This window comes from Hevea brasiliensis, chromosome 8, assembly GCF_030052815.1.
Source record: "Hevea brasiliensis isolate MT/VB/25A 57/8 chromosome 8, ASM3005281v1, whole genome shotgun sequence".
NCBI lineage: Eukaryota > Viridiplantae > Streptophyta > Magnoliopsida > Malpighiales > Euphorbiaceae > Hevea > Hevea brasiliensis.
In genome coordinates, this window is record NC_079500.1 from 76,477,354 (window position 1) to 76,549,442 (window position 72,089).

Genomic DNA, 72,089 nt, shown 5'->3' on the forward strand with positions numbered 1-72,089 from the left:
AGATTCTCCTCTTATTAGAGGTTATATCTAAGTTTTTTATGTTATGGCCCTTCGGAAGATTCATTATTGTGATGTGTACTGTGTACGATAATTCGACCTCCCCGACCATATGGAGTTAGAATCTAATTCGACCTCCCCGACCATAGGGAGTTAAAATCTGATTCGACCTCCCCGACCATAAGGAGTTAGAATCACCCCGAAGATGGCCCTTTCGGATTAGTCTTGCATAGTAAGTGAGATAAAGAATGGTTTTCGAGATAAAGAATTTTTTTAATAGTAAAGAATTGTGATTTCAATTATGATTTATGTATAATTGATTTTGTTGGAATTACCTTAAATGGTTAGTTATGATTTGATAAATTGAATTTCGTGATCAAAGTCATTTTATACAAATGATTTATATTATTGGCAATGAATATTTTGATTTTTGGAATTTGATGAGTATCCTGATTTTCAAATTATTTGCTGTAATTTTTCTAAGGTATATTGAACTATGTTTTAAGTTATAGTTGTGCACCACTGAGTTCACCACTCAGCGATAGCTTTGTATGTTGTCGCAGGTGAAAAGAGCATAGAGCAATTGAGTAAGCTTCTTTGAAGAGACATTTATATAAGCTCCAGGTATATCATAGGTATGCCCATGTACATAGGTTTTGATGTATGCATGTAATAATATGTATATAAATTATTTGAGTAGTTGTATAAAAACTCTTATACAATATTTTGGTATGTAATTAAATGTAAATTATTGTAAATATAAATTTGAGATTTCATTTACTTGAATAGTTTTGTAATATAAATTTTGAGTTTTATAATCAATGAAATGTTTCTTTATGATGATATTGGTTTGAAAATGAATTGATTGTTTATTGAGATTTGAATTGTGAGTTGAAATGAAGTTATTGGAATTGTACTTGAGAAAACATATTGGGAGTATTTTCTTTTGCAAGATTGAAGAACTATTTTCTTAAAATACAGCCGGCACTTTGTCGAAATTTTGAAAAAAATTTATAATACCAGATTTTAATCGATGATTTAAATTTTACAAAAATTGTTTTAAAATCCCTTGTAGTATATCTAATGGGTTATCGGTAAGCGAAGTACGGTAATTCATTAGGTGTACTACGGGATCATGTTACATCTTACAGAGGAGTAGGGTGTGACATTTGAGAAAGTGCTTCAGTGAAAGGGATGTTAATGTAAAGTTTCTATAAAACTTCTAAAAACTTCCCAAACTGCTTGTCCAGTTTGGCTTTCTGAAATCTCTGAGGAAAAGGTAGGGGAGGCTGGTATGGTTCTGGTAATTTCTTTGTCTTCCTTGCTTCCTCTTCTTGATCTTTCTTAGCTTCTTCCTCCTTTTTCTCTGCTTGGTCTTTAGATTTTTCTATGGTTTCCTCTGTCGATTCTACCTCTGGTTATACTAAAGTTCTCCCACTCCTCAATGCAACTGCCTTACAATGCTCCCTTGGGTTCATTTCTAGTTGACTGGGCAGTTTGCCAGTAGCCTTACTTGAAGAACTTGCTTGCTGAGCGATTTAATTCTCTAGCATTTTATTATAGGTAGCAAGTTCATCCATTCTAGAAGTCAGCTGTTTAATCAATTCAGTTTGTTGTTGTTGAGCTGCAAGGAATCCTTCCATCATGGTTTCTATGGTTATTTTCAGTTTAGGTTGTTGAGGTTGGAAAGGTAATGATGGCTGTGCAAAATTCTGACCTCTGTTCTGAAATTCAGGGGCTGCTAGAGGTTTGTACCCTTGTTGCTTGTTTATTGGCTGGTTTTGCTTATTGGACCATGAGAAATTTGGGTGGTTTTCTTCATCCAGGGTTATAAGTATTTGAATACGGATTTTTTGGCTGTCTCTGATTGAAGTTTCCTCCATTATTCACATTATAACACCCCTATGTTCGGTAGTGCGTTCTACTGTTCCGGTGACCAGTGTCTGTCCGGACAGCTAGGATGCCTAGAACTACATTTAAATATTGATGAGGAGACATAAAATAACAAAATACAAGAAAAATAAAGGAAAAACTAATAGCAATGAAATGTAACCAAGTTAAACGAGCCGAGAACCCTAGCGATGGGTAACTGCACCGGGAAGTTGCAGCGTGGACCGTTGACTAGCCCTGGACCGCGGGAAACCCTAGAAAATATTTTTAAAACATAATTAAAGACCTATTGAAGCATAAATATCATTAGAAATATTAAAGAAAAATTAAATAATTAGTACAAAGAAAAATGAGAAATCGAGAAAACGATAAAACTCGGTGTTACCGAAAAATCGAGAATGTAACCCGAATAGGGGCATTGTAGTCATTTGACACTCCAAGTCGTCTTTTGACCTAAATTTCTATTAAAAATAAATGATATTACACTTGAAAAATGTCATGAAAAATTAAATTGATGGTACATAATTTAAATAGCAAAAGATAGGAGTTAAATGTGGGAATTTGGAAACTTTAGAATAAATAAACATTAAAATGTGTAATGGTGCTCCACTAACTCCACTTAAGTGGACCACTAAACATATTGTGGTAGAAATAACTCATCTTCCTCACCTTGCCAAAACCAGCCAAAACTAAGAGGAAGAGAATCCTCCATGGCCGCATTTTACAAGCTCCATGCAAGCATGAAGTAAGCCCATTTTTCCACTTGATTCCTTCACTAAAGTTGTTCTACACAACTTGGGCAGTAGATAGATAGCAAAAAAATTAATTTTTGGTGAGGTTTTGAAGAATTTCAAAAGTGGTAAGTATGTATTTTTTATTCTTGTTTCATTAAACCTTGAATGGATGTTATGGGTAGTTGATTTGTGGAAGGATTTTTGAAGTTTGATGAGTTAATGGAGAGGTACATTTTGGTAGCCATGAAATTTCAATAAGAACAGTTTATACTTGCATGTAAATAGTGGTTTGAATGATGATTTATAGGTCTAATTGTATGGTACTTGAATTCCATGTGTAAGGTATGATTTTGGAAGCTTGGAAGTTAATTGAAAGATATGTACAAATCGACAACTTTGAAGTGTAGATCAAAATGTGTTGTTTCATAGTTTGGTTTATGGAATTATATTGTTGAATTATGGTGCTTGTTATGGCAGCATGTATATGTGTATAAAGGTTTGAATTTGGACATGTAAATGAGCTATGTCATGTGGTTAAATTATTTGTAATTAGACTTGGAAAATTCTGTACTATAATGTGCATATTGAGAATGGTTATAAGCTGCCAAAATGACAAAATATGAGTTGCTAAATGTGTTAATGTTATGGTACAAACCAGAATTGGCATGGAAGAGTGACTTGGTAAGCATAGGATGTGTAATTGGTAAAGGGTGAACAATGTACAATAGGGCAGTGTATGTTTTGGCTTAGAACCTTAAGTGTGTGACTCCAATTGGTATGAGACCAATTGAAGGTAAAACGAGGCACAAAATGTGCCAACTTTCATGAAGGAAGCTTACCAAAATTCTGCTTAGAAGGTGACTTGAAAAATGACCAAATCCGGATTAGTGCATTGAAAGCCTGAAAATTGACCATTTGGGCAGCAGTTAGTGTTTTGGCCATAACTCACTCAAAACAGGTCCAATTGACCTGAAATTTTTACTATGAATAGTTTAGACATATATCTACAACTCTTATGAAGACACTAAAGCCCAAAAATGGCCAGAACCAAGCCAAATAGCTTGTACAAATTCAGGTCCAAAAACTGGCTGAATCAAAAGTGATCTAAAAATGACCTAAAGCTACCATTTTGGTACATTTTATCCAGCATTGGTAAATTGACCATAACTTGGTCTACATAACTCAGAATGACCTGAAATTTTGCCCCGCGTGCAATAAGACATAGACCTACAAGTTTGTAGTTTTGACCGAAACCCGAAAACAGAGGGAACTAGGTCATCCGGCTAGGTCAAATTAGTATACCAGAATCCGACAAATTACAATAAAATGCAATATACATGAAAATGAATTGGGTAACATATACCAACACTAAAAGGCTATTAAATATGACACATTGGTAACATTAAAACCTAATTCACCTAGAGTGCATTGAGGGTCAACATCTTAGATTGACTAAGGAAATAATAGAATTCAATAAGTTAATTATTAAGCTTTATTCTTAGAGACAGTTTAAATGAGTACTGAAACACTTCAAATTGTGTGTTTCAGTTAGCAAAGACTCAGGGAAAGGGAAGGAAACACTGAGTCAGGGCCAAGAGACAGTTATCAGAGGTTTGTGCACAACAGTTATTTCTTTTGAATTTTTCAATTGAAATAAATTATGACTATTTGTATATTATTGTTTTAAATTGTGAGAAATTGTTTAAATGATATTTGATGGATACTTATTGATTGAAAAGCATTGTAAATGGTTTGAAACCACAGCTATCATGTATATTAATTGAATTCCTCGCTAGCTTGTCTAGTGGGATAAATTGAATTCCCTCTCTGGCTGAAGTGTTGAGGTGTGTGTCTATTGAGAACGAATAGAATGAGTACTCATATTATTGCTAGCTAGCTATGTTATTCCTCACTAGCCATCGGCTTTTGGGATGAATTGAATTCCTCACTAGCCATCGGCTTTTGGGATGAATTGGACTTTGGAATATGATTAAGCTGTGTGTGTGATTTATTGATATTTATTATGATATTGTGAAATTGAGTTTAAATTCTTTATGATATTCACTGTCTTTGAATTTAATTATGGTTTTAATTATCCACTATTTACATGACTTATGATTTGTGATTTAAAGTTATATTTGGTTAATGTTGTGCACCACTGAGACAATGGCTCAGCGATAGTTTTTCATTGCTATCACAGGTAGACAGACGGACAGGGCAGCAGACTAGGCTGCTAGCACTACACTGAGAGATCATCGGGTATATTGAGTATACCATATTTTACATTTTGTATTGTAATGTATGTCCAATGTATGTATATAGTATTCTTGGTTTTGAGCAGTTGTAAATTAAAATTGTACATTGAAGTTGTAAAATAAATTATAAATTATTTTAGTTTGTAAATATTGTGATATATTTCTTTTATCTCAGCCTTTGAAAACACTGAAAAATTATTGTGGATTTGAGTTGACAAATGTTGAGAAACATATTGTGTTGATTAAATGTTGGAGTTTGAGATTGAGAAATATATTTGAAGTGCTTTTTATAGGTTTTTGAAGAACTGTTTTATTCAAAATACAAATGGCACTCTGCCAAAATTTTTACAGAAATTACTAATAATTCAAATGTGTTAGCTATTTCACTTCAGTTCAAAAAAATTTTTAACACCTGTAAATAGTGCTCACCACTGTAAAAAGAAGTAAGAGAAGTTTTAAAATCCCTTGTAGTGTATTTAATGGGTTATCAGTAGACGGAGTTGGTAATTCATTAGGTATACTACGGGATCATGTTATGCCTTACAGAGGGGTAGGGTGTGACACACATAGTTCATCTGTTCTATAGGTTCATTGAAATTGCTGTATTTTGAATTCATGTATCCTCCTTCATAGCTGTCCTTATGTTGACTATTTGTACCAACTGCGTTGGCTTGCATTCTTTCAAGTTTCTTTGTGAGCTGATCAAACTGGGCATTTATCATGCTTAGGGCATCTACTTCTAGGACCCCTGTAGTTCTTCTTGCATTTCCTCTTTCATTTGACCACTCATAATTATGGTATGCAACCCTTTCTAGAAGTTCAAGTGCTTGTGGCACTATTTTCTCCATTAGATCACCCTCTGCAACTGAATCAACTGTGCTCTTTGTAGAGGCTAGTAATCCATTATAGAAATTTTGCACCAATAGCCAATCTTCTATGCCATGGTGTGGACAATCCCTCTGCAGGTCTTTATATCTTTCCCATGCGTCATAGAGTGACTCTCCTTCCTTTTGTCTAAAGGTGTTGAGCTAAAGCCTCAGCTTTGCAGTCTTTGCAGGAGGAAAATACCTTGCTAGAAAAGCTTGAGAGTGGTTTTCCCAGGTAGTGAATGTTCCAGCCGGTTGAGAAAGTAACCACTTCCTTGCTCTGTCCCGAAGGGAGAATGGGAATGCTCTGAGTCTTATTGCTTGATTAGACACTCCATTCATCTTGAATGTATCACATAGGACAAGAAAGCACTGGAGGTGATAGTGTGGGTCCTCTGTTGGTGAACCTGCTAACTGGGTTTGTTGAATCATTTAGAGCCATGCTGGTTTTAATTCAAAGTTGTTGACTTCCACTGTGGGTCTAGTGACACTGGGCTGAAATCCTTGGATAGATGGAGCTCCGTAATCTCTTAAGAGTCTTGGTTTGTCATTATTATCGGCCATGGTTGGGATTTTAGGATCTCCTTGATCGTGCTTTTGATGTTTCCTTTTCCTCCTGATGGCTTTCAGAGTTCTGTCTATTTCTGGATCATAGTCCAAAATTTCTTCTAGCTTTGCTCTGGTCATATACCAGAACGGGCACCTGAGAGAAAAGAAAAGAAATACAACCAGTAAAATAAAATTAAATAATAAATATAATTGCCTAAATCAGCTAAATCGCCTATCGCTTGATATTACTAAAACAAAAAAATCCCTGGCAACAACGCTAAAAACTTGTTTCGCTATTTTGCAATCACTGTAAAGTGCACGTATCGCTAAAAAGTAATAAAGTGATAAGTAGAGTATCGTTCCCACGAGGAAATTTGTTTAGCCAGTACCAATCTACACAAAAATCTTGACTGTCTAGGCTATCGAATACTTATAGAATGAAGTTTGTTAACTTTAAACACTAAAATGGTAAACTTAAAATGAAATGATTTATTTGAAGCAATTCTGGAATTAAGATTTCACACTTGAATCTTACTAGGGATGTTATCTCATTTATTTACTGAATTAAGGATCGTTTTCCTTGATGGAAATCAGTCATAAGTTATCCTAAATCCTCTCTCAAGGCATCTAGGGTGTATTCTAATTAACTCGAACCCTACTTTCGTGGTGATCAAATTAATTAAAATCCTTTAAGACCTTTGACTAATTTTTAGGTTCTACAAAGGTATCAGCCTATGTCTAGGTTAGAATTTCTAGGTTTAAGATCTTGATTTTCTAATATTAATCTTTATCTTTCAGTCCTTTAATTAACATCTACAATCATAACTAAGTGGGTACCAACACATAGCATGCATTAAGATCACAAGAAATTAAATCAAGAAACGAATCTCAAATCCAATAAATAAAACTCAGTATTCATCCATAATAATAATTACAAGAGCTACTCTCCCAAATCCAGAATAAGAAAACTACTCACTCATGGTGAGTTCAGCAAATGTCATGATAAAAAGTAAAAACAATAAAAAGAGAGTTATGCAGAAGAAATAAAATAATAAAAATCTATCTAAGGAGATGAAACAAAGGAACCAAAGAGAGTTTGCAGCTTTGATCTTGTGGAGCTTCAGTTGGAAAACTTCTTTTGGTACTAATGTAGAGTCCGACAACAGCAACCTTCAGTAGCAGTCCCGATGACAGTGACCGACCTTGCTTCCTGATGTTTTCTTTTCTATTTATATTAGTTGCTCTAGGGTTAGGTCATTTTGAGTCCAAAAGGCTTTAGGAGTCTCGTTCAAATCAGAAAACAGGAGGGGAATTCGAGTCAGTAAACAGGCTGCAGCATAGTACATGGCCCGTGTGTCACTACACGAGTCCCGCAAAGTAGGGCTGTGTAACTTACTGGAGGAGAATCGCGTGGTCTTGTTTTGGCATAGAAAGTTACACGGGTTTGTGCCAACTACACGGGCCTGATTACACAAGCCGTGCACTGTTGTTCCCATAAGGTTCTTCAAGCTTGCGCCCGATAGAGACTTACATGAGTCCCTGCAGATTACACAGGTCTACTTATACGACCCGTGTGCTTGTGTTTCTCATCGATTCTCTTGGCTTTCTTCTGGAAGAGAGTTACACGGGTCTGAGGCTTGGTTTATGTGACACCCCTTACCCGTGTACAGTATACACGAGTAAGCAATGTCACACGGTGTACCGGCACACTCTAATATGCCTTATTTAATTTTTATCATGCTTTTAAATATAATTTGTGAAATATAATTTATTTAAGCCATTTACCGAAATTGTCATTTATTTGAGGTTCTAAAAATTTTAAAGAAAATCCGGCAGAGTACCGGCTAAAAATAGAGAAAACAGTTCTTCGGAACCTGTTAAAAACACTTCCAATATTTGTATTCAATCATCTCAAACTCCAATATCCAAAATCTCAACAATTTTCAATTTCGGTTCTCAACAACCTTTTCATTTCTCAAACATCCATTTCTCATAATGCTCATATACAACAATAAATAAATGCTCAAATTTTGCATTCATAACCATAACTTTCATTATTTACATGAACATCAAAATACATTACATAAGTTCAAATACATATGAGGAAGTAAAAATTAGCTACAAAATATCAAAATGACGCCTAGTGTTCTACCAATGTACTGCAGAAGTTGAGGTGACACGGACACTGTGTAGAACTGCAGGATGGACTCACCCAGTCTGCGGTCTACTGGGCTCACGATCTGTATCTCCAGTACCTACGCGTGGCAAAAGCAACGCGCTAAGCAATAATGCTTAGTGGTGCAATAATATAATAAAAGAAAATAGCAAAAAATAAATATGTATAGAATGTATATGATTTGTTTGTTTGGTATTTCTATATCCATCATTTCATTAACTTTGTTCACCCTCATTCATTGGGTTGCCCAAGTAACCTACACTAGATGACTGGACTGGATAAACGGGTAAACTGGCACTGGGTACCTAGTACCTCGGGCCGTCACACCATCGGTCACATATGCATCTCCGGCAGGCAACAAACTAACAAGCTGTGATAACATCAGGCACAAGGCCAAAGCTCAATACAAGGTCAGAATGGCTAAAAGCCATAAAATCACAGAATGGCATATTGCCATGTGCAGTACTGCTAACTGAACCCTATTGGCATGCCAAACTATCCAAACCAATCTTGTTAGGTATACTAGGGCATTTGAAACTTTTAAATTCTTCAATTTGTGAATTTCATGTTTTGGTGTTACTATTCACCTCATTGGTCAACAAAAATATTGACTTTTGGATAGAAAATATGTACATTGACTTTGGCACTCCCAACATACCACATTTTGTATTTAAAACTTGTTGGCATTAAGCGTTAATACCATTTCTAAGCATTAAACCAAAGGAGCAGATTTTTCAGATTTTGTACCATAACTTTACTGTTCCATTAGGAACTGTTACAGTGGAAATTTGAGGAATTGGTAAACATAAAAGTTGTTCCTTATTTTGTCTAGTTGAATTTCCTTTTTTGAATCACTCCATTTGGAGTTTTGTAGCTCCAGATATGGTCCAAAAACCACAGCTGGCCGGATTGCCAATCTGCAGAATTGACCATATCTACAGTAACATGAACAGTGACTGTGATTGCATTTTTGAATTGGTTCTGGCCATAATTTGGGGTAGGTTTCTTCATGAAAGTTGTTTGTCTATGTCTTAACTTGTTGCTGTAAAAATTTCAGGTCAATTGACCAAATCTACAGTGAGTTATGGCCAAATGAACAGTTACTGTTCATTTGGTTATTCTGCAGAATTAGTTGCACGGTGTCCGGATGGGGGCCAACTTTTGGTCCTCTTGCTTTGGTCTTTTGGGCATGGTTTCTTCAGCAAAAATGTGCCATTATGATCCTAGTTTCATGTCCAATTGGCCAAACACCAATTGAACCAACACAACCCAAGTTATGGCAGTCCAAGTGGACTGAAATTTGATCACCCCGTCTGGCCCTAGGGCAGCCTACACATTCACTTTGCCATACTATTTTTCAGTCCAAATTGTGGTCAACTTACCTAAAATGGTCACTAATTGACCATTAAAATGTTCTCTAACAATTTCCTAAGCCAAGTCAATTTTTCACTTCTCAAAACCCTAATTCCCATATGAGTTTTCACAAATTCCTTATTCAACTCTTTCATTCTTTGTATATGTATATGTATATACTTTAAACATAAGCTCTAGTTCACTCTAAGTCCATCAAAACAATCAAAATAATTCCTTCACAAGGGCTGCCGAAAATTCATAGTATGTATACACATAATTCTTGTTCATTTTAGTTACAATTCTTACTCAATTCAAGTTACAAATCAAAAAAAATAAAGAGTTTTAAGTATCTAATGCACTAACCTTGAATAGGGCAGAATTTTCCCAAGTTAATCTTCACTTTCTTTCCCTTTCTATGCTGCCAAACACTTCCCAAGAGGTAGAGACAAGTTTTTAGTGAAGGGACTTAGGGTTTTGGGGTGAGGAAAGCATGGAAATTAAAGCTTTAGAAAGTTTGTTAATGGAGGAGTGAGGGAGGAGGTGAAAAACGGTTTTGAAGGAGAAGAAGGGCTGCTGTTTGCTTTTTAATTCTTTGGTCTCTTTTGACTCTTTTTATTAGTTAATTTGATGGTTACTTAATTGTGATTGGTGGACAATTTTAAATGACATCATAATATGTCATAATTGGCATTTTATTGTATTTTCTTTTCTCTTCTTCTCTACTCACTTTCAATTAATTTTTTATCAATATTAATTCATATTTTATGTCATAATAATTATTTACTTAACTGGACAAGTCGGCCAAAAATCACCTCTAAAGGCGAAATGACCAAAATGCCCTCCGTTTGGCTTAACGGGTCAAAATTGTCTGTACCGATTGAAAAATTTTTCTAGGTATTTTCTTGGCATTCTAATGCCATGGGAACCTCAATAACCCTTCTCTGGAGTCCCAAAATTATTTTATAATTTTTCCCCCGGGTCTAGGGCTCCTCGTTGCGAGAACCGCAACTTCCCTCTGGTTACCCATCGCTTGGGCACCGGCTCATTTAACTCGGTTGTATTTTATTTCTAAAATTTTTATCAAATTTTTCTTATTAATATTTGAGTTAATTATGGTCCCTCACTTTAGTTTAAATATTTTTCCGGACGTTCTAGCTGTCCGGACCGACACCGGTCACCGGAACAGTAGAATGTACGGAGTTGCTACCGGGAGGGTGTTACAGTTTACATGACCCGTTTACTTTGTATCAGCAGCAATTCTTTGTCTTTTTACCTCTCCAAGCTTTCCTTTGCACTCCCATCCTTTGGAGCTTCACCCAAACACTTGAAATAATGCAGAAAACATGGAATTAAGGGCGTGGTAACATAATTTATGAAAACTAATGAAATCAATTACTATGCATGAAAATACTTGCCTAAATACTATGATTTAGAATATAAATGTGCTTAAAAACATCTATACATTTCAAGTGTATCATATATGCTCCTACGTATTTAGTTATTTCAATAAAAATTTTTTATTAAATTTAAGTTCATCTATACTATATAAAATGCATGAAGGTAGGAGGAGGGGAGACATTTGTTTTGCCAAAAATGCCTCTCCTTCTTGAATTATTTATAATTATATTTTTATTATTTAAATTAATTTTAAAATTTGTATAAATTTAACTTAATTTTAAAATTCATATAAATTTAAAATTCTTAATATTAATTATACTTAACTTTAATTAAAAAATAAAATTTTATAAAAAGTAATTAACTAAAAAATAAATGAATAAATTAAAAATAAAAAATATTGTTAATAGTCTAAAAAAACTTATTATCAATGTTTACATTGAGATTACAATTAATTCTATTTTAATTAAAAAAATTGTGCAAAAGAAAAAAAATATTATCTTTAAATTTTTATAATAGCATTATAATACTAACAGAAGTCTAAAACTATATTCGCATAAAATTATAGTAATATTGTCTGGAAAGATTCACTTCACCGATCACATTTTAACTATGAAGAAGCAAAGATAATCAATGAGGAAAATTATAATATTATTTACAAAATTAAAAATTTTAATTTCACTCAAATAATATAATAATAATTTAACAATAATAAAAAAAATATTATTCTATAATATCTAAAATCTAAATATATAATATAATAATTCTTCCTAATTAACTTTATTAGAATTTTACATAAATATAATTGCAAATTTCATAGTACATTCTTCGTAGTGTTGTTAAAATAGGAATATATTTGATACGGCTCCTTCTTATATAAAAATAAATCCGATTGCTCATTATAATTAAGCAAAACTGCAAAGGCATAATAAAGTTCTCAAAACTTGTGATTATATCAAAGTTTTCAAAGCTTGTACTTTTATTTTTCATTTTTTGCTATTTATTTCCAACGCATGCATTTACTATCAAGACGGTAATTATTTCTTTGTAGTATTTCTTAGTCAGTTTGCTAAGTTTGCGTTTTGAGTGTTTATTTTTTATTTTTTCATTTTTTTAAGTCTTATATAATATATTTGTAATTCGCTTCACAACTTTCTCAAGTCAAGTATCTAAGACTGATTTTCATTCGGTAATTTAGTTTCATCATGAGTTTTCTGCTCTTTTATTGAAAGGTATGTGTTAAAATTATTTCTCTATATCATCAAATATAAATTTATACATACAATACACGCAGGCTAAAAAAAAAACTAGACTTATGAATTATCTCGCAGAGTCATTCAAGTTGAAGAATTTTAAAAATATTTACAGCCTATGATCTGCTATTCATTGATCCAAGTTATTTTCGTTGAGAGACGCATATTTATTACTTAACATTATCTTTTTATTACTTTATTCGTATGTAAAATTATAAAATAAATATATTAATGCTTAATTTAATTAAATTTTTATCTTAAAATTTTAGGATGGATCATATGAAATTGCTTATATTATAATAATTATTTTAATAATATTTATTATATTTTGTTATGATTTTTTATACTGATTATTAAGAAAATAAACAAAAGTTTTCATAATATTTTAAAATTTATTAATTAATTAGTAATTTTTTTTAAATTTATATATAAAAAATTAAATTATGAATATAAATAATGAACATAACCCATGTTATAAAATATGAGTAATTATAAATATTAAGAGTAATATAAATAATAAAAATATGTTAAATATTATATTGTAATAATATAATATATAATTTTAAAATAATTTTGCGCATTTAAGAATAAAATGAAGGAATAACAAATTATTGAATAATTACAATATTTCAAAACAATAAATATTAGTGAAGTGAGAAAAATATCGAGTCGAACCAAACATTGGCTTTGCAGAAAACAAAGGTCGATCATGCTGCTCCTCTTCAGTTTCTCTTTGCAATTTTCAACGGATAATAATGGATATTTTTTCGCTCTCCGCCACCCCACGCATCTTTGCCTACCCCGCTCTCTCCTCCACTAATAGAAAACGCCACTCCATCGCCACCACGTCCATCTCTTTTTCTCTCAACCCACCACCACCACCACCACCACCACCATCGGAGTGCGACAACTCATCCTCCCTCCGCCGTCCCAAGTCCCTCAATTCTACCAACACTCCTTCCACTATTACTCCTAACCCTACTCATAAAAACCCCAACAACCCACTCAAATCCTTTCTCAATCCTTCTCATGTCCCTTCCCCACCTCCACCAGGTACCAGCAGGAGCAGCAGCACCTGCTCCACCACCAATCCTGACATTCTCTCCACCAAACTCCGTCTATCTAGCAAGCTCTCCCCTCCTCCTCCTCCATCTGCTGTTGCTTCTGTTCCTCCTTCTCCCCTGCCGAAAACCAAAGGCCGAGAAAACGAATCCGGCAAAACTGAATTCCGCCAAGAGGGAAAGATTTTTGTTGGGAACTTACCCAACTGGATAAAGAAGCGTGAAATATGCGAGTTCTTTCGCCAGTTTGGTCCCATAAAAAACGTAATCTTGATCAGAGGACACAATGAAACCGAAAGGAATGCTGGGTTTGGGTTTATTATCTATGATGGTCCAACAGCAGCAAAGTCTGCCATGAAAGCTGAGGAGTTTGATGGAATGGAGTTCCATGGAAGGGTTCTTACTGTGAAATTGGACGATGGGAGAAGATTGAAGGCTAAAGCGGAGGAAAGAAGGCGGTGGGTGCAAGGGGAGGATGGGGATGATTATAGGTCCAGGTGGCATGAAGAAAGAGAGGGGTACAGAAAGGCGTTTCGGAGGGTTCTGGAGACGCAGCCAGAGAATTGGCAGGCGGTTGTTAGTGCTTTCGAGAGAATTAAAAAGGTAGAATTAGATGTGATAGTTGGATTGGTTGTATATTGGCCATGATGCGAAAGAAAGAATGAAAATTTTGTTATTCGTTGTTTGAGTTTTTATTTGTTTTTTAGTTAAAAATATAGAACTGGGAGGTCCTAGAATGTATCTTATCTTTAATCCTCTAAGGGGGTACCAGTAATATCCCTGGTGAAGTAATGAGCCTCTTTGATGCCATTCTTTCAAGGAGAGAAAAGGAGAAATAAAATTGACTGTGAGGAAGCTTTAAGGATTCTTTTCACCCCAGCTTAGACGAAGGAGGGAATAGTTTGCTAGATTCTCCAGTTAAAATTATAATTAATATATAGTTATATTTAATATGCTAGAAAATTGTAGTTACAACAATGAGGAAAAGAAATGTGCGTGAGTTAAGAAAGAACTAACCGCTTGAGATCTGAAAGTTAGAGTTTTGAGAGGTCGTCGTGTGTTTTTGGCTTTAGAGAGATTAATTAATGCACAGATTATTTATTTATTTATTTATTTATTTTTTGTGGCAAACTGAAATTGGGTTCATACTTCATTTGATGAAACTTGAATTTGATGGCAAGTGTGATGATTGATTTAGAACTAAACTGCTGTAAAATGCATGCTTTAAGCTGAGATTGTGATTTTCTATGTCTAACAGTGTTGAATTTCATTGAAAAAACAGATAGGTCTTGCTGGGATTTTAGTGGAAGGGACTGGGCATCGCTGTACATCTATGACATATGTGCTGAGTCAATTTTGAAATGAAGTCTTCTGCTGGCATTAGATAAAATTTGTTGAGATTTTTATGTACATTGTTCTGCTTTTTTTTTTTTCTTTTTTTATTGTACCTTTTTTTTGATAAACATTGTTTTGCGGACTTGATGTCCAGAAGAGCTAAATGGCAAAAAAAATGCATGTAGTCAACCCCAACAAGTTTGGGGTCAAGACTTAGTTGTTGTTGTTTAGATATACATTGTTTGCTGATAATCTTCTAATTTGAATTGGAGTCTGTCCGCAATTAAAGGTGGGTGTTTGGATTATTTAGCGTGTGCTTAGGATGATGACTTTGGTTAGAGTTCTACCAGTTCTCATCACTTACTATTGATGATGATATGTGTTTCTATGCTCTAAATAGCAATAAATTTTTTAACCTATGCTTTAGTGAGTCACGTTGAATTATTTACCAATAAGTTTTTTTTACTTACGCTAGTAAGGTATGTGAAAAGTTGCTCAGTTGTTGCATTTTAGTTTTATAAAAGTTATAATATCTGTTTTTCTATCAATTTTTTGTGAGTTTTTTTTTTCTCTATTATTATTATTATTTTTAATTTTAATGATTAGCCTTCCAGAAGGGAGTATGGATTGATGGTGAGCTATTATGCAAGGCGAGGGGATATGCATCGTGCTCGGCAAACATTTGAGAGCATGAGAGCAAGGGGAATAGAGCCAACATCACATGTCTACACAAGGTGAATTTTTGATAAAACATTTTTTAGTCTACCTTGTCTGATTTAAGAGCTAACTAAACTACTGATTTTCTTCTGCTGTTGAGCTACCGACTACTTGTCCAAGTTGTGGTCAACACATTTAATTGGGTAATATGTCTGCTCAGATATTATGTTCTGGGCTGTGATCCTTAAAAAATTGTTTTACCCGAGTAACAATAAGCATTTTTTGTGCAATGAGATTGCATAATTTTTTGAATTACCAGGTTGTACATAATCAATGCTTTTGTCATTGTTATTTCTGATTTGGCAATGTATTTGAGTGACCTTTCTGAGTTATTTGTCAGATTTAATTAGTTCTACTGTGAAATTTTTCATCTTAATGTTAGGTTTTATGCACTTCTGAATTTCTTTCTCTCAGCATTAAAGTGATTCATTTCATGCAGCCTTATTCACGCTTATGCAGTTGGTAGAGACATGGAAGAAGCATTGTCTTGTGTTAGGAAAATGAAAGAAGAGGGAATTGAAATGAGTTTGGTGACTTATAGCATAATTGTGGGGGGATTTGCCAAAATCGGCGATGCTCAGTAAGAATAAAATTGCCTATTTTTTTAGAATGTACTTGTTTGATAATTTGCATTTAAAAGTGTTTTCTTAAGTAGCTCGAGGATGTTCTGGTAGTTTACTTGTTTCCTTTCAGCATGGTTTTGAGCTTTTGCTTTGATATGTTCCTATCCTTGACACGCGCAGTCAATTCTTATTTAAGCATTTTGAGATTCTGTATGCACAGTTCACCTTATCTAAATTCTTGGCTGGTATTTGCTTCTTTTGAAATCAAATTATCTTTTGGTATGATATGAAAATTACTGAAATGTGTGGACAATGAGAATGTATGTTAGCCCAAACTATGCTTACAGCAAAATTCAAATGCACTATAGACAAACTAAAGCCTTAGTATTCTTTATTTTTTTTTTTATTTAACTTTAAAATTCTCCTTGTAAAAGGAATTGAATATCTATCTTGAATGGGACTTCTTTCTTGTGTGATCTGAGAGTAGTGCTTGAATGAAATCACTTAACAATTTGAACCCAGGAGGGAAATCACTTTGCAGTAATAAAAAAAACTGAATGCTTCATCTTCGCTGAAGCATTGTGCCTCCTGTGTGCATTTCTTTACTGCATTTGTTTTGCTTTGATGTACAACTGGATAAATGCCTAGTACATCTTCAGATCAGATTTTGTTATTATTATTATTATTATTATTATTATTATTATTATTATTATTATTTCTTTTGGCAGTGATGAGAATTCCTAAGTGCATATGCTCTCTTCATTGTTTTTGTTAAGTTATGAGAATTCCTCTGTGAGCTAATACCATTTCATGTTGTTGAAGAGCTGCAGATCACTGGTTTAAGGAGGCCAAAGAGAGACTTTCAAATATGAATACAATCATTTATGGGAACATAATTTATTCTCAGTGGTTAGTATTTAGAACAAGTTCAAATCTACAAAAATATTTCTTGTCATTAGTGATGTGCTTTTTTATAATTCACTAACAATAGTGATAAGCAATTAAGTTTATTGAAGATAAATTCCTTATTTAAATAATTGTAAGATTTCCTTACTGTTCTATAATGCTTCCTGCCAATGTTTGGACAAGATTTTTTTTTTTTTAAATGACCAAAACAAGCCAAACCTTTTTGTGTTTTTTCAATCATATCCATTTTGCCAAATTTGGCCCAATTTTAGAACTTCTTTACAATTATATCCAGTTGACCAAAGTTAGTCAAAATTGAAATAAAATATTATATGTTTTACTGATTGAAATAACTTTTTTTTTAATAATTTAATTGAAAACCGATAAACCGAACTAAATTATCTAAATTTTGGTTTCATTTTCTCTCTTAACAAATCTCTTGCTGCCCCACCCTCTTTTCTTCTCCTTAAAATTTTTGACACATTCATGCATTTAGGAGCTCAAAGGTTGATCTCATCAAAAGTTAATTATAATGCAAAAGTGAAACTATAGCCTAAATAAATTAGAATGCCTGGCTATTGAACCCTGGGGATTGCAAAGACATGAGGCAAGAAGATAAACTCTATAATGATTCAAAAGACATAACATGGCTTGAGCAATTGCTTGGTAAGAAGTTACCTCCAAGTTGTTTTCTTCATGGAATTGATGCCAATTCCAAAGGTAGACCAGTCATTCAAAGCTACTTTTCCATTGTAAATTGAGCTGGAGAAATTAGATGCAAACCAAGCAATTGAGGTAGAGGGGGAGGGAGATATTAGGGATTGGTAGTGGTGGTTTCTGTTTTCTCTCACCTTGGACTAAAAATCACCCCTTGGTAGTGGTAGTGATAGTGACTGAATTTGGAAGCTTTATGGTTAGAGAGACACTAATGGTGGGGGGAGAGAGAGAGAGAGAGAGAGAGAGAGAGAGAGAGAGAGGTGACTTGAGTGGAGAGAGAAGGAAGGGGTCAAAGAAGAGGGAGAGAGGGTGAGGAAGGAAAATAATAAAAATTATCTTTATATTTCAATTACTAATAAAACATTAATTTTTATTTCAATTTTAACCAATTTTAACTGCTAGTAGTGTTTAGTTAGCAGCTGAGGTTTCTTGCAATGTCAATGCAAGTCTTGAGACACTGGTGCAATGTCAATTTGAAAGATTACTCAGCTTCAATGTGCACAATGAGCTTTCCATACTCCATTAGTGTCTGTTATTATGAGGTGCATTTCCTAATAACATCATTTCTTGTTTGGCAATTACAGTCAAACATGTAATATGGATAAAGCTGAAGCTTTGGTGAGGGAGATGGAAGAAGAAGGTATAGATGCTCCTATTGACATATATCACACCATGATGGATGGCTACACCATGATTGGCAATGCAGAGAAATGTCTGACTGTATTTCAAAGACTTAAGGTAAAGAATTGATGTAATAAAGTTTATCTTCTATTAACTGATTTATATGTGTGCTAATTTTGTGATGTGTTATAAGCAATGAATGTGTTTGATTCTTTTTTTTTGTCCTCAATTTTAGCCTTCCCTTCCATCCTCATAACTGTTTTGTATCAATGCAAAGAGTTACTTTAGATGAGAGAAAGGTAATAAACAATTTGAAATCTTGAATGGGAATTATTACCTTGCATCTTAATATCTTGACAAGGGGTAGATTTCAAATGAAAATTTGTATCATTGTTAAGACCATGAATATTGGTTAAAGTTGCCACTGTTTTAGCATTTTGTCCAATTCAAGTTTTTCCCCTTAGACCTTAATCTGCAGAAGTGCCATACCTTGTTTGCAGCACAGGACAATTAGGGGTTCAAATTGTTACATCCTCTAGCATTGTTTTGAAGCATATTGTGATCATCTGCACAATCTCTGTTTTTAAGTTGTTACTTCCTGGTTGCTTTTTGCCAATTGTTGACTTTTATTGTTTTATTTGTCTATTAATATTTCTTTCCTTATTTTGTTGTTGAATGAAGAATGCATGTGAATGATGAGTGGAAATTCAATGCAAAATGGTCCAGTTTTGCATCCAAATAACAAATTTCAATTTCCAGTTTTCTTGGAACATTTTCTAGGAAGTAATGCTTGTTTTTCACAATTAAACATAGCCTTAGAAATTAAGTGGAAATCTTGTAAAAACTAAGAAATACACTGCATTACGGGAGAACATTATTGACCTTTCTGTCCACAAAGAAAACAAAAGCAAGTGATTCATTTACTCAACCAATCTTTGTATCCAAGTGCTATCTTGCTTCATATGTATAACTCTGTATTTGCACATCTATGCGAATGAATTGTCCTAAGATGTTTAAAAAAATGTTCTAGAATAAGTCTCTAGTAAATTGCCGTGTGAAAGCCAGAATTGTGAACTTTATAGTATAAGAAACTTCATGAACTCACATTATAGCGAGTGAAAACATATAATTGTGGGGTAACTTTTCTCTACAACTTCACTGAAGGTGCCAACAAGATCCAGCTCATGATCTTGCAGAAGACTATATCTATGCTTGGTCATTGGTTATTGTTGTATCCAATTTTGCTGACACACATGTTAAAAAGCTGACAAGCAGACAAATTCTTGGAAATAGTTGAGTTGTGTTTCACTATAGCTATGTTGCATGAGCATAGATTTTATAGGTGAATTCATTATAATAGGCTATGTTGACATGATAAACCCACAAAATGTACTAGGAATTTATCACATCCAAAGAACATTAATCTTTCATCTTGTAATTTTTCCTGCATAAATCTGCCATACTTTGTTCAAATTTTCACTAAGCATGGATGGATATAATACGTACATTTGTCTCTATAACTTCCTGCAACAATCTAGCATTGCATATGTGCATGACTTACAGAGTGTCATAGTTACAAGTTTCTTTTGCTTTATGAACCTTTTGCCATTGATAAATCATCTAAACTAAATAAGTAGATGATAAATTAAGCTATAAATTGAAAAATTGGAAAGCTTTGTCCGATTCTCTAGTGAATCTTTATCAATACGTTAAAAGTCACTTGATTAGAGAATGAGGGAAGTCAAGCTTTTTAGTCTTTGGGATTGTGATGAACCGCTATGCTTTCAAATTTAGTGTCCTTTGCACCTACCTTCAAGTGGCCCTCTTTCCTTTTTCATATTTTGTATTGCTCCAAGTAGTATCTCTTGGAAAGTCCTTTTTGTGGTGATTCAACTTGACATGGCTCCTTTTGGTGGTCAATGGTCTATTTAACCTTATAACAACTGTTTTACTACAAGTAGTCCCATTTGTTTTGTTTTGATATACGCTTTGATCAATAATTATTGTTAAGGAAAGTCAACTATAGATTCCTAATTATTATGTATTTCCTATATAGATAAGTATAGGCATAATTTTAGGGATTTGGTTTCCTATTCCTAATTAGATTAGGAATCTTTAATCACTTGTATATATATTTGTACCAATTCGTTTTTGTGAAAAGCACATAAAATACATTCATAACATGGTATTTGAGCACTCCATTTATTAGGGCTTTTGGGTACTATTAATATTACCATTCATGCTACTGTTCACGGCATTGTTTAGAGGAATAGTTTTGAGGAGATTTTGGATTATTGTCTAGGTATTTCGGATCTACTATGGCCTGTTTAAAGTTGTTGAATTTACTACAACAACTGTTTTGAGGAGATTTTTGGTCTCTCTTTTGTGTTGTTCTCCTGTGTAGCCCAATGAATTATTGCCCCAAAGACAATGGCAGAAAGTAAGACTATCATAGTATTTGCAGATGAATATGCCCAATTTCATCGATATCAGGCATCTTAAGGTCCACTATCCTTCTATTAGTGTTATTGCCGGTTCAGGTAACTCCTCTATGTGTTCTGTTTCCTCATCATTCAAATTGGTCATTGATTCTAGTGCTACGAATCATATGGCAGGTAATCCAAGTTTCTTTTCTACTTTTCATTCTTCTACAATGCCCTTTAATGTCATTTTGGCATATCAATCTTTTTGTTGTCTGTGTTAAGTCTACCTGAGTTTGTTTTCAATTTAGTTTCGATTGGTAAACGCACTCAAGACTTGAATTGTTGTATGTCATTTTTTCTTGACCATTGTCTCTTAAAGGATCTTACGAAGAAATGCATTATTGGCAGAGGTCATGAGTCTGGAGGTCTCTATATTCTTGACAAATAGGTGCCAAGGTCTCTTGTCTTTTCTAATGTCTTAACTCCTTTTGAAATTTATTGTTAATTAGGACATCCTTAATTATCTACTTTTTAAAAAATTGTATCCTTGGTTTCACTCATTGTTAGTTTTGGAATGTGAGTCATGTTAATTTGCAAAACATCATTGTCTGCATTTAGTTCCTAGAGTCAATAAACGGGCTTCAGTCACCTTTGGAGTTAGTCCATTATGATATTTGGGGTCCACAGGTCACTAAATTGGATCCTAAATCTCTTAAATGTGTCTTCCTTGTATATTCCTGGCGTTAAAAAGTGTACTGATATTTTTCTCTAACTCTTAGTCGTTATCTTGTATATGCAAATGTTACTTTTTTTTTTTTAGTCTACTCTATTCTTTCCTCCATCATCTACTTATGAAAATTAGGGAGAATTAGATGATCTCTTGGTTTACATTGTCCAATAGTTGTCCAGTCTTTAGAATCCTCCAGCTCCACCAGCCATGTACCTGTTTGTCCTCCCATTGTTCATGTCTATTCTAGGAGATTAGAGACTCTTGACTCAGATCCTCTACCAGCTTCTTTGTTGGAAGATCTAGTCCTCTCATGATCCTCAGTCTAACCTAGATTTTTCCATTGCTCTTCGTATAGGTAAGCGTACATGTACTTATCTGTTGTGGATGGCAGCAGATAATGTTGCATATTTAGCTATTTGAAAATGCGAATAATCCATTTCAATTTGTTGGTTTCGAACATCAAAGGATCCAGCTGCAACATTATCATTTTGAAGCTTTTATTTCGGTTTTCAATTTTTTAAATTTTGAATTGTAGTAGTTATGATGTAATCCTCTTAATTGTAGGAAGACTTGTTCTTTTGAAATTTTGTAAGCTTGCTTTAAAAAGGTGGAGCTTATCATTAATAAAATAAGCAAAATTTCTATACAAAAGTGTTCTTATGAGATTGGAGGATTCTCTCTCAACGAGCACTCAATTAATTCTTCACAATAGGTTTCTTTAAGAAAGCAGGAACGTGAATCAGGGAAAGTCCAAGTACTTGAGGTAGATTTCTAGGTCATTGTCCTGTGATGAGATCCTATTCAAGTGCACATAACTTGGTATCAGAGTTGGTTGTCATGGGTGAACCTTAGTTACCTAATACGCTGTATTCCTAAGTCATGGTATGGGTATTGGGTACGCGGTATGCAGTACAAGAATTAATGAAATATAAGGTACTTTAGGGGTAGACTTAATTGGTGCATTAATTTGCTTCGCGGTTTGTCAAATTATATTTATTCAGTATATAAATTATATTTATATAGAATTATTTATTTTTTAATTTTATTTAATATAATGTTTATAAAAAAATTAAAAATTAATTAGTATGATAATTTTTTAACATAATATACACATTATTTAACTTTTAATAAAATATTTAAAATATAATTAAAATTAACAATATTTATATTTTCTAAAAGATATCATATTTTTATTAATAAATTAATAAAAATATTTATTTCATGTCTTCAAAAATCAAGATTTTTCTACCACATAATCTATTAAAACAGATAAAAAAAAAAAAAAATCTAAGGCCCATAAAGTTATAACCCATTCCATAAGTGTCCAAGCCAACATCTTTTCATTTGCCCCTTCTTCTTCTTTTGCATAGCTGCTGCATGCCCTTCTTTCTTTTCCATTTTGTATCGTTGTTGTCTATCACTACTACTTCTTTTTCATCTTGTTAGTGAACTAGGACATGTGCCCAAGCGTTTTGGAATGTCAGAGTATTGCGTTCTGGGATGTGAGTACTAGCTCAAGGTTGGGAGAGAGAGAGAGAGAGGGGCGCGGGGTGTGTGGGGCTTGCAGTGAATTAGGTAACTATGGGGTGAACCAGTGAATTTAGAAGAGAAGCTGAACTCTTTCATGCAAAAATCTGAGTCTCAATTCAACAACTTGGCTTAGCTACTATCATAGCTGGTTCTAACTTTCAAAAAGGGAGTGAACTAGAACCAAAATTTTGGCTAGTAAGCTAATGAGCAGACGGAAGGGCATGTGGTACCTAGGTATAACAGGCTCGACTTTCCTTAATTTGATGGTTCCCATGATTCGCTCGGGTGGCTTAACTGTTGTGAACAGTTCTTCCATAATCAACGTAGTAAAGAGGGCGAATAAAATCAATCTAGCTACTTTGCACATGATGGGTGAGGCTCAACTATGGTATTACAGACCTGAACAAAAAGAGATAGGGTTGCAATGGCAAGCGTTTAAAGATTATTGCAACCTGCGATTTGGGCCCCATGTGAGCAACAATCCTTTGAGAGAATCGGTGAACTTGAAGCAAACAGAGTCGGTGGAAGGATAACAGCAATTTCAGTCAACAAGGGTAACTTTTGTTCGCACTGATCAATAAATTGACCTTTTCACTGCTGGGCTATCTGATAATATTCGGTTGGAAGTAGAGTTGTAGAATCCTCCGAATTTAATTATTGCCTTGAATTTTGCCTGTGCTTTTGAGAAGCAATTGCTCTCAGTTCAATTAGATACTAAAAGAACTTTTATTGGATGATTTGAAATATTAAACCATATGTTGGGGGAGCTTAACGAGATTCGAAGGGAGTGGAAGCTAGTGTTGCAGTGACTTCGACTATGGGTAGTGGTTTAACTCCATTCGTTAAACAGCTTAGCAAGGTGGAGATGACTGAATGTCACGCTGAGGGATTGTTACAACTATGATGAGCGTATACACTCAACCACTGTTGCACGAAATTATTTTGGCTTGAGTTATTGAACCCTGGACCACTTGGAGTTGGCGGGAATCATTGATTGAATTTCGTTTGCTTATCCACATTTCAAGCTTGTGAACACAGTGGGAGGGGACACGAGATTTTCCGATCTCAATTGGATTACACCAAGGATCAGCCATAAGCCCTTACATTTTTACATTAGTTTTAGATGAACTGACGAAACATATACAAGAGAGTATTCCTTGGTGCATGATGTTTGCGGATGATATTGTTCTGATAGATGAGACACGAGAAGGAGTCAATAGAAAACTAGAATTTTGGAGAAGTACTCTAGAGTCAAAGGGTTTTAAGTTAAGTAGAACGAAGACAGAATACATGCATTGCAAGTTTAGTGAAGGCCAAACTGGTGATAGGGAAGGAGTTAGTTTGAATGGAGTGATACTGCCCCAAAGTGATCACTTTAAATATCTAGGCTCAGTCCTTCGAGTAGATGGGGGATGTGAGGAGGATGTTAGTCATAGAATTAAAGCCGGATGGTTGAAGTGGAGATGTGCCACGGGAGTTTTATGTGATCGTAAGATTCCCAATAAATTGAAAGGAAAATTTTACCGTACAGCCATACGACCAGCTATGTTATGTGGTAGTGAGTGTTGGGCACTGAAAGAGTCGTATGCATCTAAGATAAGAGTTGCAGATATGAGAATGTTAAGGTGGATGAGTGGCCATACTAGACTAGATAAAGTCCGTAATGAGAGTATTAGAGGAAAGGTAGGAGTGGTGCCAATTGAAGATAAGTTGAGAGAAGGGAGATTGAGGTGGTTTGGTCATGTGAAGCGTAGACATATGGAGGCTCCAGTTAGACAAGTAGAGCACATTAGTTTAGAGGATAGAAAGAAAAAAAGGGATAGACCTAAATTGACTTAGAGGAGAGTAATACAACATGATCTAGAAGCATTACACATTTCTGAGGATTTAACCCAAAATCGTTCAGAGTGGGGAAAGCAAATCCATATAGCAGACCCCAAATTTTTGGGATAAAGGCTTAGTTGAGTTGAGTATCCACATTTCAAGCTTGAGGACCAACTTGAACTTCAGAGGGGGAGTAATGTTGTGGATGTCAGCGGATCATGTTGCAGATTTAGCTATTTGAAAATGCAAATAAGCCATTTCAGTTTGTTGGTTTCAAAAACCAAGGAAACCAGTTGCAACGTTATCATTTTGAAGCTTTCATTTCAGTTTTTAATTTTTAAATTTTGAATTGTAGTAGTTGTTATGTTGTAATCCTCTTAATTGTAGGAAGACTTGTTCTTTTGAAATTTTTAAGGTTTGCTTTAAAAGGGCAGAACTTATCATTAATAATATAAGCAGAATTACCATGCAGAAGTGTTCTTAGGAGACCGGAGGTTCTCTCTTAATGAGCCCTCAATTAATTCTTCACAATTGGTTCCTCTAAGAAAGGTAGGAACGTGAATAAGGGAAAGTCCAAGGCACTTAAGGTAGATTTCCTTGTCCATCACCCATGACGAGATTCTATTCAAGGGCACATAACATTATCCTATTTCCTCATTTGTTTCTTATGATCTTTTATCTTTGTTTTCTAGTTCTTTCATTGCATCCTTAGATTTTGTTTTAATTCTTAAGACTGTTCATGAAGCCTTTTCTTGTCTCATCCTAGTTGGCATGCTCCCATGGAAGAGGAGATGGTGGCCTTGGATGGTAATGGTACTTGGAATTTGGTTACTTTACTTACAGAGAAGAAAGTTATTGGATGTAAATGGGTGTTTGTAGTAAAGGTTAATCTTGATGGTTCTATGGCTCATGTTAAAGCTCGTCTTGTTACCAAATGGTATGCTCAGGCTTATTCCATTGATTATTTTGACATTGTATCTCTAGTAGCAAAACTTGCCTTTGTTTGCCTATTCATATTTATGATAGTTACTTATAATAGACCTTTACACCTGTTAGATATTAAGAATACTATTCTACATGAAGATTTACATAAGAAAGTTTATATGGAGCAATCCACTGGGTTTGTTGCTGAGAGAGGACATGGGAAAGTTTGTTGACTTAGCAAATCTTTGTATGGTTTGAAAAAAAGTCCTCATGCTTGGTTTGGGAAATTTAGTGAGATAATTCAAAAATTTGGGATGGAAAAGAGTAAGTTTGATCGCTCAGTATTTTATAGACAGTCTAAGGTTGGTATAATTTTACTAGTTGTATATGTTGATAATATTATTATTACTGGGAGTGATTTTGTAGCCATAGAACCATGGACACTTTAATATTGAATGTTTTTTAGATGCAGATTGGACAGGATCAAAGTTGATAGAAGATCTACTACTGAGTATTATATCTTTGTTGGAGGAAATTTAGTGTCAAGGAAGAGTAAGAAGCAAAATGTGGTCTTTTGGTCTGGTGTCGAACCAGGGTATAGAGCCATGGCATAGTATATGTGTGAGATAATATGGGTTTATCAATTATTGAATGAGGTTGGTCTTAAGTCTTCATTGCCAGTTAAGTTATAGTGTGATAATCAGGCTACTCTTCATATTGCTACTAACCCTGTGTTTCATGAATGCACTAAGCATATTGAGATTGATTGCCACCTTATTTGAGACAATGTTCAGGAAAAGTATATCTCCATAGGTCATGTTGAAATTGGAGATTAGTAGGGAGACATCTTTATAATGTTTTGAATAAATCTCGAGTTGACTATATGTGTAACAAGTTAGGCATGATTAACATTTATTCTTCAACTTGAGGGGAGTGTTAAGGAAAGTAAACTATAGATTCCTAATTATAATGTATTTCCAGTATAGATTAGTATAGGCATAATTTTAGGGATTTGGTTTCCTATTCCTAAATAGATTAGGAATCTCTAATCACTTGTATATATATTTGTGCCAATTCTGTTATGAAGATTTCTTTGTCCGATCTAGCAACCTCTATTGCAAGAAAGTACTTTAATTTACCTAAGTCTTTAATCTCAAACTCCTGAGTCAAGAGTTGTTTTAGATGGGCAATCTCTTCCTTATCATCCTTTGTTATAATTATGTCTTCAACGTAAACAATAAGGAACCTGTTCTTATCTCTACAGTGTTTCATAAATAGAGTATGATCTACATTGCTTTGATAATATTCAAAGGAGATCATGGCCTTATTGAATTTGTCAAACTACGCTCTAGTTGACTGTTTCAGAGCCTTCTTCGGCTTGCAATCTTTCCCTTTGGTTTTATCATAGTCGAACCCTGGGGAAATTTCCATGTACACCTTCTCCTTTAAGTCACCATGTAAGAAAACATTTTTCACATCAAATTGTTGTAAGTCCCATTCAAGATTTGTTGCACATGACAATAAGATTTTGATGGTATTTATCTTTGCAACAAGGGCAAAAGTCTCATGATAATTCACCCTATATGTCTGGATGAAACCTTAAGTCATAACGTGGCCTTTTACCTTTCAATGGAGTCGTCTACCTTGTGTTTTAGTGTGAATACCCACTTGCATCCCATTGGTCTCTTTCCTAATAGAAGAGAAACAAGATCTCATATCTCATCCCCTCTACCATAATTGCCTTTCACTATGGATCAACACATGCTTTCTTCTAACCTTGTGGGATAGAAACAAAAGAAACAGATGGGACAAAGGCTCTGAAGAAAGAAGTAAAGGAGTCATACGAAATAAAATTAGAAATGGGATGCTTAGTACAAGCTTTGACTCATTTTCTAAGAGCAATGGGAACGTTGAGATCATCAATAGTAGAATTAGAATTAAACTCAGAAAATTAGGATCATTAGGAATTAAAAAAGACACCACATTCTTGAGAAACCGATTCTAGGGATGCTGGTTAATTAGGTGTATCAAGCTCATGGCTGTATCTGTCTTATTCCAACGCATGTAGGTTCTCAAATCAAATCTATTTAATCTTCCTGGGGTTTGAAGAGGTGGTTGGTCTTGGTTAGATGGCTGTAGAAGACAGAGAATTTAGAGAATTTTTTTTATATTTCTTTATACAAAAATGATTTACAAGAATTGTAATTTATATACTTTTAGGACTAAATAGGAAACTAATAAATATAATGATTCCTAATTATGTTCTAATTTATAGCTAATTTACACTAATTAAGAGATTTACACTAATTAAGTGATTCTAACACTCCTCCTCAAGTTGGTTCATGTATGTTGCACATACCGAATTTGCAAACTAGGGTATGAAACCCCTTACAACTTAATCCCTTAGTGAACATATCAGCTAACTGGTTTTTCGACCCTAAGTAAGAGATACTTAAGGAAAGAGATACTTAAGGAACCATTGACAACTTTTTCTTTTATGAAGTGTCTGTCAATCTCTGTATGCTTGGTTCGATCATACTGAACTGGATTGTGAACTATACTGATGGCAGCTTTGTTATCACAAAACAAGGACAAATCACTAGCTTCCAGCAATTTTAATTCCTCCATCAACTTTCGTTACCACGATAGTTCACAAATACCTTGAGACATTGCTCTAAACTCAGTCTCTGCACTAGATCTAGCTGTCACATTTTGCTTCTTGCTTCTCTAGGTGACTAGATTACCACCAACAAAAGTATAGTAACCCGATGTTGATCTCCTATTATCAAGAAATACAGCCTAATCTGCATCTGTAAATGTCTTAATCTGAAGATGGCATGCTTTGAGAAGAGAAGTCCTTTCCCAGTTGCAGATTTTAAGTATCGCAAGATGCGGAAAACAACCTCCAAATGAGGTTCACGAGGATTATGCATATAGTGACTCACTATGCTATATTTGGTTTGGTATGCGAAAGATAAAAAGATAAATCAGTTTGCTAACCAACCTTTGATATCTACCTATATCCACCGATTCCCTAACTTCAGCTTGCAATTTGTGATTTGCCTCAATGGGAGACTCTGTTGGTTTACAACCTAGCATTCTTGTTTCCTCCAACAGATCTAGTATATACTTCCTTTGAGAAATAAAGATGCCTTTATCTGATCTGGTAACCTCTATTCCAAGAAAGTACTTTAGCCTTTTCAAATCTTTGATTTCAAACTCCTGTGCTAGTCGCTCCTTTAAATGAGCCATTTCTTCCCTATCATCACCAATTACCACAATATCATCCACATAGACAATAAGCAGAGTGATCTTACCCTTGTAGTGTTTCATAAACAAGGTGTGATCAGCATTCCTTTGGCGGTATCCAAAGGAAATCATAGCCTTATTGAACCTGTCAAACCATGCCCTAGGTAACTATTTTAAGCCATACAGTGCTTTCTTCAATCTTCAAACTTTTCCTCTGGTCTTCTCATCCTCAAATCCTGGAGAAATTTCCGTATACACTTCTTCTTCTAAATCACCATATAGAAAGGCATTTTTTACATCAAACTGTTGCAAATCCCACTCAAGATTTACTGCACATTGTAATAAAATTCTAATGGTATTCATTTTAGCAACAAGAGCAAAGGTTTTCTGGTAATCTACCCCATACATCTGTGTGAAGCTTTTTGCTACCAACGTAGCTTTATACCTTTCAATTGAACCATTTGCTCTATGTTTTACGGTGAACACCCACTTGCATTCAACTGGTTTTTATCCTAGTAGAAGAGTAACAAGTTCCCATGTCTCATTCTTTGCCAGAGCTTTCATCTCCTCCATCATGGCTGCCTTCCATTTTGGATTGAGAGATACTTTCTTCCAATCCTGTGGGGTAGAAACAGAGGAAACAGATAATAGAAAGACTCTATAGGATGGAGACAAAGAATCATAAGAAATGAAGTTAGAGATGGGATGTTTAGTACAGGTTCTAACACCTTTTCTGAGAGCAATAGGAATATCAAGGTCATTATTAGAAGAAAGAAAAGTAGATTGAGAATTAAAATTAGACTCTTCAGGAATCAAAAGAGACTCATCACATACCTCAGGATGTTCAGGAATTGAATCCAGAGATTCTGATTGATTAGCAGTCTCCTGCTCGATGGCTATATCTGTCTTGTTTCGCCGAGTATAGATTCTCAAATCTGATCTATTTAGTCTCCCTCGAGATTTAGGTGACTCCCCCTGAGTATCATTATTAGGTATAGGCTTTAAACTCAGATTTTCCCTTTGAAGTTGAAAGTTGGGAGAAGACAAAGAAGAAGGGAAAGACACCTCTTCTTCCTTCTTATGCTCCCCCTCAAGAGGTGAATGAAAATAAGATTCAGATTCCCTAAAGGTAACATCCATGCTCACAAAATATTTTCGTGTAGGAGGGTGGTAACACCTATACCCTTTCTGAGTACTGGAATAGCTAACAAAGACACACTTAAGGGCTCGAGGTTCTAACTTCCCTCTATTAGGCTGATGAACAAAGTAAACATAACCAAAGACCTTTGGAGGAACAATATATGAATTTTTACCTTGCAAAACCTCTAAAGGACTCTTAAACTCTAAAGTTTGGAGTGGCATCCTGTTAATAAGATATGCAACAGAAAGAAGAGCATTCCTCCAGTAAGGTTTGGGAATATTCATTATAAACATAAAAGATCTAGCAACTTCAAGTAAGTGTCTATTTTTTCTCTCAGACACTTCATTTTGAGTAATAGTGTTAACACAACTAGTTTGATGCAAAATTCCATTTGACTTCAAATATTCCTAAAAAACTCCATTCATATACTCTGTATCATTATCAGTTCTCAGTATTTTAACATGAGTATCAAACTGGGTGCTAATCATTTTGTGAAATTGCTGAAAATATGAAAATACTTCATTTTTCCATTTCATCATATATACCCAAGTTAACCTACGACAACAATCAATAAAGATCACAAACCATCTATAACCAGATAAAGATACAGTTTTAGTAGGCCCCCACACATCAGAATAGATAGTCATAAAAGGAACTGAAGCCTTATTATTTATTACAAGATAAGATTGTCTAGTGTGTTTGGCAAACTCACAAGCATCACATACTGAGAATTCAGTTTTGCATTGCTTAAACAAAAGAGGATAAAGTTTCTCTAAAACAATAAATGAAGGATGTCCAAGTCTCCTTTGTCACTGGATAATTTCTTCCTCAGCACCCATAGACTGTCCCAACATGGCCTGATCAACGCAATCATTTAATAAATATAGCCCATCTTGCAGTCTACTACTGCCAATCGTTCTCTATATTATCAATTCCTGAAATACAGAGTGAGTGGGAAAAAATTCAATTTGGCAGTTGAGAGCTTTTGTGATAGAATTGAGAGACAGAAGATTAATAGGAAAGCTAGGCACATATAAGACAGAACTAAGACTTATAGTAAGAGTGCATTTAACAGAACCTGTTCCAGAAAAATTAGATAAGGATTCATACGCAGTGCAGACTTTTTCTTTGCCTGAACATGGAGAATAAAATATGAATTTATTTGAAGAGCCTGTTATATGTTTGTTTGCTCTATAATCTATAACCCAAAATGAATTATTATGATTGGCAAGAAAAGCATTACTTGAGTTGACGAAGTTAGAAGAGGCAACTGTAGTGGATTGTGATTCAAGCTATGACAGAAATCGCCTTAGAGTCCGTGCCTCTTCATTGGAAAACATCTTAGTGATAGCAGTATCTTCAGAAACACTCACAGCCTCAGATACATTTGCTTGTGGTCTAGCAGAGCCTATCTTTTTTCCTCTACGCCCTTTAGTTGAGCGGCCATGCAGCTTCCAACATTGTTTTTTGGTGTGCTGGGATTTCCCACAGTAGTCACAATGCAAGTGATCATTATGTGATGGACCATGTGACTGTTCTCGTGAGGAGTTAGTGGTCAGCCCAGCCTAGCCTTATCAACTGCTGTAGAATTGATCATGACACTCCTTTTGCTCTTCTCTTGCTGAACATAAGAATATGTTTGCCTTAAGATGGGCAAAGGATCCTTACCAAGTACTTAGACCCGAATCTGATCAGACTTCATATTTAGCCTAGTAAGAAAATCATATATGTGCTCCTTCTCAATCAATTTCTGGAACTTAATTGCATCAGCCAGACATAAAGCCTAAAAGTCTTGATAGAAATCCAACTCTTACCATAGACCACTCAATTCCGCATAATACTGAGCAACAGTCAACTCACCTTGTTTCATTCCATGAACCTTGTTCCTAAGCTCATAAACTTGTGCATCATTCCCAACTTGAGAATAAGTCTGAGAAACAGCATTACAAATGGTAGTTGCACTGTCCAACAGTAAATATCCACAAGCTATATGAGGTTGCATAGAATTGATGAGCCATGACATAACAAGAGAGTTCTTCGACTCCCACTGATTATAGGTAGAACTAGCACTTTCTGACTTTCTTATTTCCAGTGATGTACCCTGCAGTCCTCTAGCCTGAATGAACAGTAGACAGGATCTAGGCCATGCCAACTTTACAGGACTAATTTGTAAAGAGGGATTATCACCGACAAATTTAGTCTTTGTTTTAGAGGCTTTCTTCTTTCCATCAGTCATTTTTCAATTAAAGGAATAGGTGCTGAAGCAGAAAGCAAGAAACTAGGCAACAGAAGGTACCAAAAAAATAAATGTGCAAACTAGATGTGGAAACACGTTGGTCAGAGGCGTGCCAAACACGGAAGGTCGTCTGTAAGAGGCACGGTCGGAGAAATCATCGGAAAAAGGGTGCACGCGCCAGTGTGTGAAGAATGACGCTAGGCTTCTGGAGGCGCGTGAGCTCACGTGCTTCACCGGACGACGGTGAGACTTCGAGTGCAGGTCGATCGGCTGGTGTCCTTCCTCCTTAGGTGGGTGGTGACAGTCACCTCCCTTCCTAGATTGAAGTAGAAGCTTGGCCCACAAAAAAACTACTTAGAACTACACTGTTCACGCCAAAAAATTTTAGCACATCTCTGATACCATACAGAAGACAGAGAATTTAGAGAATTTCTTTTATATTTCTTCATACAAAAATGATTTACAAGAATTCTAATTTATATACAAAGGCTATGAATAAATAGGAAACTAATAAATATAATGATTCGTAATTATATTCTATTTTATAGCTAATTTATTCTAATTAAGGGATTTACTCTAATTAAGGGATTCTAACAATGGCTAATTACTAAGGTGTGGCCCAAGTTTAATAGTCTCCGCCTGAGGTGGTTGGTTCTGGTTAGGTGGCTCATTACTAAGGTGTGACCTAAGCCTAATATTCTCTCCCTGAAGCTTAATAGCCTGATTTGGAAAAAGGACCCCTTCCTCTTTCTCTTTATGCTCCCCCTGAAGAGGTGACTTAATAGGAAATAAGGTTTAGATTCTATAAAAGGTAATATCCATACTAACAAAATATTTTCTAGTTGGAGGATGATAACAATTCTAGCCGTTTTGAGTACCAAAGTATCCTACAAACACACATTAAGTGCTCTAGGTTCCAACTTCCCAACATTTATATATCCAAAAATCTTTGGAGGAACAGTATAAGAATTATGACTTTGTAAAATCTTAAAGGGTTTTAAAGTTTAGTGTTCTTAGAGGCATTTTATTGACAAGATATGTTGTAGCAAGAACTGCATCCCTGCAATTAGGTGTGGGAAGATTCATAGTAAATATAAGATATCAAGTTATCTCCAATAAATGTCTACTTTTTATCTCCAATAAATGTCTATTTTTTCCTTTCGACTCCCTTTTTGTTCATTAGTATTGACACAGCTAGTTTGATGGACTATACCATTATCAGTTCTTAAGATTTTAACATTAGCATCAAACTGTGTGCAAATCATTTTGTGAAATTGTTGAAAGTAAGAAAATACGTCACTTTTTGCTTTCATCAAATAAGCCTATGTCAACCTAGTGCAACAATTAATAAAAGTGACAAACCATCTATAACCATACATAGAAACATTTTGAGTATGTCTCTAGATATCAGAATGAATAGTCATAAAAGGAATAAAACTTTTATTATTTGCACAAGCATAAGATTATCTTGTGTTTTTAGCAAATTCACAAGCATCATAAACTAGTAAATTTGAGTTGTAATTCTTAAACAAATTAGGATATAACCTTTATAAAGCAGTAAAAGATGGATGTCCTAATCTTCTATGCCATTAGATAATCTTTTTATTAGCACTTATAGACTTTCCTAATAAAGCCTAGTTTGCTCCAGGATTTGAGGGATCACACCTGTCATCTAGCAAACACAGGCCATCTCGCAATTTACCACTATCAATCGTTTTCTCTGTTCTCAAATCTTGAAATATGCAATAAGTAGGAAAAAAAAAAATTAAATTTTGCAAGTAAGGGCTTGGGTAATGAAATTAACAGATAAAAGATTAATAGGAAAGCTAGGAACATGAAGACCGAATTGAGATTTATTTTGGCAGTTCATGTGATAGAACCTGTACCATAAATTGTGTTTAAAGAGTCGTCTGCTATGCGGACTTTTTCTTTTCTTGAGTATAGGGAATAGGTGAAAAATTTATTGAGTATCCTGTCATATATTTGTTTACTTCAGAATCTATATCCCAACAAGATTTATAAAAATTGACAAGAAAAACATTACCTGATTTGACAAAATTAGAAGAGACAAGTGTGAAAGATTGAGATTCAAGTCAAGGCAGCAAGCGCTTTAGGGATTGAACTTCTTCATTGGAAAAAAAAAATCCTAATATCATTTATTCCTTCAGACTAATCCCCGAATTTAGACATATTCGCTTGTGGTTAGGTGAAGGACAAGAGCTGGGCAGAGGCATGGCACGCGAGGAACAATTGAAAAAAAACTAGAAAACGGTTTACGTGTTATGAATAGTAATAGAGTGCGTGAACATTACTGATGAACAGTGCATGTGAACAGTACTAATGAATAGTTCTAAAGCCTGCCGTAATGAATCAAATTCTATGATACCATGATGAAAGACAGTGATATTAGGCTTCTATTTATATACAAAGAATCGAACTTGAATAGGAAAGTACAAAATGGGAAGGTAATTAGAAGGAGTTAATTATGATAGGAAAATACAATTAATGCCTAATAATTTGTATTCCTAAAATCAAGGGATTCCAACATTGCCTTTATGTTAAATTGATATGTATGTTGCAGGAATGTGGATTTACGCCCTCAGTTGTTAGCTATGGATGCCTCATCAATCTATACACTAAGGTAAGGGTTTTATTATATATCCTTTTCACATGAATATGATTGATAATATTTCTTGGATGTATCCTTGAGTTACTTTGTTATGTTACTTTAAAGGGCAAGTAGCCCCATAAATCCTCAACTTTACGTGAATTTTTTACTTTTATCCTTTTTTTTAGTTCTATCAAATTTTTTCTCATATTTTATAATTGATAGCAATTATATCCAAGTGTGAGAATAATGCATTAGACATGTGAATCAATTAAACTGGCATTTGAAAGTCATGCTAATTAACATGGCTAGGTGAACAGTAGCTTAATAAAATCTCAACTGTAGACAGAGGCCCACTTCATGCTCTCTTCTTCTTCTTCTTCTTCTTCTTCTTCTTCTTTTCGAGCATGATTTTTATAATTTTTTTTATTGATAGTAAAGAATGCCATAAAATTGATAAACTACAACAATAAGATAAATTTGTAAAAGAAAAATAAAATCTCTCAAATTTCAGGATTTTTGAGATCATTATCCCTATTTTAGAAATCTCAATTTCACCAAACATAAAAATTATTCTGCTAAAGTAATTAGGCTCTATTAATTCTTGGAATCTATGAAATGGTTACCAATAACTCGAAATATTATATTGTAAACATTTTGGATACACTATTTAAGTCCAAGTTTAGCAGTACAATTTTGATAATATCAAATTGGTTCTTGATTGACAATAGATGTTTATTTGAATGATTTACAATGGGTAAATTTGTGAGATATTAGGAACTTAATACTGTGTTCTATTTAATCATGATTCATTATTTGAGCAGGTTCATTGTCAGGCATCCTAATTGAAAGAAATATGGCACCAAGGGTGCAAAATTAGCAATTTTAAAATTTTAAACACTAATGTTTTATGCAACATGTAAGTTCTTTGTGCTACTACAAAACACATTTTAGGTTAAAACACTTGTAACTCAATTGTTAAAAAGTCTATTTGCCATTGAAAAACTTAAACCTTGAAATTATTAAGATAAAATTAAGGATTTTACCCGTATAGGCGCAGAATCACATTGACCACCTAATACGGGAACTTTAGATCGCCAAGAGTCGATCCTCTAGTCCGTCTACATGAACAAGATGACCAAAGAACTAATCTTCACCCAAAACTCCTTTGTGCTTCCTTTCTTTGTCTGTATAGGCATAGAATCATATTCAACACCAAATCCGAGAGGCTTAGATTGCCAAGTGTGACACTCCTTACCCGTCTACAGTGTAGTCGAGCAAAATATGCCACTCAGTGTGCCAGAGCACCAATTTATATTTCTATTTCAATTTATCCCTTTTAATTCATTTATTTACAATTTTTGATAAATCTGAATTTTTCCGAAATTTTTATAGAAAATCCGGCAGAGTGACGGCTATAAATTGGAAAAGCAGTTCTTCTGAACCTGTTTAAAAGACACTTTCAATATAATTTCCAAATTCAGAACTCCATTACACACATTTTAAATCAATCTCAAAATCTGAACACTATTTTCAGAATTTTTCTATTCACATCATCACTTGAAGTACATTCATGTATATTTCTCAACATTTTATTTTTCAACATACAATTATACAGAAAATTTCAATAACATGAAATTTCATATATTTACATTATCAAATGATTTCAAGAGTTTATAGTTACAATCCAAAATTAATACAAAATGCAAAATACAAAATGCTACCCAAAGTCCTAATGTCCTACAAAGTGCACTGCAGATGTGAGGTGACTCTGGACTCAGTATGCAGCTCTGAAAGTTCACCCGGTCTGATGTCTGCTGGGCTCCCCAACTAGGTCTCCAGTACCTGCGCGTGGCAAAAGCGACGCGCTAAGCAATTCTGCTTAGTGGTGACAATATAAAATAAAATAACTAAAATAAAGTAAGTATGTAGAATGTATGTTTACATTTTGGTAGACTTAATTCCTGGTATTTATTGCAGTATAATTTAATTAAAAATTTGTAAAATTTATTATCATTGCCCGAGTAACCCATACTAGTTGACTGGACTGGATAAACGGGTAAATTGGCACTGGGTACTAAGTACTTCGGACCATCACACCATCGGTCACATTGTGTCTCCCGGTGTGCAACAAAACAGCTAATAAGCTGTAATAATTATCAGGGATAAAACCCGAGTGTAACAACTCAAATAACATAGTCAAAGGCTATTATGTCACAGAATGGCATGGGAAGCCATGAAATACAGAATGGCATGGCTATATGCAGTACTGCTAACAGAACCTTATTGGCATGCCAACCTATCCAAACCAATCTTACTAGGTGTACTAGGGCATGTTACACTTTTAAATTGTATAATTATAGAAATTTAAGTTTAGGTTTTACTATTCATTTCATTAGTCAACTAAAATATTGACTTTTGTATAGGCAATAGGTACATTGGTTCTAATACTCCCAACATACCACATTTTGCATTTTAAAATTGTTGGTATTGGTTGCCAATTCCATTTCTAAGCTTAATGTTAATTGTACTAAATTTTCAGTTTTCAAGCTTTGTGTTTACTGTTCCATTAGTCATTTTTGCAGTGGGAATTTGGCAAAATGATCAACATAAAAGTTGTTCCTTATTTTGTCTAGTTACATTTACTTTTTTGAATCACTCCATTTGGAGTTTTGTAGCTCAAGTTATGGCTTAAAAATCACAAATGACCGGATTATAATTTTTCTAGAATTTCTGGATTGACCAAATCTACAGTATTAGGAGCAGTGACTTCAGGTCACTTTTTGAATATGTTATGGTCATAATTTGGGTTAGGTTTCTTCATGGAAGTTGTAGGTCTATATCTCAGATTGTTGCTGGTAAAATTTCAGGTCAATTGGACCTTTCTACACTGAGTTATGACCAAATGACTAAACACTGTTTATTTGGTCATTTTGCCCAGGCAGAATGCAGGTCACCCGGATTAGGGCAATCTTTTGGCCAACTTAGTTTGATTTTTTTGGTATGATTTCTTCACCAAAGTTGTGCCATTATGTGTCTAGTTTCATGTCCAATTGGCCTTGCACCAATTGAACCTCTACAATTCCAGTTATTGCTGCCCAAATCTGCTGGACTCATGCTCAGTCCTGTAGGTGACCAAGGGGAGCCACACCAAACTCAAATCCCACTACACAATTTACTTCATTTTTGATTTAAACAAAACCAAATAGTCACTAATTAACCATTAAAAACTACTTTCTTCATCACATGATCAAAGTCTCATTTTTATCCCAAACTCTAACTCAAGCATCATCAACCATGCATTATCATTTGCATTTCATCACTCCACTCAAGAGATGCATATTGAGAGCAGCTATACTACCATTTTAACTCCATAAAAAGCATCACAATCTTATCCCAACCAAGGCTGCCGAAATTATGGGATGGCATACAAATGGTATTTAATAAATTTCTTTGTAATTTGCACTCATTCATAGTCCTTAAATATGAATTTAAAATGAAAACCAAGGTTAGGTCACAAACCTCTAATGGTGTGAAATTTCCACTTGCTAAGGTTCTTTTCCTTTTCTTTTTGCCCCAAAAGACTCACCAAGATGTAAGAACACTTTTTTGTGTTGGGAATATAAGGTTTAGTTGGTTAAAGGCCATGGAAATCAAGCTTTCAAAAGCTTGCTAAGGTTGGCTATGGAGGGAGAGGTGACGGCAAGGAGAAGAGTGGAGAGAGTTCTGATTTTTTTTCTTCATTTTTCTGCCCATTTAGTCTCTTTTAAATAAACTTATGCCATGTGTCAACATTGGATTGGTTGGGAGAATTTTAATGACATCATTATGTTGTCATAATTCCAATTTCTTTCATTTTTTATCCTTTTCTTGTCTATTTAATTTCAATTAAATTTTTAACAATATTTATTCACATTTTATGTCATATAAATTATTTACATAAATGGACAAGTCAGTCAAAAATCATCTCTGAAGACGAAATGACCAAAATGCTCTCCGTTTGGCTTAACGAGCCAAAATTGTGTATACCGATAGAAAAATTTTTCTAAGCATTTTCTTGGCATTCTAATGCCATAAGAATCTCAATGACCCTTCTCTGGAGTCCCCCCCGGGTCTAGAGTTGCTAACGGCCTTCACCGTCACTTCCCCTTCAGGTTACTCATCGCTGGGGTTTTGGCTCGTTTAACCTTAGTGTATTTCGTTTCTAAAAATTTTTCTTTGATTTTTATGAGCATTATTTAGTTTCTTTATAACTCCTCACTCTAGCCTATTTAAAATTTCAAATATTCTAGCTGCCCGGACTGGCATTGGTCACCGGAACAGTAGACTGTACGGACTAGCTAAAGTGAGGATGTTACACCAAGAGTCGATCCTTTAGTCCGTCCACACGAACAAGATGACCAAGCACCAATTTTCACCCAAAACTCCTTTGTGCTTTTTCTCCTTGTCTTGACCAAGTTTGCACAAAGATGAAGTTTAAGATTTTTCTTGGTTTTATATTTATGAAAGTATAGAGAAACAATTTTTCTAACTTTAATTCAAGAGTAACAATTTCAAATTCCTCTTGAATTGAGCACAAAGAAAAGGATGGGAGAGCTTGGTTTGAGATAGAGAAAAGAAGAAAAAGAAGAAGAGATTAACACTTAGTCTTAAAAGTTGTCTTTTAATCTCTAACCATTAGAGATATTTAATTCTTCTTAAGGTCAATTAGTAGTTGACCACCAATGATTACCTGCTTTAGAAGTGTCCATATCTAATTTACCAATTAGATGTGTTTTTTAATTTTGATATAACTACTTGTCAATTTAGCATAAATAAGGGAATTAAAATATTAATTAATTAGTATTATGAAAAATACTAATTAACCATTAATTTTCTCTCTCTTCTGACTTCTTAAGCGATATTAACCAAATTAAAATCTCTTACCTTATAAATTAATTAATCAAGTTTATATTTAAATATTTTAAATATTAACTTGAATACTTACATTGATGAATTTAGTTTCAAGTCATGCTTGAAACTTTGCAATTTAATTGTAAACTAAAAAAAATATTAATTTAATTAATTAATTAAATCATTTAATTAATTAATCAACTTAATTATGCATTGATCTTGTCATTCTTATTGTGTGTGACTTTCTAGATTTATTACTAATTGGTAATGAGAACAATATTAACTCTTTAATATTATTGGAACTATTTCATACTTGGAGTGAAATTTCTTTATCACTCTTAGTTTTTATAAATCATGATTGACACCTAGTATAGTGTATCATGACTACCTAATTGGTGATGAATTAATATATATTTAACTCATGATCTTTGATCATATATACTATGCACTAAAATCTCTTCGTTGCAAAATTTCAATTCTAGCTAGGGTTATGATTTATGTCAAACCCTAATTGCTTAGAATTATCTGTTCTCATCTTGATTTCAATTCTTGATTTACAATCAGAAATACCTTTCTGAATAAGTCTATCTGTCCTTGCCATGAACTTTATTCATTGAGAACAATTAAAATAGACATAGGATTTTATCCCTATTTACTTAGAACAACGGATTCTATCTTGACTTAACACCTATTTCCATATATAACTAGTTAAAGCCAACACACGGCCGTATACTCCTACCCAGTATAAGTATGTAAGCAGTATCAAACTTAAACAACCTATATATAAGATAATTGTGTCATCTCAGGTCAAGAGATTATATGCACTATTATAATTTAGATGATAATATATTGATAAAAGTAAACTCCATGTACATATTATCTTAATGTCACTGGTTCAGTCTACTTATTTATAAAGGCTCAATATGTTTGTTATATGACACGAGACTTAGCATTCCATCTTATTAATATCTCATACTAATTCATGAAAATAAACATAGGTGACGGTCTACACGGATAATTTATACCCAATAAGGTATCCTTGACTGTGAATCAAAATTTATAACACTTGTATTAGATTGTTCTGTCACTCATATTCTTAACACATTAAGAATGGAATATCTAACAAGCTATTAAAGGATATTTTCAATTAAATTTAAACGATTTAAATTAAAAGAAAAGATATATGCCTTTAAACTGCAAAATACAAATTACCAGTTATGCTTTAGGACATACTACTAATAATCTCCCACTTGCAGTAGAGCCAATCATTACAAAATCTAAGACCTGTCTTCTCAAGATGTCGATCTAACTGATTTTGTGTCATGACCTTGGTAAGTGGATTAGCTGGATTCTCATATGAAGTTATTTTCTGCATGGCTACATTGTCTCTTTCAACTCTCTCTCTTATAAGATGATAGTGCCTTTCTATGTGTTTGGATTTTTGGTGAGACCTTGGTTCCTTTGCTTGAGCAATAGCACTATTGTTGTCACAGTGGAGAGGAACTAGTGACACAATTGAAGGAACCACTCCATGTCTTGTGACAAACTTTTTTATCCAAACAGCTTTTTTTGCGGTATCAGATGCAACAATATACTCGACCTCTATAGTGAAATCTGTAGTCGCTGTCTGCGTGGAACTTTTTTAGCTGACTGCACCTCCATTACAAGTAAATACACAACCTGAGATAAACTTTTTCTATCATCCACATCTAATTGAAAATCAAAGTCTGTAAATTCATCAAGTTGCAAATCACCTCCTCTATAAATCAAGATTAAATCTTTAGTTCTTTTCAACTACTTAAGGATACTCTTGATTGCAGTCTAGTGTTCTAAACCTGGATTCCATTGAAATCTGCTAGTCAAACTAACAATATAAGCGATATTCGGCATTATACACAACATAGTATACATTACACTTCCAGTTTCTGAAGCATATGGAATTCTTGTCATCTTTTCTCTTTCTTCAGGTGTCTTTGGAGATATTTCTTTGGAAAGATGGATACCGTGCCTCATAGGCAACAATCATTTCTTGGAATCAAGCATGTTAAACCTTTTCAACGCCTTGTTCAAGTATAGACTTTGGGATAAACTTATCATTCTTTTCAATCTATCTCTATAGATTTGAATTTCCAGAATATAGGTTGCTTCCTCTAAGTCTTTTATGGAGAAAGTACTAGACAATCAGATTTTTACAGTTGTTAGCATACCGATATCATTTCCTATTAACAATATGTCATCCACTTACAAGACTAAGAAAGTGGTTACACTCCCATTAACCTTCTTGTACACACATGGTTCATCTACATTTTTAATAAAATCAAAAGATTTAACGACTTCATTAAAACGTATGTTCTAACTCCTCGAAGCTTGCTTTAGACCATAAATAGATCTTTTAAGTTTGCATACTTTAGAACCATATTTGGATTTAAAATCCTTAGGTTGTTCCATGAAAATATCTTCCTCTATGTATCTATTGAGGAAAGCAGTTTTGACATCCATCTGCCAAATCTTATAATCGTAGTATGTAGCTATTGCCAATAAAATCCTAATGGATTTTAGCATAGCTACAGGCAAAAGGTTTCTTCATGGTCGATTCCTTGCCTTTGGCGAAAACCTTTCGCTACTAGCCTTGTTTTATGGGTCTCTGCCTTTCTATCAGAATTAATTTTCTTCTTGAAAACTCATTTATTTCTTATTGGTACAATACCATCAGATGGGTCTACAAGGTCACAAATTTGATTCTTATACATGGAATTCATTTCGGACTTCATGGCATCTATCCATTTTGAAGAATTTATATATGATACAGCTTCTTCATAAGTCATAGGATTATCACTATGATCAATTTCTTCATGAACAAACAACTCTTGTTTATTCTCATGAAAAAATCCATATCTATCTGGAGGATGAGATAGTGTACTTGATCTTTGAGGAATTGATGTGAAGACATCATCAATAGTTATAGGCTCGCTAGATAGATCAATATCCATTTTGTCTATTTGTTGGTTAGAATTATCTAATCCTAATTCTATCTTCTTTCCTATGTCACCTTCTTGAATAAACTCTTTTTTCAAGAAAAATAACATCTTTATTTATCACAACTCTTTGTATTGTAAGAAGATAGAAATAATATCAAAAACTATCTTTTGGATAGCCAATAAACCGTCCATTTTCTGATTTTATTTTCAATTTATCAGTATTTAGCTTTTTGTTATAAGTTGGACAACTTCAAATCTTAACATATTTAAGACTTGGTTGCTTTCCATACCATATCTTATATGGAGTGGAAGAGACTAATTTGGAAGGGACACGATTTAAAAGATATAAAGCTGCTTCTAGAGCATATTGCCATAAAGAGATTGAAAGGTCAGTATAGTTCATCATACTTCGCACCATATCTAATAGGGTACAATTTCTCTTTTCAGATACACTATTTAACTGTGGCATTCCAAGAGGAGTCAATTGAGAAACAATGCCATATTCTTTTAGGAACTCATTGAATTCAGTACTTAAATATTCACCTCATCGATCTGATCTTAGAGTTTTAATACTTTTTTTTGTTTGTTTTTTCACTTCAGATTTGAATTATTTGAACTTTTCAAAAAATTTATGTTTGTATTTCATTAAATACAAATATCCATACCTGGATATGTCATCTGTAAAAGTAATGAAGTAAGAAAAACCTTCTCTTGCCATTTCTTTAAATGGACCACATACATCAATATGTACTAGCTCCAAAACTTCTTTAGCTCTTATTCCTTGTTCAACAAAAGGTGATCTAATCATTTTGCCTTGAAGATAGGATTCACAATTTGGAATAGGTTCAGAACCTAATGTGGATAAAATCTCTACTTTTTCCAACTTTGTAATTCTATTTTCTACAATATGACATAATCTTAAGTGCCAAAGTTGTCTTGGACTTGATTTGATTTCAATGATTGCATTAAACTCAATTTGATTGCTTTGAGTTATTTTATTATTATTATCTAAATAATAAAGACCATATTGCAAATAACTTATGCCAACAATTTTATTTCCAAAATAAATATTGCAAACGTCATTTATGAAATGAATTTTTTATCCATTTCTAATCAAACTAGATACAGAAATGATGTTTTTAAAGGCATTTAGTACATATAAAATATGATCCAAAAACAAAATATGTTTTTTTAGATACATAGATTTAGACTCTATGGCTAATGCTGCAACACTTGCTCCATTGCCAATTCGAAGTCTAACATCTTGTGCCTCTAAGCATTCATTGATTGTTAGTTCCTGTATATCAAAACCCATGTGAGAACTTGCACGAGTATCTAAAACCCAAGCTATGGATAAATTATAAGCGTTATCAGTATCTAAATAACAAGATATGGACGTACCTTCAAAAGGCTTGTCATTCTTATTCTTCAGAGACGCCAAATACTCAGGGCAATTTCTTTTCCAATGCCCTTCTAACAATGGAAACATTAACCTTAAGCTGCTCAATGAGCCTGATCATCTTGTGTACTTGGGCTCCCACATCTATCTCTTCTATCATCTTCATTCTAAATAGTTGCTTAGATATCTTATATCTAGCATTCCCGCTATGTTCACCATACAACTCTTGCAAGTGATTCAGGATTTTAGATGATATATGCATATTTTCATGTTGCTTCTGTAACTCATTAGTCATAGAAGCGAGCATGTAACACCTTGCTACGGTGTCACTTTCCTTCCATTTAGCCAAAGTATCATGTTTCTCTTGAAAAGCCCCTTCAGGTAAGGGGCTAGGAACTTTTGAGTCCAGAACGTACTTGTAGTGAATATTTTCTGTGTATTTTGTTAAATGAGGTATAAGGTATTTATATACAAAGGATCCTATCATTAAGTATTCTGAATCCTATAATTATTTATTCTAATTGGGGTGATATCCCACTAATAATGCTAATTAATTTGCTAACTAATTCAACTCAACTCAACTAAGACTTTATCCCAAAAATTTGGGGTCGGCTATATGGATTCGCTTTTTCCACTCTGAACGATTTTGGGTTAAATCCTCAGAAATGTGTAATACTTCTAAGTCATGTTGTACTACTCTCCTCCAAGTCAATTTAGGTCTACCTCTTTTTTTCTTTCTATCCTCTAACCTAATGTGCTCTACTTGTCTAACTGGAGCCTCCGTATGTCTACGCTTCACATGACCAAACCACCTTAATCTCCCTTCTCTCAACTTATCTTCAATTGGCACCACTCCTACCTTTTCTCTAATACTTTCATTACGGACTTTATCTAGTCTAGTATGGCCACTCATCCACCTTAACATTCTCATCTCTGCAACTCTTAACTTAGATGCATACGACTCTTTCAGTGCCCAATACTCACTACCATATAACGTAGCCGGTCGTATGGCTGTAAGGTAAAATTTTTCTTTTAATTTATTGGTGTAGAAAGAGATGATTCTTATTGATTTCAATTAACCTGTACATGGGTATATATATACAATTGATTCTTATAATTGTGTTCTACTAATTAGGAAGAAATCCTAAATAAAAAATCCTAAATAGGAATACAGAATACAAAATATACAGAAAAATAATATAGTGATTGACTTTTCATAACATAGTGATTGACTTTCCATAACACTCCCCCTCAAGTTGGAGCATAGATGTTAATCATGCCCAACTTGTTACAAATGTAGTCAATCCTAGCTCCATTCAGAGCTTTTGTGAAAATATCTCCTAACTGCTCTCCAATTTTGATGTGTCCTGTTGAGATGATCTGTTGTTGAATCTTTTCACGAATAAAGTGACAATTAATCTCAATATGTTTGGTTCGCTCATGAAACACCGGATTAGAAGCAATATGAAGAGCAGCTTGATTATCACACCACAATTTCACAGGTAGGGAGGTCTTAAAACCTGTCTCATCTAGTAATTGAAGTATCCACATTACCTCACATACTGATTGTGCCATGGCTCTATATTCGGATTCAGCACTAGATCGAGAAACTACACTCTGCTTCTTGCTTTTCCAAGACACCAAATTTCCTCCAATAAAAACGCAATATCCAGTAGTTGACCTCTTGTCAACCTTAGATCCAGCCCAGTCGGCATCTGAAAAACATTCAACATTCAAATGCCCATGATTACCATATAGCAAACCTCTTCCTGGAGCGCCCTTCAGATAACACAAGATTTGTTCCAAGGCTTCCCAATGAGCAGCAGTTGGGGAAGACATAAACTGACTTACCACACTAACGGCATAAGCAATGTCAGGACGAGTGACTGTAAGGTAGTTCAATTTTCCTACCAATCTCCTGTATCTCTCTGGATCTTCAAACAACTCACTATCCCTTGCTAACAGTTGTAAAGTTGGAGTCATTGGTGCGCTACAAGGCTTAGCACCTAATTTTCCTGTCTCTGTCAATAGATCGAGGACATATTTTCTTTGAGACAATAAAATACCCTTCTTACTTCTCATAACTTCGATACCCAAGAAATACTTTAACAATCCCAAGTCTTTGGTCCAAACGAGTTTGGAGGAAGGTTTTAAGAGATGAAATACCTGCAGAGTCACTCCCAGTGATGACAATGTCATCCACATAGACGACCAAGAGAATTAGACCAGCCTCAGATTGCCTATAAAATACTGAGTGATCACACTTACTCTTTTGCATATCAAATTCCTGTACTGCTTCACTGAATCTCCCAAACCATGCCCTAGGACTTTGTTTCAAGCCATAAAGAGACTTTCGAAGCCTACAAACTTTACCCAACTCCCCCTGAGCAACAAACCCAGGTGGTTGCTCCATATACACCTCCTCCTGAAGATCACCATGAAGGAAAGCATTCTTGATATCCAATTGATGCAGGGGCCAATCATATGTAGCTGCTAAAGAGATAAACAAGCGAATAGAAGTAAGTTTAGCTACAGGAGAAAAAGTATCAGAGTAATCAACCCCATATGTCTGAGCATATCCTTTTGCTACAAGGCGTGCTTTTAACCTAGCCACAGAACCATCAGGATTTACCTTTACTGTAAATACCTATTTGCATCCAATAGCTTTCTTACCAGTGGGCAAAGGCAATAGTTCCCATGTACCATTAGCATCTAAAGCCTCCATTTCCTCTTTCATAGCATCACACCAGCCAGGATGAGACAGTGCCTCATTAACAGTATTAGGGATAGGAACAGAGTCTAAAGAAGTAATAAAACACCGAGAACAAGAAGACAATTGATTATAAGAAACAAAAGAAGAGATAGGGTAAGTACATGAACGTTTACCTTTACGAAGAGCAATGGGTAAGTCTAGATCAGAATTATGATCAGTATGAGATACAGGATCGCCCAACGAAGTAGCTGGTGGAGGATCTGAGTCAGGAATCCCCAATCTCCTGGAATAAACATGAACAACGGGAGGTCGAGTAGGTCTAGAGACAGAAGGAACAGGTTGTGGGAGAGGACTAGATATTGGTTGGACAGTATATATTAAGAGATCATCCTCCTCCCCCTGACTCTCATACACAGATGATGGAGGAAAAAATGGAGTGGACTCAAAAAATGTGACATCTGCAGAAACAAGATAACGATTAAGAGTAGGAGAGAAACAACGATACCCTTTTTGGAGCCGGGAGTACCCAAGGAAGACACATTTGAGAGATTTTGGATCCAATTTAGTAACCTGTGGACGAACATCACGCACAAAACAGGTACAACCAAAAATACGGGGTTCAATAGGGAATGAAGATTTTGTAGGAAACAAAGTAGTATAAGGAATATCCCCATTAAGGACAGAAGACGGCATACGATTGATCAAAAAAATGCTGTAGAAACTGCATCAGCCCAAAAGTGTTTAGGTACTTTCATCTGAAAAAGAAGAGCACGAGTTACCTCAAGAAGATGACGATTTTTTCTTTCGGCCACGCCATTTTGGGATGGGGTATCCGCACAGGAAGACTGATGAAGAATGCCATTTTGTGTCATATAAGACTGAAATTGTGCTGAAAAATATTCTTTGGCATTATCACTTCTTAATATGCGCACAGAAATATTAAATTGAGTTTTGATTTCATTACAAAAGGCACAAAAGAAAGAAAACAACTCAGAACGATTCTTCATTAAATATAACCAGGTAACACGAGAGTAATCATCAACAAAAGTAACAAAATAACGAAATCCACTTTTAGATGTAATAGAACAAGGACCCCAAACATCAGAATGAACTAACTCAAAAAGGGATGAAGCCCGTTTATTGACTCTAGACACAGAAGGCAAACGATGATGTTTTGCAAACTGACACGACTCACATTCTAGTACTGATAAAGACTGAAATTGAGGACACAGCTTCTTCATGGTAGACAAAGAAGGATGACCCAATCTACAATGAGCTTCAAGAGGTGTTAAGGTACTGGAGCAAACAAGCGACCGCGGTACATGATTTTTCAGAATGTAGAGACCACCTGACTCGCGTCCTCTACCAATAATCTGCTTCGTCGTAAGATCCTGAAACAAACACTGGTCAGGAAAAAAGGAAACAGAACAATTTAAGGTACGAGTAAGTTTACTAATAGAAAGTAGATTAAAAGAGAATTTTGGTAGACACAAAACAGAAGACAAAGAAATTGACGAAGTCGGGTTCGCAGTTCCAGAACCCATGACACAAGAAGTAGAACCATCAGCTAAAGTAACAGTAGAGGAAGTGAGATTAGACCAAAAGCGGATAGAAGACTAGAATTACTGTCATGTGATCCGTCGCACGTAATCAATAACCCATTTGGATGAAGAAGACACAAGGCATGTAGTGGATTTACCTGACTCAGCGATCGCAGTGAGGAACTGGTAGGCTTTAGAGATGCCTGATACTGGGAAAATTGTGCAAAATCCTCTGCAGATACTAAAATAGTTTTCTCGAGGAAGATATCAGAGAATTCTCTGCGCCATATTTGCCATCTGTGATCGCTGATTTTTCCTCTGTAGTTGCGGTCAATTATATTTTGTATGGCTGTGCTCATGGCAATAATAACAAATGACTCCTCTTGAGTCTGATTAGAAATAGCCTCTCCATTAAGCTGATTACTTACATTGCTGTAATAATTCCTCTACTTCCTCTTCTATTACCTGTTGTCCATTTGGATTACGCTAATAAGAGCACTCTTGGCGGTGTGAAGATTGAGTACTCTGCATTGAAGGACCCGTGTGAACGTTTCATGCAAAGAGGAAATCTCGGAATCGGAGAGAATCGAGATTTAGCGCCTCATACTCGAAGGAAGGCTGCAAGAAAACTCATAACGACTAGTTGCTCTGTTGGGCTCTTGAACTTTTACATCAGGACTAAAAGGCAACAATACATTAAGTTCCTCATATACCCGTTTAAAATCCATAAAATAAGCCGTGAGAGACTTATCCTCTTTCTCAGCACGGTAGAATGCCTTATAAACATCATAAATACAGGAGATATTCCCTTTACCAGAATACAGAAAATCTAAGTAATCCATCAATTCCTTAACAAATTCACAGTGATTAATTAAACTAATTACCTCACTATGTATCGAGTTCCGAAGCTGCAAAAACAACCGAGCATCCTCCCTTAGCCAAGTTTGTCGTGTATCATCAGTGGGTGGATCTTTAGTAAGGTGATCATCCTTATCAATGCTACGCAAATAGACCCTAACAGTCTTACTCCACTCCAGATAATTCGAACCATTAAGTTTGTGTTCCGTGATCTTAGTCATCAGCGGAATCACATCAGAAATAAAATTCTTATTGTCTGCCATTTGTTGAGACAAAGAAAACTAACCGAAACGCTAATCCAAAGTGCTTATAGCAGCAAAATAACCCAAAATAACAAATCAAGCAAATACCGAAATAGGATTTGAGAGCCAAACCTCAGAAGTACTTTAATGGTATACTGGATCAGGTAACAGCACATAGTGGTGGAATGATGGGGTTGAAACGGCCGGTCGGCGGCTAAGGTCTCTCCTGAGCTGGGTAGTGAGAACAAATAGTCACCCTAGATTGATGACCTGCTCTGATACCATGTAGAAAGAGATGATTCTCATTCATATCAATTAATCTGTACATGGGTATATATATACAATTGATTCCTATAATTGTGTTCTACTAATTAGGAAAAAATCATAAATAAGAAATCCTAAATAGGAATACAGAATACAGAATATACAGAGAAATAATATAGTGATTGACTTTCCATAACATAGTGATTGACTTTCCATAACACATTCAAACCACTTTTCTCTTTTATTTCTAGTTCTCCAATTACAACTACTGTTAAATTGCAAGGAAGTAACAATTATGTATCTTGGGCTGCCTTAGTAGAATTATGGTTTATGGGACAGGGGTATGATGACCATTTGGAGAAAAATATTACAGATATTGCCCTAACAGATCAAATAAGTTGGGCTAAGATTGATGCTCAATTGTGCAGTCTTTTGTGGCACTCATTGGATCCTAAATTACATACCCTCTTTTAGTCTTGGAAAACCTGTTATAAGGTCTTGACTAATGCCAAAATGTTGTACACTAATGACGTGCAACGTATTTATAAGGTAGTATATGATATAGTTCATTTACAGCAGAATCATCAGGATATGGCCAGTTATTTGGGATAGGTAGAGACACTAAAAGATGAATTTAATTCTCTCATGCCCTTCACTGATAGTGTTACTAGAAAGCAGCGGGATAACTTTTCATGGTTCTGGCATTATTTGGGCTTCGTTCTGATCTTGGTTCTGTAAGGGACCAAATATTAACCAGTCCTGTTATTCCTACATTTGACGATGTTTCTGCTAGGCTTCTTCGCATCTCTCTTAGTCAGAATAACCCAACAGAAAGTGAGTCTTCAGTGTAGGCTATGCATAATGATAATGAAAAGGGAATAGTGCTACCGAAAAGGCTAGGGCAAGAAGTCTCATTGCACCTACTGTGATAAAAGTGGGCACACAAGGGATATCTGTTGGGCACTTCATGGTCGTCCACCATGTACCAATCAGTCCAACAATGTTCGATCAATTGCACTTATCGTCCAATATAATGCCAATGGTCTACTTCCTCCACCTGATGCTGAGGAGGGTGCACCATATTTTGTCACCTTAACTGGAGCAGATTACAAGGAATATCTGTAGTACTAAACAACTAAACAAAAGCATTCCTCTTCATTTTGCACTTCTCACTCTAGTAATTCCTCTGCTTATCTAATCAAGTCTTCACTTATTAGTCCTTGGATCCTAGACTTTGGTGCTTCTGACCACATATCTGGTAATCACAACTTTTCTCCACTCTTGTTCCTCCTTCCACACTATCTAAAATCACTTCAGCTAATGGTTCACAAACTGTAGTTAGAGGCATAGGGGAAGTAAAACCACTTCCTTTTATTCCCTTAACAACAGTCTTATTTGCTCCTGAATGCCCATATAATCTGACCTCCATTAGCAAATTAACTAAAAATCTTAATTGTTCTGTACCCTTTACCGCTGATTCTGTTATTGTGCAGGGGGTACGGACAAGATGATTGGAACAGGACATGAGTCACAAGGACTGTACCATCTCTCCACTTCAAATCCTCCAGTTGCTTTTGTCTCCACAACTTCTACTGATCTCATTCATAGTCGTCTGGGTCATCCAAGTCTTGCCAAGCTACATAAAATAGTTCCTAGCCTTTCTACGTTGTCTTCTTTTGAATGTGAGTCATGTCAACTTGGGAAACAAGCTTGTGCTTCCTTTACTAGGAGAGTCAAATAACAGGTCTACCTGTATGTTTGACATTGTTCATTCAGACATTTGGGGACCAAGTCGTGTCAGCACAACTCTGGGATTCCATTATTTTGTTACGTTTATTGATGATTATTCCTGTTGCACTTGGTTATTTTTAATGAAGAACCGTTTTGAGTTATTTTCTATCTTCCAAAATTTCTATGTTGAAATTCGTAATCAGTTTGGTGTTTCAATTAAAATTTTGCGTAGTGACAATGTAAAAGAATATTTATCCTCTCCCTTTACTCACTTTTTGTCTTCTTAGGGCATTACTCACCAGACTTCTTGTGCACATACCCCATAACAGAATGGAGTTGCTGAACGAAAAAATCGGCTCTTAATTGAAACTGCCTAAACCTTATACATCATAATGTTCCTCTTCGTTTCTGGGGGGATGCTATACTTACTACCTGTTATTTAATTGACCAAATGCCCTCGTCTATTTTGCAGCATAAAAGCTCTCATTCAATTTTATTTCCTAACCAGAACTCTCATCAGTTGCCCTGCGAGTGTCTGGATGTATATACTTTGTTCATGATCATACTCCTAGGAAAGACAAACTTCATCCCAAATCAATTAAATGTGTCCCTACTTCGAAAAGGGTACAAATGTTATGATCCAATTACAAAGAAATATTTTGTTTCAGCAGATGTAACCTTCTTTGAAGCATCTCCCTATCTTACGTCACACACAACAGACAAAAATCTTATACCTGCAGTTTTGCCGGTTCCCACTCTTCCCCCTCCTCAAGTCAGTCAACCTCTAGTTTGTCCACCACGCCAAGTTTACTCACGTCGTTCTGTTAATATTCCTTTGCACGATACAGGTACTGACGCACCCTCTGATGACTCTCATCCCGTTCCACCATCACCTACTCCGGTCATGCCTTCAGCAAAAGTAGTTACACCTCCAATTGCTCTTCGAAAAGGTATTCGATCATCTCACAATCCTTATCCTATTTGTAACTTTGTGAGTTATCATCGTCTATCTCCATCCTAGTATGCTTTTGTGTCCAATGTGTCTAATGTTCTTATTCCCAAGATGGTTAGAGAAGCATTGGACCATCCAAGGTGGCGAGATGCAATTATTGAGGAGATGATTACCCTCCATACCAATGGAACTTGGGACTTGGTACCTTTACCACCAGGTAAGTCTACTGTTGGATGCCGATGGGTTTATATGGTGGTTAAGGTGGGTCCTGATGGGACAATTGATAGACTTAAAGCTCGCCTCGTCGCCAAAGTATATATACAGATCTTTGGCCTTGACTATATTGATACTTTCTCTCTAGTGGCCAAGGTTGCTCAGTTCGACTACTTATTTCCTTAGCTGCGATCAACCACTAGCCACTCTATCAATTAGATATTAAGAATGCTTTTTCCCATGGCGAGCTCGCTGAGGAAGTCTATATGGAGCAACCACCAGGATTTGTTGCTCAGGGGGAGTCTGGCTTAGTATGTCGACTACGACGATCACTATATGGCCTGAAGCAATCTCTGAGAGAATGGTTTGGACGATATAGTACTATAATCCAACAATTTGGAATGTCTTGAAGTGAAGCTGATCATTCAGTGTTTTTTCGTCATAATGGCTATAATAGATGCATTTATTTGGTGGTTTATGTTGATGACATTATTATTACAGGAAATGAGCAGAATGGGATTTCTCAACTCAAACAGTATTTATTTAGTCACTTCCAGACTAAGGACATAGGGAAGTCGAAGTATTTTCTGGGGATTGAAGTGGCACAGTCTAAGAAAGGTATTGCTATTTCTCAAAGGAAATATGCTTTAGATATACTAGAAGAAACTGGCATGTTAGACTGCAAACATGTGGACACTCCTATGGATCTGAATGTCCAGTTGGTTCCTAGATAGAGGGAGCCATTGGAAGATCCTGGTAGGTACCGAAGGTTAGTCGGTAAACTCAACTATCTCACGATCACATGTCCAGACATTTCCTTTGTGGTAAGTGTGGTTAGTCAGTTCCTCCAGGCACCATGTAGCAGTCACTGGTACGCACTTGTGCGCATTCTCAAGTGCATCAAAGGAGCTCCAGGGCAAGGCTTTTTTATGAAAACAAGGGTCACTCACAAATTGTTGGTTATTCAAATGCAGATTGGGCTGGTTCTCCTTCAAATAAATGATCCACTTTAGGATACTGTATCATGATTGGAGGGAATTTAATATCCTAGAAGAGTAAAAAGCAAGATGTGGTTGCCAAGTCAAGTACAGAAGCAAAGTATCGAGCAATGGCCTTAGCAACATGTGAACTTATTTGGGTGAAACAACTTAAAGAGTTGAATTATGGTGAGACTAGTCAAATGAAGTTAATATGTGACAATCAAGTGGCCCTCCATATTGCCTCTAATCCAGTTTTTCATGAAAGAACAAAACATATAGAGGTAGATTACCACTTTATCAGACAGAAAATTGAACCAGGTTATATTGCCACTAGTTTTGTCAATTCCAATGATCAATTAGCAGATGTTCTCACTAAATCTCTCAGAGGTCCACGGATTAAATACATTTGTAGCAAACTTGGAGCAAATGACATGTACTCTCCAGCTCAAGGGGGAGTGTTGAGATATGTTGAGATACTTGCTTTGATTTGTTAGGATTCTTACCTTATCTCATGCGCCTAATCTTCCTAATTAGCTGCTGTAATCTTGTAATTATTACTAGGATCTGTAAATAGCCTGGAATCTGTATTTTCCTATCTTGTAAACTTCTGTAAAGCTATATAAATCCCAAATAGCTTGAGGGAATAATCAAGCTCTACAATTCACTCACAATCTTCTCCTATATTCTTCTTTTTCAGCCTGTATCTGGTGGTACAGAGAAAATGCCACAATTGCTGGAGTAAATAACTCTACTGCTCCATTCTAAAACCACTTCGAAACCAAACCACCAGTATAAACTGTGAACCAGACAATTATAACCGTACTAATCATAGACCTAGCGCCAGATAAACCCATCTTAGGGAACAGCCATAATCCTCCACTTTGCGTAGCAAAGAAAACCTGAAATAACCCATCAAAACTAGCTTCACCAAATTTCCAAATTCAATATCTCTCTCATCAACCCAACAAAATTCCTGCATCTCTTCTAAATCCAATCACCAAAATTAATTGAGAGAGAGAGTGCAATGGAGCCTACTCTGCCAAATCTAACTCATTTGAACTAAAAGCACAAAATTGAGATGGATGGGAATAAGTGTGGAAAGGAGACTGCCTCCTTGGACAGATTTTTCAAAAGTTCTAATACTAAGAAAGTTCTGGAGCAATTTCAAAGAACAACAATTGAGCTTTAATCCCAAACTAGTTGTGGTTAGCTATATTAATCATTTTTCTTCATTTAGCTCTATTTGAAACCAATTACTCATCAATATCCAGAAATTATAATTCTTTTAAAACTACTTCCCTTCACGTCATTTGACATTTTTCTCTTTCCCTTGTCACTCCTTCGAAGATTAATTTCAGAGAAACAGACAAAAATTTAATTAATTTAGTTAGTCGCAAAAGCATACAAGAAAGCCTTATGTGGTGGTCAGCTGTTGGTGGTTGAAAGTTGGCAGTGTTGCAATTATAATATTGAATCACTAACTGATGATTTAAGGCACTCATACCAAACTGGATTGTACTGTCTTGTGTATAGAAAAAGAAATCCACATAAATTTAGAAATAATTAGAGAGAGGGAGGGAAAGAGAGACAGAGAGTGCACCTGATATCTGGATGAAGTTCTAGTGTTCCAAACCCATTGCAACAGCTTCATGCCTGTGGCCACTGACCAATTTAAGGTACCGGAAGATAGAAAATAGGCAGAAGTTTGTTAAGGACACTAATGGAATTTTGTATCATAAAGAGTCTTGACCATAATCTTGAGGGACTATGGTGTTCAAGCTTTTCTTCATGCTTTGTTTTTCCATATGTAAGATGTTTTCTTCTTCATTTTTTTTTTTTTTTGTAAAATTTTTCCAACTGTATAGCCATTTGTTTTTTGTTATGAATTTATGGTAGCCACATTTCCATGCTTTATTAGTTAGTTCCATGTTTCAATTCCTCTAATTGATAAATAAACATTAAATTGTGACATCTTTTAGGTTGGTAAAATCTCTAAAGCTCTGGAGGTTAGCAAAATTATGGAATCAGCTGGTATAAAACACAACATGAAGACTTACTCCATGTTAATCAATGGATTCTTGAAGCTAAAAGATTGGGCCAATGCATTTGCAATTTTTGAAGATGTTGTCAATGATGGGTTGAAGCCTGATGTGGTGCTCTACAATAACATTATTAAAGCATTCTGTGGAATGGGAAACATGGACCGTGCCATCTGTATGGTGAAGGAGATGCAGAAGGAAAGGCAAAGGCCTACTTCACGGACATTTATGCCCATTATACATGGATTTGCAAGGGCTGGAGAATTGAGAAGAGCTTTAGATGTTTTTGATATGATGAGGTGGAGTGGATGTATTCCAACTGTGCATACCTTCAATGCTTTGATTCTTGGCCTAGTTGAGAAGCGTCAGGTAAATTATTTGTGATATAAAGCATGGGGAACCTAGACGTGCTGGATTCATATTTGAATGTGGACCTTGATGTCATGATGTGTTCCACTGGTTGCTAGAACCAAACTTTACACTGCTAAGTGTTGTATCATTTTGGGATGGCATTTGTGACATATATCTGGGATTTGATGGGCAATGAAGATGCGTACTTATTTACTAGAAGTACCTCATAGGCTTCCTGTTGCTAATTATTTTCTCCACCTTCAATGGAAACAACATTTGGGTTCAATAAATTATGATAACCATTTTCATGGCTTTTACCCAGTACAAAAGTCACACATTCACAGAAGAAAAGAAAGAAAAATGAAAGAAACCACAAGCATATGTCCATCGGAAAAGTTTCTTCTAAATTTCCTTTGCTCTTACATGTTTGTTTTAGTCATTAGCACGATTTCTGATCCCTCATCTATTTGATCGACTTTGGTCCAAGGAGGTGATCCACCAGTTTAGTATATATTTTTTGTTCTTTTTTTATTATCTCCACATTTTGAAAACTGAGTTCCAATTCATTTTTGGTTATCCAATTTTTTTCCCCTATAATAAACTTTGTTTTAATTTATTTTTCAATGATACTTTCTATCTTTGTTGGTGGTCTAAAATCACTTATTTAGTGTCAGATGCAACCCAATCTTTCTTGTCTTATTGCAGATGGAGAAGGCTGTTGAAATATTGGATGAAATGGCATTGTCAGGTGTTAGTCCAAATGAGCATACATTCACAACCATTATGCATGGCTATGCAGCCCTAGGCGATACTGGAAAAGCTTTTGAGTATTTTACCAAACTGAGAAATGAAGGATTAGAGCTTGATGTATATACGTATGAGGCATTATTGAAGGCGTGCTGCAAGTCAGGCAGGATGCAAAGTGCTTTAGCTGTAACAAAAGAAATGAGTGCTCAAAAGATTCAAAGGAACACTTTTGTTTATAACATATTGATAGATGGGTATGCATTCTATACCAACATAATTAAACAATAACTTTGATCTCTCTCACTTGTCACTTTTCCTTCTTGGCTGGAAACTATATTCTTTGGGTGTTCTTGCTTTCTCTATCATATGCAATGCAACTGCTCTTTCATTATTTATCTTGAAAATAATCTCCAATGTGAATCATGTGATTACGGTTATGTGCTCTCAATAAATGTTTTTTCATCTTTCTTGAGTCAGTTGTTTTTCTTATGTAGATGGGCTCGAAGAGGTGATGTTTGGGAGGCTGCTGATCTTATGCAACAAATGAAGCGAGAAGGAGTTCAACCCGATATTCACACTTACACATCCTTTATAAATGCTTGTTGCAAGGCTGGGGACATGCTGGTACGTTGATCTATACCTGCTTTTACATTGGCTTTAGGGTACACATTGCACGAGAAACAAATCAGAATTCTTTCATCATTGGATTTAATCAGTTGTTTGTAGGTGAAATTAACTTGTACATTTTTGGAGACCAGTATTACTTTTTTAGCAGGAGAAAATAATTCAAATCTGGTCGTCAATTGCTTCAATAGGGCTGCTTTTATAATATGTAGACTTGTTTAGGAGGCAATTGATTTTAATGCCAATTTGCATCCAGACAAACATGTAGAGCACATTAGGTTAGAGAATAGAGAAAAAATAGGGGTAGACCTAAACTGACTTGAATGAGAGTAGTAAAATATGACTTAGAAGCATTACATATTTTCGAGACACATTTTCGAGGACTTAACCTAAAATCGTTTAGAGTGGAGAAAGAGAATCCATATAGCCGATTTCAAATTTTTGGGATAAAAGCTTAGTTGAGTTGAGTTGCATCCTAACCAGCACTAAAAGATCTTGTTTCTAATGGTGTTTAACTCAGTTTTCTCATTGTGTAACTATCCTTATTTTGTGGGGTAAGATTTGATTTCAAATAAATGCCAAAGTCATTTGAGGTTTGGCTTATTGCTCTTCATTCCTTTTGAAAATTCTTTATGTTGGTATTTGGATTTTATAAAATTTGACTTTTTGGTTGTTTTATAAATCATTGGGACCTGTTCCGGGCTCATTTTTAGCTACTAGAGCAAAATGATGTTTTATATAAAACCTGATGAATCAAATTGTGTAATTGATCAATCCTTTTTGAGTTGTAATTAACCTTAATGGATATATTTGACTACTTATATTATTATGCGAAACAATATTTACAGAGAGCAACAAGGACAATGGAAGAAATGGAAACTGCTGGAGTAAAGCCAAATGTTAAAACCTACACGACGCTGATACATGGGTGGGCACGCGCATCTCTTCCAGAAAAGGCTTTGAATTGCTTTGAAGAAATGAAGTTGGCAGGATTACAGCCTGATAAAGCTGTATATCATTGCTTGATAACATCATTGCTATCTAGGGCTAGTGTTGCTGGAGCATATGTTTACTCCAACATTCTTTCCATTTGTAGAGAGATGATAGAATCTGGGTTGATCGTAGATATGGGGACAGCAGTTCACTGGTCCAAGTCTTTACGCAAGATTGAGAGAACCGGTGGAGAGCTTACAGAAGCCTTACAGAAAAGCTTCCCTCCCGATTGGAATACACGCCACTGTGTTGATGCCGATCCTGAGCCATATAGCGATGATGACGTCGACATTGATGATGAGAATAATTTGTATTTCGAGAAAACTGTTGATGGTGATGAAGACAGCAATGATGAACATGATTACTTTAACCAAAGACTGTTGGTTTAATGTAGGTTGGGTTTATTATGTGCTCCTGCTTGGCTTTGGAGCTGTTATTCAAATTGAGTTTAACGAACTTCTGATTTTCCCAATGATACCCACCATTTATGAAAAATGTTAGCTGTTACATTTGTAATATTCAATGTGAAATTTTGTTGCAAACCTTACTGTATAAATCACCAAAATAAAATAAAATAAAAATCTCAAAACAATAATTGTTATATGTTTTGTTCAAAATTTTCCTCCAAATGTGATGCGTGTCGCTCATGGCTTGCTAGTTTTTATGATTATTAAAGCTGTTTTAAGGTTATGTTATAATTACGGTTTATGTATATATATATTAAGCCAATCGGAAAATGGGTGAAGATAGAGCGTTGAAAGTTTTAAGATTTAGCTGCGATTGAACCGGATCAAAGATCATCTTGAATACTATTTAGTAAATATTAAATTTTTATTATGTTGTTTATATATTAATATTGATATTTTTATTAATTTAACTATTGATATATTAAAATAATATATCTTGAAAATTAGAAATGCATTATTTTAATGTTTAATTAATGTATCTAATTTATTTAATTTTATCTTCAAAATAGATTATCCAAAAACATGGGTTATATTGTCTTTAGAATGTTAAAAAAATGGTCATTTTGTATATTTTAGCCATGTGAACGGTTACCACGTCACTAAATAATGATTGCCATATGTATAAAAGGATAATTTTGTAAAAAAAATTTGAAAACATAAAGAAATTTGGATTGAATTTTATCATTTTCAAATTTTAAGGGAAACTCAGACCGGTCATAAATTTAATCCTCGAATTTTCTGATTCAACTAGCTAAATCGGTTTGAATGTAAAAACTATGGTTATAATAAAATTGTCGTAAGAAGATTTTAGGATACGAAGTTTTATATATGCATTTGGACTTAAATATCGTGAATGTCAATTATCACTTTGACATGCAAGCAAAGTTTATAGAGGGGTAATTAAGTAGAATTAATATGGTGTCAAATTCTAACTTGATTCGATTTTAAAATTTGAAATTCTATTAATTTTGTGAGAGTTTGATATTTTAAAATTGAGTTAATTATAAAAAAAAATTCTGAAATTTGTAAATTTTTGTATTTAAAATTATTAATTAAACTCTCACGTTCGGTTGATGTCTTAAATTAATCCGACTGTCAATAAACTATTAATATAATTCAACAAATCAAAAATTACAAGCTAAATTCTATTTTTCAGATGCCCTACCCCGTTGTAGCAACCTATACATTTAAGACAATACTAATAGAACTTGTTCACTATTACCATTAATATGCATAACATGATATGCAACCTTTGAAATAGATTGAAATAAAACAAAATTAAATTATTTCTCTTCTGCACAGTTAACTCTTTCTCCAAATAAATAATTTCATCCTTTACCTTTTTTTTTTTTTTTTTTTTGTCTTCGTCAACACTTTAACTCTGCATTATAAATCATTAATTAATGTATTATTTTGATCTCACTTTTCACTAAGTTGCTTTCATTTCTCAGTAATTTTATTGTTAATCTCTTCTAACTTTGTAAATTTCTCCTTAAAAGTATTTTTTTACCGAAACAAATTTGTCAGTAGTTCATTTTCGTAGTCATTACAAGATGAATCAAACCATCGAAAAAAAGAACAGTCATTCTCTTGAATCAATTGCTCATTAATATTAGTTATCAACAAACTTATAAAGTGTAACCCAAATCAAAATAAAATCCATTGCAATTATCTTTCAAGCACCACATACTAATGATTTATTGACAGTTAGGTCAATATGAGCCATAAATAAAATGTGAGAGTTTAATTATCAATTACATAAACTTCAAGGTTTAATTGTAAAATTGGCAAAATTCATATTTTTTTTACAATCAACTAGCTGATGTGTGACTCTCATTGACTATACTAATAGTTTATTGATGATCGAATTAATTTGAGATATTAATCAAATATAAAAATTTAATTAGTAATTGTAACACCCCTATGTTTGGTAGTGTATTCTATTGTTCTGTGACCAGTATTGTCTGGACAGCTAGGATGCCTAGAACTACACTTAGATATGGATGAGGAGACATAAAATAATGAAATACAAAAAAAGAAAATACAAGAAAAATAAAGGAAAAATAATAGCAATGAAATGTAACCAAGTTAAATGAGCCGAGAACCCTAGCGATGAGTGACCGCAACGGGAAGTTGCGGCGTGGACCATTGACTAGCCTTGGACAGCGGGGAACCTTGGAAAATATTTTTAAGACATAATTAGAGACCTATAGAAGTATAACTATCATTAGAAATATCAAAGAGAAATTAATTAATTAATACAAAGAAAAACGGAAAATCGAGAAAACGACAAAATTTGGTGTTACTAAAAAATCGGAACTGCAACACGAACAGGGGCATTGTGGTCATTTGACACCCCGAGTTATCTTTTGACCTAAATGTCCATTAAAAATAAATGATGTTACACTTGGAAAATGTCATGAAAAATTAAATTGTTGGTACCTAATTTAAATAGCAAAAGATAGGAGTTAAATGTGATAATTTAGAAACTTTGGAATAAAGAAACATTAAAATGTGTAATGGTGCTCCACTAACTCCACTTAAGTGGACCACTACACATATTATGGCTGAAATAACTTCATCTTCCTCACTTTGCAAAACCAGCTGAAAATTGGTGAAGGAAATCCTCCATGGCCGCATTTTACAAGCTCCATGCAAGCATGAAGTAAGCCCATTTTTCAACTTGATTCATTCACTAAAGTTGTTCTACACAACTTGGGCAGTAGATAGGCAACAAGAAAATTAAGTTTTGGTGAGGTTTTGAAGAATTTCAAAAGTAGTAAGTATGTATTTTTAATTCTTGTTTCATTAAACTTTGAATGGGTGTTGTGGGTAGTTGATTTGTGGGAGGATTTTTGAAGTTTGATGAGTTAATGGAGAGGTACATTTTGGCAGCCATGGAACTTCAATAAGAACAGTTTATACTTACATGTAAATAGTGGTTTGAATGATGATTTATAAGTTTGATTGTATGGTACTTGAATTCCATGTGTAAGGTATGATTTTGGAAGCTTGGAAACTAATTGAAAGAGATGTACAAATCGGCAACTTTGGAGTTTAGATCAAAATGTGTTGTTTCATGGTTTGGTTTATGGAATTATATTGTTGAATTATGGTGCTTGTTATGGCAGCATGTATATGTGTATAAAGGTTTGAATTTGGACATGTAAATGAGCTATGTCATGTGGTTAAATTGTTTGTAATTAGACTTGGAAAATTCTGTACTATAATGTGCATATTGAGAATGGTTATAAGCTGCCAAAATGACCAAAAATGAGTTGCTAAATGTGTTTATGTTATGGTACAAACCAGAAATGACATGGAAGAGTGACTTGGTAAGCATAGGATATGTAATTGGTAAAGGGTGAACAATGTACAATAGGATAGTGTATGTTTTGGCTTAGAACCTTAAGTGTGTGGCTCCAATTGGTATGGGACCAATTGAAGGTGAAACTAGGCACAAAAAGTGCCAACTTTCATGAAGGAAGCTTACCAAAATTCTGCTTATAATGTGACTTGAAAAATGACCAAATTCGGATTAGTGCTTTGAAAACCTGAAAATTGACCATTTGGGTAGTAGTTGGTATTTTGGTCATAGCTCACTAAAAACAGGTCCAATTGACCTGAAAATTTTACCATGAATAGTTTAGACATATATCTACAATTCTTATGAAGACACCAAAGCCCACAAATGGCCAAAACCAAGCCAAATAGCTTGCACAAGTTCAGGTCCAAAAACTAGCCGAACCAAAAGTGACCTAAAAATGACCTAAAGTTACCTTTTTGGTGCATTCTGTCCAGCATTGGTAAATTGACCATAACTTGGTCTACACAACTCAGAATGATCTGAAATTTTTCCCCGCGTGCAATAAGACATAGACCTACAAGTTTGTAGTTTTGACCAAAACCCGAAAACTGAGGAAACTAGGTCATCTGGCTAGGTCAAATTAGTATACCGGAATCGACAAATTGCAGTAAAATGCAATATACATGAAAATGAATTGTGTAACATATACCAACACTAAAAGGCTATTAAATATGACACATTGGTAACATTAAAACCTAATTCACCTAGAATGCATCGTGGGTCAACATCTTAGGTTGACTAAGGAAATAATAGAATTCAATAAATTAATTATTGAACCTTAGTGTTAGAGACGGTTTAAATGAGTACTGAAACACTTCAAATTGTGTGTTTCAGTTAGCAAAGACTCAGGGAAGGGGAAGAAAACACTGAGTCAGAGCCAAGAGACAGTTATCAGAGGTTTGTGCACAACAGTTGTTTCTTTTGAATTTTCAATTGAAATAAATTATGACTATTAGTATATTATTGTTTTAAATTGTGAAAAATTGTTTGAATGATATTTGATGGATACTTATTGATTGAAAAGCATTGTAAATGGTTTGAAAACATAGCTATCATGTATATTGATTGAATTCCTCTCTAGCTTGTCTAGTGGGATAAATTGAATTTCCTCTCTGGCTGAAGTGTTGAGGTGTGTGCCTATTGAGGACGAATAGAATGAGTACTCATATTATTGCTAGATAGCTATGTTATTCCTCACTAGCCATCGGCTTTTGGGATGAATTGAATTCCTCACTAGCCATCGACTTTTGGGATGAATTGAACTTTGGCAACATGATTAAGCTATGTGCGTGTGATTTATTGATACTCATTGTGATATTGTGAAATGGAGTTTAAATTCTTATTGACATTCACTGTCTTTTGAATTTAACTATCGTTTTAAGTATCCACTATTTATATGACTTATGATTTGTGATTTAAAGTTACATTGTGTTAATATTGTGCACCACTGAGACAATGGCTCAGCGATAGCTTTTCATTGCTGTCACAGGTAGACAGACTGACAGGGCAGCAAACTAGGCTGCTAGTACTACACTGAGTGATCATCGGGTATATTGAGTATACCATATTTTGCATTTATATTGTAATGTACATCACTGTATGTATATAGTGTTCTTGGTTTTGAGCAGTTGTAAATTAAAATTATACATTGAAGTTGTAAAATAAATTGTAAATTATTTTGGTTTGTAAATATTATGATATATTTCTTTTATTCCAGCTTTTGAAAATACTGAAAAATTATCGTGGATTTGAGTTGACAAATGTTGAGAAACATATTGTATTGATTAATTGTTGGAGTTTGAGATTGAGAAATATATTTGAAGTGCTTTTTACAGGTTTTTGAAGAACTGTTTTATTCAAAATACAGATGGCACTCCGCCAAAAGTTTTACAGAAATTACTAATAATTCAAATGTGTTAGCTGTTTCACTTCAGTTTAAAAAATTTTTTTAACACCTGTAAATAGTGCTCACCACTGTAAAAAGAAGTAAGAAAAGTTTTAAAATCCCTTATAGTGTATTTAATGGGTTATCAGTAGACGAAATTGATAATTCATTAGGTATACTATGGGATCATGTTATGCCTTACAGAGGGGTAAGGTGTGACATGTTTAAGTAGTATCAGAGCTAGTTTTTAAATTCTATTTTCACCTGTAATTTGAATATCCTTTCTTCATAGTACAATTGCTCAATGTCATTGTTTGATACATACAGTACATTACATTATAAATATGCACTAACGAGAGGAAATCTCCTTGTGTTATTTATTCAGGAGGTCTAAGATCCTCGCATAGACTATGGAAGAGGGTGATCGTTCAGTCGATTAATCTATAGAGACTGAGGTACAAAGGGATGCCCCAGCCCTACACAATGTCAGTGGATCAGCCGCACTAGCCCCTTCAGTACCGTAGTTTCCTGCTCAGTTCGCTTAGCAGATGCTGCAATGTTCTAACAAATGGTTGGTAACATGCCTACTCAAGTCCCGCTACAGACACCAGTGGTACAACCATAGTCTTCTGCTAGGCAGTATGACAAATTAATGAATTATGGGGCTACTGAGTTCAAGGGGATAGTAGATCCTCTAGAGGCAGAACAGTGGTTAGAGAGAATGGATAGGGTGTTCAAGAAGCTACATTGTACAGAGGAGCTCAGGTTTGAATATTTAGTGTCTCTGCTACAGGGGGATGCATATGAGTAGTGGAAAACCATTCCCCATAGTCTTGTAGAACCTTCAGTGCTAACATGGAATGATTTTCTGCGGGAGTTCAGACAAAAATATGTCCCGGATGCTTATGTGGACTAGAAGCTACAAGAGTTCCTAAGTCTGAAATAGGGGAGTAGATTGGTGGCTGAATATGAAAGGAAATTTTCTCGCCTGAGCCATTATGCAGTAAGTCTACTTGCTACCAGCAGGGAGAGATGTAAAAGGTTTGAAACCGGCTTGAAGCCTAGTATCAGATTACAAGTGGTCGGATTCAAACATAACAACTTCTCTGAGCTTATTTCTCAAGCACTGGAATTAGAAAGAATTGAATCTGAAGCAGCCCCAGAGAAAAAGAAATCAAAGAAGATAGAAAAAGAGAAAGAGGGGAAGTCAGTAGAACAGAGTTCCAGTGGTCCTACTGAAAAGAGGAAGAACCATGGGGGACACAGCAGAGGTGGTAAGAAGTCTGGTAGGGGAAGATATTTAGGATAGAAACCTCCTCTATCTAGTCAGCAGAGTACCAGAAGTTCCTACCCTGCCCGCTAATGTGAAACTTGTGGAAGAAATCATGGTGGGATGTGCTACAAGGCCATAGGAGCCTGTTATAACTGTGGAGGCACAGGACATTTTGCCAAAGACTGCACCAGTACTCGCAGAGTTAGACTACCTCTTACTATTGCAGAAGGGTCAGTTCAGAGTCCTGTCACTAGAGGTTCACAACCACCTAGTAGAGGTAGAGGCAGGGGTAGAGGTAACCCAGCAGGCAGCCAGGGCACAGTGAATCAATCAGAGCAAGGCAGTGCTCCAGTCAAAGTCTATGCAATGAGACAGAGAGAAGAGGCCAAGACATCTGACATTGTGGCTAATACCTTCTCAACTTTTAATCAAGATGTGTTTGTGTTATTTGATCCGGGTTCTACCCATTCTTATGTGAGTGCTAGCATCATTGATTGTATTGCTGTTCCATGTATAAAAATGGACTTTGAGGTGCTAGTAACAAGTCCGCTAGGACAAGAGGTCAGGGTTAATAGAATGTATATGTAACACCCCTCACCCGACTTCAGTGTAGCCGAGCAAGGCGTGCTACATTCAGTGCTGGAGCACCTTAACTTACCTTACTTTATTTTTTTAAAAATTTTGTTCTCGTTATATTTAATATTGATTATTTTTCAACGGAGAAACTAATGGAGTTTTCCCTATTTTATTATCGTTTGATGTGTTATACTATTCACCTGTTTGAAAATTTCAATAATATTTTATGATAAAAATCTCATCAATTATTTTCATAACCATCTCATAATTCACATTTCATTCATATATCTCAATTTCATATTCATTTCCACGCATTATCTATTGTCGCAAGGTGTTTTGCGGTCGCCTGAACGAACCCTCACCGAAGTGGGAAAGAGTGAGGAGTCGCCACCTTAGTTTTGAGGGAAACTAAAGAAAACCATTTGTGAAAATAGATTGAAATGAAACCACTTCAAGACAGAGATTCTAGGTTCGGGGTCCGTAAATGGGTAGGGAAGGTGTTAGGCACCCCACCTCGTCCCTTAATAAGGGTAAGTAGATTTAACTTTGCATTAGTTAGGAGGGCTTGAATGGACATGTTAATCCTTTTGTCAAAAGGAAAATTTAATTTTTCACTAAATTCGGATTACCCAGATACATAAGTAAATGAGACAACCTTAGTGAGTTACTGTTGTATGTTAATTTTGTTTGAAAGGAATATTTTATTGAATTTTAATTTAAGGATCGGATAAGAACTCTTCTCTGAACTCTTTAATATTTATTAAAATTTTGAGTTGAGACCGGATAAGAACTCTCCTTCGATTCCTGTTAAATATTTTTTAAAATTCTGAATTGAGACCGGATAAGAACTCTCCTCCGATACTCGTTAGATTAAAATTGAATTGAGACCGGATACGAACTCTCCTCCGATCTCTATTAAGTGTTTATTAAAATTTTGATTTGAGACCGGATAAGAACTCTCCTCCGATCTCTATTTAATATTTATTAAAATTTTGAGTTGAGACTGGATAAGAACTCTCCTTCGATCTCTATTTAATATTTATTAAAATTTTGAGTTGAGACCGGATAAGAACTCTCCTCCGATCTCTATTAAGTATTCATTAAAATTTTGAATTGAGACCGGATAAGAACTCTCCTCCGATCTCCTTTCTAAATGTTTATTAAATTTTTAGTTTGAGAACCGGATAAGAACTCTCCTCCGATCTCTTTTAAATTATTTTGTTAAAAATTTTGTTTGAGGAACGGATAAAGACTCTCTTCCGACCTCTTCGAAATTTGGACACAGCCATATATCATAGGAGTCTAAGTTTAAGAGTTCTAGTATTTAAAGGTGCCAAAGGTCGAAATAAGACTTCTTTTAACTCGTTGGTACTTTGAGACTAAATAAGGGACGCCGGACTGAATTTTGCTGACCTCCCCTAAGGTCACTTTACCAGTATCCTATCTGTACCCTTTTACTTATCTGAGTTTTGATTTTTTATTCCGCCTTATGGCATTATGCCGGATCGCCTTCCATGTCAGCCTAGTGATTCAATTTTGCTATTTCCCTGACGTGTTATTTAGACCCTCTTTTTTTAAAGAGACACTTTAAACACAGTTACCTACATTTTGCCTAGCTACTTCTACGTAACTCGGGACTAGATGACTTGCGTTCAGAAATAATAAAGATTAACAAAAGTGTGGGTTAGCCAGCACGGGAGTAAACTAGAGCATATCTTTCCTTTGTATTTTTTTTTTTAGCGTGACATGAACTTAAAGAAAACAACAGGCATAAGAAAGAGGACAAAAGGAAATACGTGAAATGAGAACTAGATTTAATAAAATGGCGATATTAACACTGACCTGTAGGGAGTCGAGTCTATTGAACTAACTACAGAATCGCAAAAGTAGCAAGATTGCAGGTTGGCAGCCGGAGGACTATGGTTTGCCTCGAAATGAAGTATTCTTTGTTAAAATGTAAACAGGTCAAAATAACCAAGCTTGAGTGGAGTTGAGCTTAGACAATATGAATGGAAATAGAGGATAACAAAGACAGAAAGTGGGAGTGCCACAGGATAATGAACGAACTGAAAATGAAAAATTTCAGTATTCAAGAATCCCTTTTGCAAGAAAACACTTCAGAAAACTAGTTTCAAAAGTTTTTTCTATGAAAACTCCAAAAAAAAAAAAAAATAGCAGAGTAACAAACTGAATTAAGTTTCAGAGTTCTTCCACTATATTAACAACCTTCTTTCTTTTTTTTTTCGTCCCCTTGAACAGTTTTCAGGCTGGTATTTATAGGAATCGGGTGCTCCCCATGAAGGGTCAGGATTTATTTTGAGGGGGATGGAGGGTCTGGATTTTGAAGGACATGATCGGATGATTGAGAATTAAAGAGAACCAAAATGAACGGCCGATATTATTCTTCAGAATATTCGTCCTTTTCTTCTTTCATTCTGACGGTCTCAAATCCTCTTGTCGGGAGCGATCTGAAGGCTAAGAGCGAAAGACGCTGGTCTTGTCGTCTTCTCTCTTGATCCAAGGGTTCCGGGTTCGTCCTTACAAGTGAGATCAACGGTGGAGATTGAGATGTACAGGACTGTCATGACATACCCTGGCACCTGTCAGCATTGCGGGCGATTCTCAGGCGGGCGGTGGAGATCTCGTCTGCAACGCTTTAACTACATTGGCTCTGATTCTGACGACGGTTATTTGGGATTTGTCTTTATTCTTTTTGCCTTCCGATCCCTCCCCCTTTTCGATCTTCTTGACACGCTCCTATTCCGATCTCTCATGCTGATCTCCCATCTTCCAATCTCTATTATTCTGATCCCTTAATCAGCCCTGGTCCAGTCAAAGCATTAATTCCCCTCAATTCCCGAAGCGTCCGCTTCGTTTTCTGCTCAGCAATAAATGCTTGATTTCCCCCTATATATACCCCCTGACCCAAAACTTTCTCCATTTGATTTTCCTCTTTTCTTCTTTACTTTCCTATTCTAGTTATTAAATGATCGTTAAGTAGTTGTTCGGCAGGATTGTGGTTTTGATCTTTTCGATGGACCTTTTTATTCCCGATCAAAAACTCATGACCCTGGTGATCGAATAATCGTGATGACCTTATCTGATGATGGTGAGAGAACTAAATCAATTAACCGATCTGGATTGCGGACCTCGATTGTGTCGATCTCGAGTCGTTCAACCTGGCATAATCGGCGAACCGATTTTGACGGAGCAAATTGCTGATGTTCTGCCGACCCTTGACGGTTGCTCTTCCAAGTTTATTCGACTTCTCACCACATTGGGTGTTCCGACATTGGCTTCCCTCCACATTGGGTGTTCCGACAGCGCCTCGGTTCTGGTCGGTGACACCCCTTTGGATCAGTCACAATGTGACATTCTAGTCCCTAGAGATCGCCCAAATGATGTATTTTGTTTTCAATGTAATTCGATCTCTAGAGATCACAGAAATGATGTGATCCAATTTTAGTGTAATCCGATCCCTAGAGATCGCCCAAATGATGTAATCCGATCTTTTGAAAATAAAGACTTTATTTTGTAGATTATCATCTTATTATTATTGCATTGATTATTTTCCGATCTCTAATGTGATTATCCGATCTGGTTCTTTACCTGAATGACACTTATCCGATCTGCAATTCAAAATATCCCTTTTAATCCGCCGATCTTTACCTAGCCGATCTCTTTGTGAGGTATCTAGAATATTCTTGGGAATGTCAGAAACAGCTGGCGAATCCCGTTAACCGATGCGCCACCTAGGATTTCTCTTGGATGGCCGATCTGGCTCCCGGAGGCGAGGGTGAGGGAGAAGACGGACAAAATGTAAATCAGGCTGGGGGTGATCCTCCAGCTGAATAACTTGTACAAATTTTGAAATGAAATGAAATGGAATGCCTCTTTTGTTCAATGAATGGTTGTGATCGGAACATTTCTAAATTATTAAACACTTGATTGTTTGAGTATCTTGAAAGAACTTGAAAGTGATTATTAACCTAAGTGTGAGAAATCGAAAGACATAGTGAGCATAAGATCAGTAGAGAACCAACGCTACACGGAACTTGATTAAAATTAGAAATTTGGCTTGAACATTTAGGATCAGAATCATCCTTAAACCGGAACGGAACCTTTGATTATTCTTAAACTTTTTGAAAGGGAGATCGGCAAAAAAACTGGTAAGAAAGGATCTAGTGTCAGTTCATTTCGTTTGTCAACAGAGATCAGGAATATAGTTGACTGGTCAGGAGATTCGACAATGGGTTTGAGAGATCGGTGAGTGATTTAATAGACCGGTAAGGTCTTGACTGATGTGAGGACATAGCATTGATTCAATTCCTTGTGAGGAGAGATCGGAAATGTGGTTATCTAGCACAAAGAGATTTAGTACTGGGGATCGGTTTCAGAGTTTATTAATTCTGGGGATCGGCCAAAATATGGTGTCGACAGCTGCCCCTCTTTACATAATTTCTATTAAAGGAAAAAATTTTCCCGTATAGGAATTATGTAAAGATTCAGACCCATATTTTGGACGATTAGGTGTTCGAAGTTAGGGAACTAAGGCATACCTAAGTTAGTGACCTAGAGGTCTGCAACAGAAGTTAAAACATTAGAAAATCAACTTGGATCAGAGGTTGATAACAGGAAATGTAAATTGCAGGAAATTAAAATCAACTTAGATCAAGGAATCAGAGGTTGATAACAGGAAATTTAAATTGCAAGAAATTAAAATCAACTTAGATCAAGGAACCAGATGTTGATAATAGGAAATTTAAATTGCAGGAAAGTAAAATCAACTTAGATCAAGGAACCAGAGGTTGATAACGGGAAATTTAAATTGCAGGAAATTAAAATCAACTTAGATCAAGAAACCAGAGGTTGATAACAGGAAATTTAAATTGCAGGAAATTAAAATCAACTTAGATCAAGGAACCAGAGGTTGACAACGGGAAATTTAAATTGCAGGAAATTAAAATCAACTTAGATCAAGGAACCAGAGGTTGATAACGGGAAATGTAAATTACAGGAAATTAAAATCAACTTAGATCAAGGAACCAGAGGTTGATAACAGGAAATTTAAATTGCAGGAAATTAAAATCAACTTAGATCAAGGAACCAGAGGTTGATAACGGGAAATTTAAATTGCAGGAAATTAAAATCAACTTAGATCAAGGAACCAGAGGTTGATAACGGGAAATTTAAATTTCAGGAAATTAAAATCAACTTAGATCAAGGAACCAGGGGTTGATAACAGGAAATTTAAATTGCAGGAAATTAAAATCAACTTAGATCAAGGAACCAGAGGTTGATAACAAGAAATTTAAATTGCTGGAAATTAAAATCAACTTAGATCAAGGAACCAGAGGTTGATAACGGGAAATTTAAATTGCAGGAAATTAAAATCAACTTAGATCAAGGAACCAGAAGTTGATAACGGGAAATGTAAATTGCAGGAAATTAAAATCAACTTAGATCAAGGAACCAGAGGTTGATAACAGGAAATTTAAATTGCAGGAAATTAAAATCAACTTAGATCAAGGAACCAGAGGTTGATAACAGGAAATTTAAATTGCAGGAAATTAAAATCAACTTAGATCAAGGAACCAAAGGTTGATAACAGGAAATGTAAATTGCAGGAAATTAAAATCAACTTAGATCAAGGAACCAGAGGTTGATAACAGGAAATGTAAATTGCAGGAAATTAAAATCAACTTAGATCAAGGAACCAGAGGTTGATAACAGGAAGCTTAAATTGCACTTTACAAAGCGAGCCTAATCCGGACACAAGAAGTTCTTCCCCAATGAAGTGTACTTAACAGAATCCCGAAGGCCGATGATGAATGGAGGACGAGTCGCAAGACTTGACCTATGGCCTCATTTCTTCAAATGCCCCATTTCTGTTTTTTTGACTTTCTCCCGAAAAGCAACCTTGCGGGTTTTCACTTCCCCTTCGTCTATA

The 72,089-nt window shown here is 35.1% G+C and overlaps 1 protein-coding gene and 1 non-coding gene across 3 annotated transcripts; both read left to right on the top strand.

Annotated features, from left to right (window-relative positions):
* The first annotated feature begins 5,812 nt into the window (after positions 1 to 5,812).
* LOC131182730 (small nucleolar RNA R71) lies at positions 5,813 to 5,919 on the top strand. Its single transcript, XR_009150990.1, has one exon. It is a non-coding gene; the product is annotated as a small nucleolar RNA R71 (small nucleolar RNA).
* A 7,188-nt stretch (positions 5,920 to 13,107) lies between these two features.
* LOC110657269 (pentatricopeptide repeat-containing protein At5g04810, chloroplastic) lies at positions 13,108 to 59,174 on the top strand. Of its 2 annotated transcripts, XM_021814425.2 has the most exons (10): positions 13,110 to 14,132; positions 15,471 to 15,598; positions 16,021 to 16,161; positions 16,967 to 17,053; positions 18,352 to 18,505; positions 35,027 to 35,086; positions 55,797 to 56,225; positions 56,913 to 57,208; positions 57,449 to 57,578; positions 58,427 to 59,174. In XM_021814425.2, exons 1-10 carry the CDS (start codon positions 13,224 to 13,226, stop codon positions 58,958 to 58,960), a joined length of 2,868 nt encoding a protein of 955 aa, XP_021670117.2. In that variant the 5' UTR covers positions 13,110 to 13,223; the 3' UTR covers positions 58,961 to 59,174. The 2 variants fall into 2 exon arrangements, with proteins under 2 accessions (XP_058007562.1, XP_021670117.2); XM_058151579.1 differs by lacking the exon at positions 55,797 to 56,225 and having other exon boundaries at positions 13,108 to 14,132.
* Positions 59,175 to 72,089: the final 12,915 nt, after the last annotated feature.

What these genes read in the sequence shown, in the direction of transcription:
- LOC110657269 (XM_021814425.2), top strand. Translation starts at nt 13,224, where the DNA reads ATGGATATTTTTTCGCTCTCCGCCACCCCACGCATCTTTGCCTACCCC. An exon ending in CTTTCGAGAGAATTAAAAAG is followed by an intron (nt 14,133 to 15,470) that starts GTAGAATTAGAT and finishes TTTAATGATTAG; the next exon opens with CCTTCCAGAAGGGAGTATGG. An exon ending in TATAACATATTGATAGATGG is followed by an intron (nt 57,209 to 57,448) that starts GTATGCATTCTA and finishes TTTCTTATGTAG; the next exon opens with ATGGGCTCGAAGAGGTGATG.